Below are 72,089 nucleotides of genomic sequence, written 5' to 3' on the forward strand. Positions count from 1 at the left end.
AGTACAGCATCAGCGTACAATTAAAATGAGATGAAAACAACATTAATGACCATCGTTGCCCTGCACAATGCATGTTCCAAAACTGATAAACTGACAAACATGGTACTATTGAATAGCATCCCCATCGAATATAATGGCAAATCACAACAACAATTTTCGCAAATAATTTAAGTCATCATAACCAATGCACATCCTGAATCTTGATAAAATTGTAGCAAAAGGCAATATTGAAAGCCAAACATAATTTCCTAACCGTGCGCCTTCAGTCTCCAATAGCATTAAAATTCCTAAACTTGCGCGCCTAATTTTATATTTGGAGAAAGATAAAAGTAGATTAGGGTCCATGTGCTTTTTAAGAATCTTAAATCATGTAAATTATCAATCTTGAGAGTTCCGATTGGTAAGAGTTAGATTACTCAAGATTGAGGAGTGTTGCTGTTCAGCTGTAACAATAACGAAAATAATTATCTTAAGTAAAAACAAGGGTAGGGAAAATACACATCAAAGTGTCAATATCATGACAATAATACTAAAAAATATTTGCCGTGCATGATTGCAAATGATTTAACCGATAAATCAAAAAGTTGCATACCATTGCTTTTACTCCTCGAATGGATATCACCCCCTTCAACAGACATGAATTTTAGGCTTGCTAATGACAGCTTTGAGCTCACTCTTCTGCAACAAATTCTGCAGAATACCCAGCCTTCATCCAGCAACAAACTAGTAAAAACCCACTGGACCCACATCAGAAAATGAGCTAATGAAGACATAAATTAAAGTTGGCTAAGCAAATGAGCAAGAAGAAAGATCATAAACATGGAGATATCTTTCACATAGCATTCTTTTAGCAAGTATATCATCAAAGTAATGGTGGAGAGCCTCCAATGTCTCCAATTACAACATTGGAAAGAATACTGAAAGAAGAAAGAAGGTTTAAGTCTTACAGAGTATTGACCAACTAAGATGCTCTGCAGTGCACACCTGGGAACAGACAAAGCCAGAAAAAAGGTCACAAAGATGGTGATATTCATCATATGAACTAGTTTGTTACTCCTAACACATAGTCCATAGAACACCAAACTTACCAAATTACCAAAATTGGTTTCATTCGAATTCAAGCTTCTTGCCTCAGATGACTTCCTGGTCAGTACTTGCATAATAATTAGACTTCAGTAACACAAGTGAAACATGTGAAAGTTCATTCCAATATTATCCTAACAGTCTCTATCCAAGAAAATGTTTATTGCTTTCACGATTCCAACTCATTTGCACATTTATCTGGAATATTTTTTTTTTTTCTTCAACATACTGGTCAAGATAACTTGATCTGGACTAGCAGCAAACAAACATTAATATTTGGAAACTTAATGGTAATGGCCATTTCAGGAGGCTAAATTGTCTAAACTATAACTCACTCTTTCTTTGTTGGACATGATAGTGTTAATTCGTTATTAAAATTTTATAAAAGGGATTCTCACCATTTTTAATCCAATCTTTTAGGAATTTGATTTTAACTTTCCAGACAACCTCTTTTTTCGTTTCCATAAATAGCCAATAGTACAAATATTCAAACTTTTCTTTACTTTCTAATCATCAAGTAAGAACTTTTTGCATATTATAACCCATTAAATGAGATAAGTATGAAGCAATATTATTCTTAGTTAAAAAATAAATAAATAAATAATAATAATAATAACTAAAAGAACATGTATGTGACACTTAAGCATACCCATATGATAAGCAGCCCGTTCGGTAGGGAACCCAAAGTCATATTAGTTAGATGTAAACTGTTGGGAAAAGGTCTGAAAGGTTATAAGCCTGAACTGATGAACCCAAAGAACTATTTGAAAATTTAGGATTATTAATTTCAGATAGCATATGAACTTTATTGGTTCCAGATAAAACAAATGAAGAGACTAAATTTCAAAAAGTATCATACCCTTTCAAAGAGTTTTAAAATTGAAAAGAAAATTGCAATTGACAAAAAATGTGTATAAGAAAATCCGACCTTTAGTCACCAGAAATCACCACATGAACATTTACCATCTCGGAAGTGGTGGAATCTAATGTTATCTCTCACAATAATCTCACTCCCTGTGACTTGAGATGCACCACACATAACACGTGGCAATCTTCGCATATTCTCATGTTCTTCATAATTCTTATGATGCAGCCAGCACTTGTTGTGAGCACTCCAAATGCCAATGCCAACTTCTCACTGTGAGTCATTAATATAATCTTCTTCTCCTCATCAGCTACATCATAAGGAACAGAACTGAGTTTTGGCTGGTATCCATGAGCCTTTAATCTGTTCAAAATTTCCTCCAACACCTGCTTAATCTCACTAGATCTTGAATGCGTCAAGTCACCGGCGCAAGGAACTCATGAATTACTCCTTTCCTTTGTTTCCTTCCACCCAACTAAATCCAGGATTCTTTTTAAGACCCTTCTTTTTCTCAGCCATTTCATCAAACACCTTACGCCCACAATCAAAAAACCCGCATTATACATACATATCAATCAAGGTATTACTGGCATATAGATGAGACACAAAAGCTCCAACCAAAATCGTCTGAGCATGCAACTGCCTACCCAAATTCACATCAAGAATCTCACGAATGAGAGCAGAGGTTTCTATATTTCACCGATTCAAATTGGGGGAGAATAGGGTTTGTTTGGGTTTTAGTTTGGAGAAGAAGAAAAGAGCCGTTGGAGTGACTATTGAGGTGTGCAGTACAAGTTCCTTTTATAATGGAGGAAGTGAAGTTTGGGTTATCAAATTCAACGGCTATTTTTAGAAGTGGAGGAAATTTTCATGAATCTGACACTTAATGTTGCAAATAACAATAATTTGATAACACCGTATTGTACAGCTACAGCACGACATGAACATGAACCCAAACCTGAGCTAGGTTGAGTTTGAGATTTCAACCCGTTGGACCTTGCCAGAGCACACCCCAAGTTGGCTTGTGTTTGGCACTGTCCATTCATGTGTCCTTTTTATTTTTTTAAATTTAATTTTATATTAAATTACGTATATTAAAATTATATTTATTTATAATTTTCTTATATATAGTATATACTAATTTGAGTATTACCTTGTATCTTTAAATCACTTAATTACGCATAAGCTTGTATGATTTATGAGAAAATTATTTAAATCAACCCTTTCTTAACTTGAAATAAGTTTGAAAATTTTATAAATATAAAAAAAGTATTTGAAATAGTAAAAAAAATATTATAAAATGTCAAGAACTGGGAATCAAGAAATAAAATATAATCGTATTTTTAATAACATTGTGCAGTAAAAAAGTTTTTTAAATTTTAGCAATCACATTTTTTACACTTGTCCACACGAAATGTTTGATGTTATTTCAGCATTTATCGTTCATGAATTTCACTAGAGTAACATACAGCAAAACCTCTTTGTAGTCATAATAGTGGGGACTAACTAATTTTATTACTATAAAGAAGTTATAACTTAATGGAGGTGTAGTTACAAAAATTATAGTTTTAATTTCTTATTTTATAATTCATGTTTTAGTAATACAGTACTACAGTATTAAAATTTTAATTCAACGCTTCAATTGCCTATTTTTTTAAACGGATAAAAGATCGTTTTTTAGAACCAGGAAAAATAAGTGTCATTGATGGAACTGTAAATGCAGTTGATGCATGGTCAATTGATGTAAAGCCACAGACAATTGCCAATGGTTTTAAGTACTGCAAAATTAGGACCACTAATGTCAATGAATTGTAAGTTACAAATGAAGTGGATAAGGAGAATAAAAGAGTCACTATATAACAGATTTGAGAATTTCATTACACTAATTGAATGGATATTAATGTCTTCTTCGATTATCCAAATGACCAACAAATCGTGTATGTTTTAACCAAAGGAGAAATCATTATTGCAATTGGACAAGAAAAGAAAGGAAATAATCCTAAGGATAATGGTACGGAAATACAAAAAGTCTTGTGTCATGAAACTCTAAACATACTTGAGAAACTAAAAATATTTTGGCTTCAACAAGAAGGTATCCATACTAACAAGCTATTACGTATTCGTAAGGTAAAAGATGTGATAACAACTCTAAAGCATAAATCATTGTCCCAAACAATTTTAAATAAATATTTTATTTCATTTTAAACTTTTAATTTTACATAGTAATATTTTTCTGTAATATACAGATAAATATTACTATGTAGAGACAACTTTCCTTAAGGTAAGAATTAGAAAAATTATAACTTATTACAATATAGAGTTTATTCTTATTTATAACTATTCCAAATTGAGACTAGAATTTTTTATAACTATGTAGAATTTATTTCTATATAAAGCATCACTATAGAGATGTTTTACTGTAATCAAATATAGCAACAAATATCATTATAGACGAACCCAACTATTGATGCATGAGTGTTGGTGACCCCGGTCCTTTTTTTTTTTTTTTTTGTTATTTTGGTTTAGTTTTTATTTTTCTTTTTCTTTTTTGACCATCTTATATTTGTATTAACGTTTTTTTAATTGACTCAACTTATTTACTTTTCTTCTATTTTGTATTATATTATTTTTAAATTTGCCTCTCTAAAGTTAATTCCTAGGTCCAACCTTGTATTTAGGGGTGGAAAAAAAAACCCGAAAACTCAATCGGATCGAAAATTCGGTTTTTTTGAAATTCGGTTCGGTTTTATAAAAAAACAGAATGTTCGATTTGGTTTCAGTTTTTTGGTTAAATGAATTCCGGTTACTCGGAAACCGGTTTTTGAATCGAATTTTTAAACAAATTTGAAATTATGCATTTTGGGTTTTTGACTTTGGAATCCCTAAGTAAGAGTGTAAGACCCTAACTGGCTAACTCTCAATCACTCACTCACTCAGTCTCTCACTCTCACTCTCACTCTCTGTCTCTCTCGACTCTCTCTAAGACTCTCTATTCTCACGCGATCAAGCCTCACTGCCTTAGGCTCTCAGCCACACAAAATCACAAATTTCTCAGTTCTCACGTCGCCAATCTTTGCTCACCAGACGGCAGACACCGTCACACCACTCCACCAGGCAGTTGCAGACTTGCAGTCACCACTTACCATTCTTCTTTCTCTCAGTCACCGAAAAGCTCACCAGTCACCAATCTTTGCTCACGCCGCCGATCTTTGCTCACCAGACAGTAGACAACAGACACTAGGCAGCCGCAGTTGCAGATTTGCAATCACCAACTCACCATTTTTCTTTCTCTCAGTCACCGAAAAGCTCACCAGTTAGTGCAGTCATTGATCTTTGCTCACTAGTCGGCAGACGGCAGACACCAGGCAACCGCAGTTGCAGATTTGCAGTCACCAACTCACCATTCTTTTTCTCAGTCACCGAAATGCCATGAATTCAAATTATTCAATTGCAATTTTAAATTATTCAAGTGTAAAAAAAGCCTGGAAAAATAAAAAAAAAGGGGCCAAAGTGGTTTGACGAAATTGGGCCGAAAAAATCTTGAAATCCAGCCCATTATAATTAACCGATTTGAAATCGGTTAACCGAACCGACTTCTCGCTTGGTTATAAACCGGTTTATAATCAAAACCGGACCGGTTTCGATTCAATTTTATTTAGAGACCGAAAACCGGTTTGGTTCAAATTACCGGTTAACCGGTTTTTTCCACCCCTAGTTGTATCATGTAACGGAGTTTTGAACCAGACTCTTCAACAAACAAAAAAGATAAATGAGCAAATAAAATTATAAAAGGCCAATTGTAAAGAGAAAATATAGGAAAAAATAAGAATTAAAGATGATTAAGAAGACCCGTCTATTTCAATCCTATAATCAAATATGATTATAAGATGTGACTATCAAATCACAAGCATTTAAGAAAATTCTTCTTGCCAAGAGTTGACAAAAATATAATTTGAATTCTTCAAATACATAAGATGCAATATCTGTTAGTCAAATTTATGTATTTTTTCAGAAAATTATTAGTTTAGAATGGGCACTTGTTATAATAATTAATGCATCATTGCCATTGTCTACTCTTCAGGTTGCTTCGTTGTGGAAAAGCTGCAAACTTAGATTGGTAAATTATCCGAGGCTAGACCTTAAATGTGGCAGCTTTAGGCAAGATGAAGAAGACCTTATCATTAAGCTACACGCACTTCTTGGGAACAGGTAAAAGAAAGGTTGAATATTGTTTATTTCTCGAAAATGTCGTAATTAATTTCTGTAGTTCTGTCAGTAATTGGTTAGAGCTTCGTTAGCATCCTTCAATGTTATTCATATATATGATTAATTAGAAATTGATACATGTAACCGAATCAACTTAACTGATTTTTTTTTTATATAAATGAAGTCCAAAAAATTGGAATTGTTTAACAAATAGACTCCAACTTCAAATTATCAAAACTTCTATTTCATCCTAAAAATCTTATAAAATTAGGATCAATTTGTTTTACTCCTGTAATCTGTAATTGAGATTAATATTGTTTTCTCATACTCTAATTTAAAACCTTATGATATATATTAAAACATTTTGATTGTGCCACATTATTTCAGGATTTATCATTTATGAATCTCGCTAGAGTCACATAGACCCAATTATTGATGCATATTGCCTGGTGACCCCACTCAATTTTTTTTCCATAAATTTGTTTTAGTTTTTTTTTTTTCTTTGACCATCTTGTATTTTTACTAATGTTTCTGTATTTGACTCAACTCATTTGCTTTTCTCATATCTTATATTATATTATTTTAAAATTCCCACCCCCCCAAACAAAAGTTAATTCTAAGTCCAATCCTGTATCCTATAATAAGTTTTGATTCAGGCTCTTTAGCAGACAAAAAAGATAAATGAGCAAATAAAATTATAGAAGGCCAATTATAAAGAGAAAATATAGGAAGAATAAAAATTAAAGATACCATCTCTGTTGGTCAAATTTATGTATTTTCTGTGACTCTCATCTCCAGATAAAGTATTCAAGACCCTTCTCAATGATCCAATCATAAGTCCTACTTCTACATGCCCTTAGGAGGGGTATTGTCTGGAACCTTTCATTGTCTACTTCCATAGACGCTATTTAATCACTAGCATCAATTTCAGGAATCCAATGCAAAGCCCCTATAGCTAAAATAGGTTTGTATCCAAACCAACCAACGAGTCCGAAAGAAGGTCCATTCACCTCTCTCCAAAACCGTGTCCCAAGTTTTAAAATCTCACAACTGAATAACTGATATATCTCAAACTATCTCGAAACAAGTGCACCACTTTGTATTCACCAGTAGCTTCACTGGGCGCAAATCCATAGGATTCATCATGGGGAGGACATAAGATACCTACAGGAAGTGCAACCATCTTTCATGTCATTGTTTATGATACCGTACCACCATTTACAAACGAACCTTGTACTTGAAAGTGATTGAAGAGGAAGTCGAATAAGGATATTTGAGATGCAATCTTTATGAAAATAAGGGACTCCAATTTCTTGTTTCTTTTGTTCTTCCTCAACCTTCTTTGACAATGCTCTCTCCTATACCAATCTTAATAAGTTTGTATCATTGTTCCCCTTTGATCTAGCCATTATGCCTTGGTAATCCTAGCTTAAATACCTTTCCAAAATCAATGAATTAATTGGACCAAGATATTGAAGTTTTTGGGCCTTTTGGGCTTTGTATTTTTAGGAAAAAAATTGAACTGATTGGGCCAGGATATTGAAGCTTTTGGGCCTCTGGGCTTAGACTTGGATTGTGTCACACCTTATTAGCTTTGTATTTTTGAAAAAAAAAAAAATGAATTGATTGGGCCAAGATATTGATGCTTTTGGGCCTCTAGGTTTAGGTTTGGATTGTGGGCCTTTCCACACAGAGGGGGTCGTAAGGAAATAGGAATTTCTCCATTATTCGTACCCTTGCCTTACCCATTCCTCATAAATTTTCGAGGAATGGGATTCCCTGGGGAGCATTGCCTTGGAATGCCTATTCCCCCAAAATTTTGCTTAAGTAAATGGTGGAATGGGAGTCCACTGTCCATTCCACCTAAGTAAACATGTCATTGAGTGTCAAAGAATAGCTTGTAAGATCATTTGGTGCTGAAGCACTTGGGTAATGATTCTAAATTATTTTGTGTTTTAATCCAAAAGTAAAGTGTAGATTAGAGTTGTGCATGGTTCGGTTTAGTTCAAGCTTTCCCAAACAAGACCAAATGAAATCATTTTAGTTTGACAAAGTTAAACCAAAACCAACCTATTGATTTCATAAATCCAAATTAAATCGAACAAAATTAAATCAGTTCTGCTAGGTTTGATTAACTATTTTGATGATTTGATATATAATTAAAAAAAAACCCATAAAAGAAGAATAAAAATTAGTATTTGAAAATATACCAAAATTAACGTAAAGGATAACTCTATGAAGCATTATTGTGAAAATGCTAAAGGATTGACAAAATATATATAAAACATATGTGTATAAAAAATTCAATTTAATGTCAGTGATATTATAAGGATACCGGGACCTTGTAGTATGCGAGCAAAAAAAAAAATTTAACTGATTTGGTGTACTCCATTTTCCATATTAGTTGATTAGTTACTTAATAATTTTGAAAAAGATTAGTAGAAAATGTGGAGAGGGCGAGCTTGAGGCAAGTAAGGGGCTTTTGATTTTAGTTGAATTGCACCAAGAAAGTCTCACAACAATCGTTTGACTGAGTGGAACGGTAAAATTTTACAATTCCCGCAAACGAAAGAATACATTTCATTGACTGATCGAATCATGCATACAACTTGGCATCAAAAGTTTGATGAGTTGGCAGTCTTTGCGGTAGACATGTTTGAAATACGCTTAAGCTTTACGAGTAAGGGATATTTAATACTTTATGAATGAAAAAGATGATTCAATTCTAAGCGATCTCATAAAGAGAAAAATAAAATAAACCTTTAAAACCCCAAGGGATTGGTCTGGTGGTCAAGAACATTTGCTCCATTCATTAACTTTCTGAGTTTAAATCACTTTAAGGTCACTTACTTATTTGTGACTTACTTAGACCATCAGGCTTGTAGGGTATTCAATGGGCTCTAATGATTAGTTGAGATATGCATTCGAATACCCTCGTTATCAAAAAATAAACCTTTAAGTACAATCTCTACAAACAAACATACCCTAATTGACTACAAGAGGTAAATCAAACCGTGCGCTTCGTACGCCAATTATCTTGGGTCTAGTATTGCTACGTTCAGATGTAATAGGTCCTTTCTTTCCAATGTATTTGAGATCAATATTAGCAAGTGTTAGGGCCAAAAATCGTCCTTGGCCCAAATAGGGAAACGGGACGGACAATGAGGAAAAGACCAGGCCCAATCCCGATGCAGCCCAATCCAAAACTCACCGGATTAGGCCCATTTGATACGAGGTATAGTCGGCCCAAACCGTCCAGACACAAGCCTCCTAGTCCTAGTTCACTTCCTGGATCTATGAACGAATTCAAAGCCCATGGTCACCTACAGATCACATTCCTATTCGAACATTGGTAAAGTAGCCCACTACAACCCCAACTCCTCCAAGGTCCGTGTCAGAGTCATACTTGGACTCTTTTTCATGCAGGGATAAGCGGATCAAATGATATATCTCTGGAGGAAACAGATTGCTACGAGAATTCCCAATCCCACCAGGAGTGGGAGACCAGACAGTTATTATTTAAACAGAGGCCATCCCTCTCACAAAGGAGGACACTACACCTACAGACCCCGGAGTTCTAGCTTGAAAACTTCACATCACAACCGTAGTCACAGTCCCCGACTAGACTTCTGGTAACCTCTCTACTCCCTAGGCCTCACTAAATCAGCCTTTCAGCCTTGCTGACTTGAGCGTCAGAGTGCCTATGGCAAACACCACCTCGGTGTTTTCCGTCGCTTCACATGTGTTTCTTTACGTGTGCAGGTACAGCAGATTGCTAGTGGCCTCAACCTCACGGGATCAGTCCCTCATTCCGTATAGGTATATTTTTAAGTCTACAGTTTGGCGTCCACCGTGGGGCCTCTAGCAATCATTCGGTTCAATAAACCCTGCTACGTAAAGGAACTTTCCATGGCTGACAACTCGGATAACGCTAACCCCAGCCTCGAGGCCAAACTGGAAGCTCTGATTGCTCTCATGCAGCAGAACTTAGATAAGGTGGCTGCACTGGAAGCTGAGAACACTACCATCTAGACTGAAAACGCCTCCATAAGGGCTGAAAACTAGTCTCTGAAAGCGAAGGTAAGTCGGTTTTATGACCTTGAGCTTTTGCCTTCTCAGGTACCACGCAATCGATTTCGGGCATCAGTTCCATCTATGCAACCTCTCCAAACCCCAGAGCCCAGATCTGTGGCCTCAGATAAAAGGTCGTGTCAACTATGTTCGTCAGTGGTCAACGATTCGGTCCTGACCCATGGAGAAAAAGAATTGCCAACTGAACCCCGCTCGGCTAAACCATCACAAGATCAAGGTGTCCAAGTGATAGAAACCCCACTCCAACAAAAACCACCCATCCTAGCCATCCCACCTCACCTCCAGTCAACCATACCTACACAAAACCCATTCAGCTTGGCTCAACCTCGTGGGTCGAACGAGCACCCACATCAAACCATCCCGCTCGAGTCCATCCATCCTGACGGACCGAGCGAGTACCAAACAACCCTCTTGACTATCCATTTAGGGCGAAACACTCGATTAGTTACAATGAGAGTCATCCAACCAGAGGGAGTGAACAGTGATCCAAGCTACCAGACGATACATGAAGGAATGATCCATTAGGCTACACCATGCGAAATGGCCCAACAAAAATTGCCGAATGCGATGGCCGACCGAGTCAAATGGGATGACCTAGTGGTATCACCCTTTCCCATGGAACAGATTTTGGCCAAGAGGCTGGTCGATGTAGAGGCAGTGATGAGACGCATACCAAGGATGCCGATCCCCACCAAGAAAAACAGGCCCCACTGCTACGCCGATTCGCCTTTTATAGATGTGATCACCCTAGCTGACATGTACCACAAATTTACTTTCCTAGCATGAAGCCCTATGACGGCACAACCAACCCAGATGATCACATAGCCTGGTACAACCAGCGAATGTTCACTGTTTCGATACCCCAAGCGCTGAAAGAAACCTGCATGTGCAAGAGTTTTGGTTCAAGCTTATCTGTCCAGCACTTCAGTGGTACACAAATCTCCCAAACGGTTCCATCGACTCATTCGCACAGCTTACCGACACCTTCGTAGAGCAGTTCGCCAGCAGTAAAAAACTCGAGAAACTATCGGCTGACCTATAAAGAGTACACTAGAGAAGGGGGGAGCCACTGAGAGAGTATGTCAGCAGATTCAACAAGGAGAAAATTTCCATCCTTTCTTGTAACCCGAGACAACCGTAGATGCGTTCAGGAAGGGTCTCCTCCTAGATGGAGAGTTATACAAAGGGATGACGAAGCTTGGCTGCACCACGATGGAAGACGCCTTGGCCAGAACAGTGATTCAGATAAGGTGGGAAGAAGATGAGATGAATCGGGCAGTACATGCCAGGTATGACCCAAGGTGGAATGATAAAAGGCAAGAATTTAGATCAATTGAACCTCGTCACCAGCCCCCTCCTCGTAACCAGAACAGAGTAAGAAAACCATATGACCGCCAGCCACCTAGAACTGACAACAAACAGGTCGGACCAAGCTGATACAAAATACCAGAATATAACCTAAACGCGAACCAGCCCAAGTGGTGGCGATCATGAACAGGTAAGCTCAATGCCGAAGCAAGGAGAGACACGACCAAGTGGTGCGAGTTCCACGGCGACCATGGACATAACACCCCGGATTGCATTGGCTTATGTTTGGAGGTCGCCACATTATTGAAAAGGGGACACCTCTGAGATCTGCTGACAGATAAAGGGAAACACACTATCAGCCAGAAAAGCACTAAAGAAACATCTCCACCTCCGCGAGAGCCCACACCGAAAGGATTCTGTTCACTCATCTCCAGAGGGTCAGAAATCAGCGGGGTCAGCTACTCCTCAGCCAAACGCTACGCCAGAGCCAGCAGCCACCATGAGATCCAGTCCATCCATTCGGCTTCTCGGTCACATTCTCATCAGGTAATTTAGTTTGAAGATGATGAGCTGGTCATCCTGGCCGCACCTTATCACAATGCTGTGGTTGTCTCCCTCCAGATCGCCAACATCCTAGTCAAGAGGGTATTCATAGACGGGGGGTCATCAGCAAATATTTTGTTCCTTGCAGTAGTGAAGGCCATGGGTCTGGAAGAAAAAAAACATCAACAGAAGGCCGACCCTACTGGTTGGTTTCAGTTCTGAGTAGAAGTACACCATCGGAGAGATTATCCTCCCTATCTATGCCAACGGAGTAAACAAATAGATCGTCTTTCTAATGATCGACTGTCCTTCACTCTACAATGTCATCTTGGGTCGACCTTGGATCCACGACATACGAGCGGTCCTATCCACTTTCTACCAAACGATCAGGTTTCCTACCAAATGGGGAGTACGAGAAATCAAGGGTGACCCGAAAGCTTCCAGAGATTGTTACAAGAATGCCTTCAAGGGCATGGGTAACGCTTCATAGCAATTACAATCTCATCTAACCCCTTCGACCGAGCTAGATCAACCATCTATGGAAAAGTTGGATGAAGTGCAGATACACCCGAACAACCCCAAAAGAAAGACATATATAGGTTCCCACCTCAGGCCCGAGACAAGAGAGAAGCTGATAGAATTCCTTAGATAGAATCAAGATTGTTTTGCCTGGTCCCACGCCGACATGACAGGAATTAGTCCAGAGGCAATGGTCCACCACCTCAAAGTAGATCCGGATCACCAGCCAGTGAAGCAGAGGAGAAGGAAATTCGCATCAAAGTGCAACCGGATCATCAATGAAGAGGTTGAAAAGCTATTGAGCAACGGTATGATCAAAGAGGTCCACTACACCGAATGGCTGGCAAACGTTGTGGTTGTAAAGAAAAAGAACGGAAAGTGGAGAGCCAGTATCGACTTCACGGACTTAAACAAAGCGTGCCCTAAGGATTCCTTCCCACTCTCACATATCGACATGATGGTTGATGTGACTGTAGGCCACAAGCTCTTTAGTTTCATGGATGCTTTCTCTGGTTACAACCAAATCTTGATGCACCCGGACGACCAAGAGAAAACAGCCTTCATCACACAGAAGGGAACCTACTGCTACAAAGTGATGCCATTCGGTCTGAAGAACACCAAGACTACCTATCAGCGGCTAGTCAATAGGATGTTTGCCGAACACCTTAGGGACACTGTGGAGGTTTACATCGACGATATGCTCATCAAGTCCCTGATAGCAGAACAACACCTTGACCACCTCAGCCAGGCGTTCGCTGTCCTAAGGAAGTATAACATGAAGTTGAATCTAGCCAAATGCTTATTCGGCGTCTCGTTAGGTAAATTCTTGGGCTATATGGTAACTTAGCGAGGGATAGAAGCCAATCCCGACCAGATCAGAGCGATCCTCAGTATACCATCCCCAGCTTGCATAAAAGACGTTCAGCGCCTTATAGGACGAGTAGCCGCCTTGAGCCGTTTCATCTCCAGATCCGCCGACAAGTGCCATGTTTTCTTCCATGCACTCAAGAAGTCCAACAAGTTTGAGTGGACCCCCTCCTGCTAGGAAGCCTTGCAACAGTTGAAAAGGTATCTGACCTCCCCTCCGCTCCTTTCCAAGCCTATCGACAGGGAAAAACTTTACACATATCTGGACATCTCAAAGACAGCAATCTCAGTAGTGTTAGTTCGGGAAGAGGATGCAAAGCAGCTACCAGTCTACTATATAAGCAAGTCACTCATCGACGCAAAAACATGGTACAGTCAACTGGAGAAACTGGCCCTCGCACTCATCCATGCATCTAGGAAGCTCAGGCCGTACTTTCAGTGCCACTCCATAGTCGTACTCACTTCCTTCCCACTCAAGAAGATGTTGCACAAACCATAGCTATTAGGCCGACTCACACAATGGACAGTGGAGCTTGGTGAGTTCGATATATCATACCAGCCTCGCACTGCCGTCAAGTCCCAAGCATTGACAGACTTCATTGCTGATTTCACCCTGAGCACCACCATCCAAGCAGAAGACGAGATATTATGCATGAATAGTGGTTCACCCTCCAAGTGGACTCTTTTGGTGGATGGATCAAGTAACGTGAATGGAAGCGAACTCGGGTTAGTACTGACTACACCAAAGGAAGACGTCATCCAACGGGCAATACGGTGTGGGTTCAAATGCACAAACAACAAAGCTGAATATGAGGCTTTCATCGCTGGACTCTCCTTAGTCAAAGAAATCGGAACAAGGAGACTGGCGGTGATGTCTGACTCCCAACTCATAGTCAACCAGATGCAAGACACTTACTAGGCACGCGACTCGAAGATGACGACATACTTGAACTTGGTCAAAGAACCGTAGGCCCAATTCGAAGAGTTCTCCATCGCCCAGGTCCCAGGGGCGGAGAACTCTCACGCTGACGCCCTTGCCAGCCTCGGCTCGGCGCTCTAATGTTCTTCCCAGTCATCCATCCCTCTGTTATTCCTGCAATGGCCAGCCAATTGGAAGGAGCAACCACCAAACAAGTCGCCTGAGAAAGCAATGGATATTGAGCTAGTCGACTGCTGGATGACCCCGATAGTGAAGTACTTAGAACACAACGAACTCCTGGCTGATAAGAAGGAAGCACGCCGATTGAGAGCAAGAGCCGCCAGATTCACCATCTATAAGGGCCAACTCCTCAGGAAATCATTTTTGGGTCCCTATCTCAAGTGCATAAGTGCAGAGGAGGCCGAAGGTGTTCTCGCCGAACTCCATGAAGGCGAATGTGGAAACCATGCTGGGGGACGCAGCCTTACACACCGGGTGATCATTGCTGGATATTATTGGCCAAACATACAAACTGATTCGGCTGCTTATGTTAAGAAGTGCGACAGTTGTCAAAGATTCATTCATGTCTCACACCTCCCACCCGAGCAACTCCACTCCATCCTCACACCTTGGCCCTTCATGAAGTGGGGAATAGATATAGTGGGAAAGCTACCGACCGCACCCGGGCAACGAGTTTTCCTGTTGGCTGTGACAGATTACTTCACTAACTAGATTGAAGCCGAAGCCTTCACACAAGTCAGAGACCGAGAGGTAAAAGGTTTTATCTAGAAACATGTCATTTGTAGGTTCAGGATACCGAAGGAAATCGTCACCAACAATGGATCCCAATTTATCAGTTCAGGCTTCAAGGATTTCTGCGACATGTGGGGGATCAAGCTTAGCTTTTCCACCCCCCACAACCCCAAGTCCAACGGCCAGACCGAGTCATCAAATAAAACCATCATACAGACCCTAAAAAAATGATTGTAGAAAGCGAAGGGTGCATGGGCAGATGAGCTACCCGGAGTCTTTTGGTCCTACCGAACTACAGCTCGCTCGTCAACAGGCGAGACCCCCTTCTCCCTCACATATGGTTCTAAGGCGGTCATCCTGGTCGAAGTATCAGTTCCATCCACCATGCTCCAATGGACGGACGAGGAAACCAATAGCCAAAACCTTTGCCAAACTTGGACACCATCGATGAGCTACGCGAGCAAGCGAGCATCCGCAACGCTATCTACCAGCAGCAGGCCACCTAGCACTACGACCGCAACGTTAGGATCAGAACTTTCAAAACAAGCGACTGGGTTCTCTGCAAGGTCTTTCAAAACACTAGGGAGATCAATTTCGGTAAACTCGGCCCCACTTGGGAGGGTCCCTACAAGATAATCAAAGAAGCGGGAAAGGGCGCTTACCAACTCCAGACTCTAGAAGGCAAAGACATCAGTAATAGTTGGAATGCAGTCCACCTCAAACACTGCTACTTTTAGGTGAACTCATTTGTTTAAATGTTTATTTCTTTTTGTTTTTATTTTTAAAGGGATGAGTGGGCCTATCCACCTCCTCATAGACAGTCAGCCTTATGGCCCGAATTTAATGAAGTATTATTCAGAATTTCACATTTTCGGATCGATCTTGCTCGATCAAATTATTTTTACACCTTCGGATCAACCCTGCTCGATCCACGGATTTACACTTTCGGATTGACCCTACTCAATTCGTAGATCTACACCTTTGGATCGGCCCTGCCTGATCCACGGATTTACACCTTTGGATTGACCTTGCTCAATCCACAGATTTATACCTTCGATCGGCCCTACCCGATCCACGGATTTACACCTTCGGATCGACCCTGCTCGATCCACGGATTTACACCTTCGGATCGACTTGCCCGATCCATGGATTTACACCTTCGGATCGACCTGCTTGATCCACGGATTTACACCTTCGGATTGACCCTGCCCGATCCATGGATTTGCACCTTTAGATCGACCCTACCCAATCCATGGATTTACACTTTCGGATCGACCCTGCCCGATCCACAGATTTACACCTTCGGATCGACCCTGCCTGATCCACAGATTTACACCTTCGAATCGACCCTACTCGATCCACGAAATTACACATTCGGATCAGCATGCTCGATCCACGGATTTACACCTTCGGATCGACCCTGCTCGATCCACAGAATTATACCTTCGGATCGACCCTCCCGATCCACGGATCTACACCTTCGACCGACCCCACCCGGTTCATGAAGCTACCCACCCAGACAGCCAGACCGAGTGAAGGGTTCTTACACCTCAAAATCGACAAGTCATCGACCTATCCTAGTAGAGAGTCTACATAACTCAGCCACTAGGCTGCATCAAAATCACAACACAAGCATAAGAGTTCAACCCCTAGTGCATCTACGAACAAAGAAGCAATCAACAACTCATTCACCCATCAGGAAAACATAAAAAAAAAAAACAACAAGTTTTAACATATAAACAACCTTAAGTGGCTTAGTTCAGAAATACAATAAAAGGCATACATGCCAAGAAAGGACATTGCAGGACATTGCAGGCCCCAAAATACATGAGCAAAACAGAAATAAAGTTAAATGTCATCAATGCGAGTCGTCTCTCCCATCTCCGACTTGGTCACCCCATCGCCAGCACCAGTACCCGTCCCTGCAGCCTGGTCGCTCACATCCCAAGTAACCGATGGTCTTGACCAACTAGCAAAATCGAGAATCTGCTCATCAATCTGCTCCTCCGTATGCTCAGCCCCCTCCTCCAACATCTCCTACATGAGCTGGATGTCCTCATCCGGATTCCAGTGGGAAGTATTCTCGACCTTATACTTGAGCATGAGCTCCCCTCGGGCTTTAATAATGGCATCATCAGCAATGGTGAGGCACTGCTTCTTGAGGGACTAAATCTCTGCAGTCTTCTCAGCTAACTCTCTTTTCAGCCTCTCCAACTCACCCTCGGCCGCCTTTAGACGCTGCTGGCTCTCTTGTTCGGCCTTTTGGGCTACCATCTCCCTTTGACGCAAACCAGTGTTCGCCTTGGATACATCCTGTATCCTTTTCTCTTACGCCACTACGGACTTCCTTAGATGCAACTTGCTTGTGAATGCCTGCACAATAAAACATTGTCATCAGTACAAACCGTGATGAACAAAATAAAATAAAACTACTGCCCTACCTGAAAAGCGCAGGACACCCCACAGTTAGCGACCGCAACCGCCCCTACCTGGTACAAACGGGTCTCGTCCGCTAGGAATAGGAAGGAGTCAGCCAATTTGCTCATAGAAGTTATGTCAAAGTAGGTCGACACGGAAGCCGGAATATGGAAGGTGATCATCTCATTCTCTTCATCCAAGATCGCTGTTTGGGATGACCCAGCTCCGGCGGCGGGCTAACGGCTTGGTGGTGTCGCCACTATATCCTCCGCTCTCCTATCCTCTCTGGCCGAGGATTCCCTCCTCCTCTTCTCCCAGCGTCGGGCGATGGACTCACTCGCACTAGGGATGGTCAACTTCTTCATCAGTTTCCCTGCAAGCACAAACTCTCCAACAGTCAGTGGATTCAACCTGGACTCACCGTAAATAGTCTAATTGTAGTAGCGAGTCAAAAGCACATCCCAAGTTTGCTTCAATGAAGGGAAGGAGATACCTTGCTGGATTGCCTCTACTCCGGCTTAGAGATGGCTACTCCTTAGGTTGGCCTCTAACAATACTACCCGCTAATCCCTCTGTGCCTTAGGAATGGCTAGCACCTTCTGGGTCTACACCTCCAAACCATCTTCGCTCTGCCCGGCTCGATTGTGCTCGAGCTCTGCAAAGAAAAAATACAATAAGATTTAGTAAGCACAGTACAAAAGAAAGATAAGGTTCTTACCAATGGCTCGCCAAGTGCTCGGAATATCGCTCTGGCCTCTCTCCCTAAAGACAGCCTCGCCCCCCACAAAGAAGTACCGATCCTTTCAGTTCTTGTCACTAGATCGGAGGTCGGTCACCAGGTGAGACCGATCATGCCTGAGGTTGATCAAATATCGACCCTTCTCCTTGTAATTTTCCTTCAAGAAATATGAGTACAGCAGCTTGTGCAGCCCAAACATCACTTGGCTTCTCACACAAAGGTCTTCCAGCGCCATAAGTAACCTCCAACCATTCGACATGATCTGTGATGGGGTAATCATGAAGTGGTTCAACACCTCCCAAACCAGACGAGGAATAGGCAACCTCAACCTGTCATGAAACCACTTCTAATAAACACTTACCCAGCCTTTAGCCTCCCAACTAACCCATTCGTACGACCATGGTGCCTGGATGTCGACCAAATTCGGAATGTGATACATAGTTCGGATTTGTCACACGTTACTATCCTTAAGCATGGGCGGATAATCCCTACTCAAAATCTCACTGCCCTGTTGTCTCGGCTCTTCCTTAGAGCCACTGTCGGACGAAGATGAACTACCAGCTCCTTCGGAGTCTTCCCCACTTCCTCTATGCCTACCCGAACCACTTGGGTCGGCAGCACTCGTCCCTGGGGTAGTTACACTCACACCGGTCAGTACACCCTTAGGAACGGAGCCCTCAGGCATCATCACCATGGTCTGGGCACGATCATACTCATTCCCAACATCGGCCCCAACCCCACTCAAACTACTCGACTCCGAATCTGACATCGGTTTGTCCAACCTGCCCAACCGACTGATTATTCTCGATGACCTATACTCCCAAAATCTAGTGTCGGACCACCACTTGCCCTGAACCACTAACCGAACAACACTAAAAGAACACCTCCAAAATATTGCTCGCCCCCAACACCGGACGACCTATCACCTTTAACATCGATCAACCCGCATAACCCAACCTAGAACTCTGGTCGACCCTCTCAATCGACTGACCGACCAGGCCGCCACCCAGTACCAACTTGTCCCAATTCACCCCGAAACACCGATCGACCCCTTCAGATAGGACAACCCCTCGCTACTCGGTCAGATGGACTGGACGACCAACCTAGGCCACTTAAAACCTCCTACAACCCTGTTCCAAACTGCCACTCGATTCAGTCAGGCAGACCGACCAAGCCAATATGCTACGTAATCTGATGTATTCTCTATCCCGTCCAAAAAACACCAAAAATTGAGCAACTTGCTGGAAATCCACTGGAAATCCCAGAATCCACACATTTTCTAAAAAATCGAAACTCCAGTACACGAAATCTCTCAAACATCATGAAATCACACCAAATCTGCCAGAAACTCAACACAAACGAAGCAGAAAAAGCAAAACAAACCAAATCTTCCAAAAAACACAACTCAACCTCTTCAGAAAACAACGCACAAACACAAAGAAAACAGAAGAAGTAAAGGAGAAAAAAATTTTTACCGTGAAAATGGCCCAATCTCGGAATCTCCTTCGAAGCAGTGACGAAAACCCAAGTTTCAGAGAAAACGAAAAACGCGAAAGGAAGAAAAACGGCCAGATGAAATGAACATTCACGAGCCAGACATTTTATTAGCAAAAGCTGTCAAGTGACACGTGTCACCACATGAGTGGGCATCGAAAGTCGCGAGTGTTTTAATTTTCCCTCCCAAGTTTAGAGGGCATCCCAGTCGTACACGTGTCAAATTCATGCCAGCTATACTCAATCCCCGAGGTGCAACCATTAGTTCGGGTTGCCCTACCGACTGGGATCGACATCATCGTACCTAGCCACCTAGCTCTGGTTACCCAGGATCACACCAAACACGTCGGCTAAGCATAAGCTTTACTATTCGGTCACCTCTACCGAATGAGTGACTACGCTGAATGGTTCGCTCAGACTCGACCAATCCCAAAGCGCCATAACCAAGTAAGGACTAATGTAACCCACTCGGCTAGCGGCACGGGCTGAACGCACCTTCATGATACTCATTCAATCACCCATTTGACCAGACCGAGCGAACAGACCTTCAGCAGATCAATCTCCATTTTTGTATCTGGTTAGACACCCCGAGCCATTGCGTGTGCGCTAGACTGTTCGCCCATTCGGCCCCGAACACCAGTCGACTGAATCCTGCTGGACTGATCAGGCCCCCCGACTTGGATAAGGGCACTGAGCACGACCACGAGTTTCCCCCGTCCGATCGAATAATCATACCGAAGAACCGAGCCAACTACGGCCTCAGCCACGCGGCTAATCGATCGACCACGAAGGCCGACCTAATGCCCCTCAAGCGACGCCTACTTTTTAAGTTAAGCACTCCTTAACTTAGAGAGTGGGGGGCAAACTGTTAGGGCCAAAAATCATCCTTGGCCCAAATAGGGAAACGGGACTGACAATGAGGAAAAGAGCAAGCCCAATCCTGATGCGGCCCAATCCAAAACTCACCGGATTAGGCCCATTTGATACGAGGTACAGTCGGCCCAAACCGTCCAGACACAAGCCTCCTAGTCCTAGTTCACTTCCTGGATCTATGAACGAATTCAGAGCCCATGGTCACCTACAGATCACATTCCTATTCGAACATCGGTAAAGTAGCCCACTACAACCCCAACTCCTCCAAAGTTTGTGTTAGAGTCATACTTGGACTCCCTTTCATGCAAGGATAAGCGGATAAAAGGATATATCCCTAGAGGAAGCGGATTGCTACGAGAATTCCCAATCCCACCAGGAGTGGGAGACCAGACAGTCACTATTTAAATAGAGATCATCCCTCTCACAAAGGAGGACACTACACCTACAGACCCCGGAGTTCTAGCTTGAGAACTTCACATCACAGTCGTAGTCACAGTCCTCGATTAAACTTCTAGTAACCTCTCTACTCCCTAGCCCTCACTAAATCAGCCTTTCAGCCTTGCTGACTTAAGCGTCGGAATGTCTATGGCAAACACCACCCTGATGTTTTCCGTCGTTTCACGTGTGTTTCTTTACGTGTACAGATATAACAAATCGCTAGTGGCCTCAACCTCACCGGATCAGTCCATTCTTCCGTACAGATAGATTTTTACATCTATAGCAAGCTCCATACCTTTGCATGGTATATCGCTACTACAAGCAAGCTTTACAACAATCGGAGTTGCAGAAGTGCCTCAAATATTAATTCGAGAAGCTAACGTTGCTAATCTTTACGCGTGACGAAAGCTAAAGAAATAAAAGAAAAGAATGAGGATACGATGTGACCAATATCATGAGAGTTGGTGAAGACAAAACAAAAATAATAAAGAAATTATACTTTTGCATTGCAATCGTTATGCGGGCAGTAGACTTGATCAATTAATGATGATAGGATTAATGGCATTAACTATGGTAATGTACTCAAAACGCATGTTAGAAGCGATGCCTGCATAGGAAGTTAGCCAAGTTCTTATTCTCACACCATTATCAGTATTGCTGAGGGTACAACCCCTGACATTGATTCCATCTACGGGTTCCTCTCTATCGTACTTTCCTAGACTTCCAACACTGATGTCGTGACTACATCCGCAATTAACCTTAGTAATTGATGTATTTTTGTTGCCACCATCGATGGAGATACAATCATCACCTGTTTTGATTTTGGAATCCATACGTAATGTCAATTCTAGTAAATCTTTTGATATGGATTCCATCGGTGTTGAGGCTATCTACAGGAGCAATGACGGTAAAGCGATGAAACCTAAAGTTCTTGGGACCGAGAAAGTTAACAGGAAATTGTTTGCTATTTAAGGAAGTTACATCTTGGACCAACCCATCGTTGATGAAGTCGAACCTCATATTCTGACAAGGACGTCTTTAAATTATTTTATATAGTCTATATTATGTTTGGTGTAGCTTCCTACTAACCAAAATTATTTAGATTAAAAATACCAAATTTCTTTACTAAATTTTTTATTAATATATTTGTCATTATTTTATATTATCAATTAATTACTTATTTATAAAAGTAAGTTATATGACTTCACTTTAATCTTAATAAAAAAATTTATGTCATAGGTATATGTAAATATTACATTAAATCATATAATTAAAATTTATTTTTATTTAATTAAATGGTTAGTTATTTAGTAAAACATTAATTTGATGCTTAATTTTTTGTATATGAACTGAAAAAAATAGTTTTGATATGTTCAATTAATAATTAAATTTTTGGTTAAATTTTTAAATACTTTATTTTTTATTAAATATTTAGTTAAATAAATAAATGCATTTGGTTTGCAGCAGTTCTTGGGTAGCTAAAACTATTTTCTCCATGTGCAGCTTTACTTCACGCCTATTAGTGCGCTATAGTACCTTCTTATTGTACTGTCCATTCCAAACATAATGTAGGCCCGACATGGGATCGTATCATAATAATCCAATCCTACATTTTTATTAAGTGCAAGGGTTTGTTTTATTTTTCCCTGAGATCGTTTACTATTAAACTCATCTAATTTGTTCAAAAAGTATAAAAAACACTCATATCATTATTTAAAAAAAAAAAAAAAAAAACTTTTAAAAATATCAAACACCTCATTTACAAAAATTATCAAAAAACCCTAATAAGTGATATTTAATACTTTATGAATGAAAAAGATGAATCCATTCTAAGCGATCTCATAAAGAGAAAAATAAAATAAACTTTTAAAACCTCGAGAGGTTAGCTTGGTGGTCAAGAAAATTTACTCCCTTAATTGACTTCTTGAATTCAAATCACCTTGAGACCACATACCATATTTGTAGTTTACTTAGACTATCAGACTTGTAGAGTATTTAATAGGCTCCGCTGATTAGTTGAGATGTGCACTCGAACACCCTAGTTATCAAAAAAATAAACCTTTAAGTACAATGCCTACAAACAAAACATACCCTAATTGACTTCAAGAGGTAAATCAAACCTTTTACATTCACCACTGTTCAAGTTGAAGAATTTAGCTACACCACCTCAATTATCACAAGATGCAACCAGCTTCGCCTCAAGTGCAAGTGAAAACACCTTTCTTAAAAATAGTTTACCAAATATAAAGAAAACTGTTCATAAATGTGCTCTTAAAGAAAGATCCCAAGTTGATAAATTAGAGATAAATATGCTCATAAAACGGAAATTAGAAAATTTATGCATTAACCTCTACTTTAAAATCTATAATTTAGAAAACATATATTTGAAATACGTAGGTGCACTAATCTTTGAAAAACGATTGAGTCATGCATATCAGTAACAAATTTTACAAATTAAATTAAACTTAAGTTTAATTTTTTTTTAAGCCCATTATTTAACGAATTTGAACCCTTTCAGTTTTATTCATGATTCTTGAATTTTGTCGTTAAAATGCAAGCGTGCTGGAAGACGCTTGTATGTTCATTTTTAAAATATTATTAGTTATCATAAAATCTAAGGTTAGGTAATGTGATCATAAATTCTTCCAATTAATAATAATAAAATTAAGGCAGGTTCTTTTGCTCTCTTAAATTATGTTAAAGATATCCGAGTAGTTACCATATAATATATTTTAGGAGATTATCACATACTACTTTAAGGTTTCAAAATTTATCATTCAGATAAGAACTTTCACATTTTTCATTAATAGACTCTCAGAGTTTCAAAATTATATTATGGATACTCCTTTGCCCTTACTTGGTGATGTTGTCATTTGTAATAGATGAGTGAAACGGTAATTTTTGATTTGGTATTATATGTTCCAATTACAGTATGGGTTGAACTGTAATGCTTCACAACTTCTTATAAATTGGAAAAAGCCTGCTGCACTCGAATGCGAAGATTGGTGAGTTTGCTGTTTTTGCAGTCTCAAAACACGTGCATTGCATTGCATGTATCTCATGTGGCAGTCCCCTCACTCTCTCTCTCTCTCTCTTTGAAAGTTGTTTTAACTTTTAAACCTCCATATGATATTTTCACTCTTAACTTAAAAATCACCACAGTTTTTCGCTTCTGAATCTCTCTCTCTCTCTCTTCAAGCTAGGAAGTGAAATGGAGGCAACAGAAGAAGGACGCATTCGAACTGGTAAGCTTCGAATATCCATCTTTTAATCACTAGCATTAATAGTTTTCACATGCATGGATGTACACTGCTTTTGGTATGCTGTTTGTTGATATATATAAAGAAAGGAAAAAGAAAAATAAATGTGCTTAGTTTTGTATTTTAATGGGATATGTTTTTTTGTTTGTTTTATGTGTTTTAAGTTCAAAACCATTGACTTTTTTCATTTTTGAGCCTCATGAATTAATGCAATAATATTTTAGAGTAATATGACTTATAAAATTAGCAGGGATGGATACAAAATTTAACGTTAGACGGGCAAGTTTAAAATAAATAATATAAAATTTGTGATAAAAATGACTTTAGAGGGGCAATAATATTTTATTTAGTTTAAGTTTTACTCTTCAATTGACTTCTAATTGTTAAAGACTTAAAGCCAATATAAAAAAAGAAAAATATTCGATTAATAAAACACTTATCTTCGTAAACAAACAAAATTTTATTTGTATAATAAACAATAGAAAAAAAAATGGTTTTACTTTTATATGTGTGGGTCAATTTATAAAGTAAATTATATTAAAATTGAAAAAATTAAAAAATAATAAAAATAAAATTTTGAGTGGGGTCATCAGGCCCCACTCATGTACACATTGATCCATCCACGAAAATTAGGATTTTAACCATTCAAAATTGATATCGAATTCTATATACATATTCTTTCGTAAAAAAATGTGAAAACATTCTTTATAGGATTATTTGTTAAGCTCAAGAATTGGATGTCCAAAACTCTCAAAGAATTATTCTTTTTTATTTTGTTTAAGAAAACTGAAGAAAAATTGGGCCTATTTTGTAAGTGAATCTCAACGTCTTACGTGAAGATTGCTTATATATGGAATTATTCAAATTTAATAAATGATTTAAATGAAGTGCTATCCAGATTGCAGACGGTCACATTAATTTAATAAATAATATATGGAAAAGAAGAGATGAACCATTGTACATGGGCTACATTAAGTTAGGCCTAGTCCAATGTGTAAAGATGTTGTTTTGTTTTGATAATAGGAACTTTGTGGACGGGTACAGCCCATGCTTTTACTGCAATAGTTGGTTCAGGTATTTTGGCTTTGCCATGGAGCGTGGCTCAACTTGGTTGGATTTTGGGACCCCTTGTTCTCGCTACATTTGCAATCGTTACTTATTACACATCTATCATTTTCTCTGATTGCTATCGAACTCCTGACCCTGTCACTGGAAGAAGAAACCATACTTACGGAGATGCTGTGAGAACACTCTTAGGTATAATTATTTTTCATTTCGATCCCTATTGAAACATTAACTACAAGTTAATTACATATGACAAAAGAATGAAGTTTAATTTTCTCAATCCTTTGTTGCAGGTCCGACTGAAGTACTGCTTTGTAGTATATTGCAATATACAATATTATGGGGAACGATGATTGGCTACACGATTACAACTACCATTAGTGTCGCGTAAGTATATATCATATCATATGTAGTGACGAAGCCTACAATTTCTTTCAGTGGGGGCAAATTAAAAATACAAAATTGGAGGGAATTAATTGAATTTCCCAAGGGCTGTTGGGGGCATAAGCCCCCTTTCAGTCCGTAGTGGTCCGTTCCTCATCATATGTCTGTCACTTTTTCAATGTAACAGGACTTTGAAGAGATCAACTTGTTTCCATGAGAAGGGACAAAATGCAACATGTGGAGTATCAGGAAATCTATACATGCTAACCTTTGGAGCAACTGAAATTATTCTATCTCAATGTCCAAACTTAGAGAAAATAACATTCCTTTCAGTCNTCCAATTCTATATACATATTCTTTCGTAAAAAAATGTGAAAACATTCTTTATAGGATTATTTGTTAAGCTCAAGAATTGGATGTCCAAAACTCTCAAAGAATTATTCTTTTTTATTTTGTTTAAGAAAACTGAAGAAAAATTGGGCCTATTTTGTAAGTGAATCTCAACGTCTTATGTGAAGATCGCTTATATATGGAATTATTCAAATTTAATAAATGATAAATGAAGTGCTATGCAGACTGCAGAGGGTCACATTAATTTAATAAATAATATGTGGAAAAGAAGAGATCAACCATTGTACATGGGCTACATTCTCATGTTTTTTACAACGTAGCCTTCTGTACAGGGGCTCCTATAAGTTAGGCCTAGTCCAATGTGTAAAGATGTTGTTTTGTTTTGATAATAGGAACTTTGTGGACGGGTACAGCCCATGCTTTTACTGCAATAGTTGGTTCAGGTATTTTGGCATTGCCATGGAGCGTGGCTCAACTTGGTTGGATTTTGGGACCCCTTGTTCTCGTTACATTTGCAATCGTTACTTATTACACATCCATCATTTTCTCTGATTGCTATCGAACTCCTGACCCTGTCACTGGAAGAAGAAACCATACTTACGGAGATGCTGTGAGAACACTCTTAGGTATAATTATTTTTCATTTCGATCCCTATTGAAACATTAACTACAAGTTAATTACATATGACAAAAGAATGAAGTTTAATTTTCTCAATCCTTTGTTGCAGGTCCGACTGAAGTACTGCTTTGTAGTATATTGCAATATACAATATTATGGGGAACGATGATTGGCTACACGATTACAACTACCATTAGTGTCGCGTAAGTTCATTCAACACGTATTATATATCATATGTAGTGACGAAGCCAACAATTTCTTTCAGTGGGGGCAAATTAAAAATACAAAATTGGAGGGAATTAATTGAATTTCCCAAGGGCTGTTGGGGGCATAAGCCCCCTTTCAGTCCGTAGTGGTCCGTTCCTCATCATATGTCTGTCACTTTTTCAATGTAACAGGACTTTGAAGAGATCAACTTGTTTCCATGAGAAGGGACAAAATGCAACATGTGGAGTATCAGGAAATCTATACATGCTAACCTTTGGAGCAACTGAAATTATTCTATCTCAATGTCCAAACTTAGAGAAAATAACATTCCTTTCAGTCGTCGCTACTGTTACATCACTTCTATATTTTGCTATTGCACTTTTCCTATCAATCGCAAAATTTTTCTCACATCTTGAGTTCAAAGGAACTCTCAAGGTAGCTAATTCCGAAACAGGGTTACCATCATCGACCAAGATTTGGCATGCCTTTCAAGCCCTCGGAAACATTGCTTTTGCCTTCGGCTACTCCAATATTCTACTTGAAATCCAGGTTAATTTTTCAATATAAACCCCAAATTATTTTTCTTTTATGCTTTTTAACAGTAGTTATTACTTACATTTTAATTCCTTAAACTTAATTAAGGATACACTGAAGTCTCCCCCACCGGAAAATAAAGTGATGAAGAAAGTGACTTTGTATGCAATTGGTGCAACAACACTGTTTTACTTATTTTTACATTTCTCTTGGATGCATGGGTTATGTGGCCTATGGAAATGATGTTCCCGGAAATGTTCTCGCCGGATTTTATAATATATTCTGGCTCGTTGACATTGCCAACCTTGCTGTAATTATACATTTAATTGGAGCTTATCAGGTATCCCTCTTAATCATTTAAAAGTTATTAATAAAGGGACAAGTCTACCATGCATCGACATATATATGTTTAAAGGATTATCTATTTAAAAAAATAAAATGTCTGTTATTGTATATTTGACGTATGATGAGACCTTTTTTTTTCCATCAAGAGTATCCACTATTATTGTTTTTCAATGAAACAAGTCCAAAATTTAAGTTCATACAATATGGATACGGTGATGCAAGACTAATCGCCAAGATTGGCATAGATATAACTGATTCTTGCACCAACGTATCCCTTCTCCAAAGTAAAGCAATGCACTAAAAAGTCGTCAAGGCATCCTAGTCGGGGAAATGATGCCTTGACGCCATCGGCTGGTGTCGATAAGTGTACTATAGGTATAGATGACTAGACGTAGTATTGATTTTTTTTGTTTGTGAATTGTTCAGGTATATTCTCAACCAATTTTTGCCATCCATGAGAAGTGCATTGTAACAAGATGGCCAACTTCATTTTTCAATACTGTTTACACAGTTAAACTCCCATTCATAAAAAAGTACACAATCCGCTTCACCTTGAGCAAACTTCTGTTGCGAACAGTCTTTGTCATTTTCACAACCGCAGTAGCAATGATGTTCCCGTTCTTCAACGCGATTCTTGGGCTTCTAGGAGCAGTTTCTTTCTGGCCACTAACAGTGTATTTGCCGATGAGCATGTACATTGTGCAAGCAAAGATCAAAAGAGGAAGCTCTAAATGGATGATGTTTCAAATTCTGGGGTTGTCATGCTTGATTGTAACTCTCGTTGCTGCAATTGGTTCAATTGCAGATATTTTAGAGCTTCTTAAGAATGCAAAGCTGTTTCATATTCAACTCTAGATGGTCAATTGTATCACAATTCAGAATTTGTAAAACGCTCTTCTTCATTCCAGCACAATTTGTTACTTTGTTAGATAATTTTGAATTGAAGCATATGCATGTTTGTGATAAACTATATTGTATTAATGAAGTTGTTCCTATAAAGTTTCAAGCTTCAGAATTTTTTTTTCTTTGTGTGGTATTAATTTTGAATTTCTCAAATAATTTCAAGACAAATTGCCAGAGTGTTTAAATGAATTTGAAACCATGTCATCAAATAATTTCATATTCAATGCAAAGGACATATTAATCAAATAAAATGAAGAAAAAGGCTAGTTAAATGCAATTTTTAATGATGACAATTAGTAAAATGCACTGGCTGAACCTTTTTTTTTTTTTTTTCTTACTTATTTATTCTTTTTTTTTTTTTTTTCTTACTTATTTATTCATATTTTATCTACTTTAAAAAGGTTATTCAATCTCAATGTGGTATGATAAAATAACAAAATTCTGTCTAATATTTAGAAATAACACAGATACCTTAGTTGTTAGTGAACCATTAATAAATCATTAAAACTTAACCTGATGAATTGATGAATATTTATCTAATTGTCTCTCTAACTTTATTTTAACACAAAAGACTTAATGGTATAAGCACCTATCTTCACATTCCATTTCGGTGATGAGCCTTGAAAATCATCCATGCATTAATACTACGCAATCTCAAAACTCTACCTCTTGGACTCGACCCCATGAAGAAGAAGGTGACATAGAAAGATAGAACTCTAGACAGCAAGTTCCTTCAAAAGAAGAGTTCAAAGACATTTTGTATCTTCCAAACACAAAAGCCTTTCAATGAAGATACCAAGCAAAGATGAAGACCATAATAAAATTCGTTAATTCATTAGTAATTATATTAGGAAAGGAGTCTAATTATTATTATTATTTTGCATAATTTGTGATTTATTGTTTCCTTTTTATGTATTAATTGCGTTTAAGCATTTTTGGTGTATTTTAAGATTAGCTTTTTCGGTTATTATTTTTTTGTGCTATTTTGTCGTAATTATGCCCCCAAGTCACAAAGAGAATGGGTCTGGGCTGCATATATAAAGAAGTGCAAGAACAACTAAGAAAAAGGTCAAAAGCTAGGCTAAATAAGATAAAAGGCCCAAACAGGTTCAGTCCAAATTAATTTGGTTTGGATTTTAAAGGAAGTAAGTTCTATTTCCTTCTATTGTTTATTAAAAGAAAGATTAATTAAAGTTTCGAATCCTTCCAATCTTTCAAAAACTTTAGCTATAGTCCGTTCGATTGTGATCTGAAAATAATTTTCAAGAACTAAAATAAGATTCAAATTTTTGAGTTTTATCTTAATATTTGAAAATATATTTTGATATATATTCAAATGTTGTTTTCATATTAAAAACTGCAAGAGAAAAAAACAATTTTTAATAATTTTTTTAATTTTACACTAAATTTTAGGATTCTGAAAACTGATTGCGAAAACATTTTGACTTAGTTCTACCGAACACTCTTTTACAAGATTTTTTGTATAGCTTGTTTTTATAAAGAAAAAACTATATTTAAATTGTATATCAAACAAGTCTCTTAAGATTTTATTGTAATTTTGTTCTCATTTTTTTCCTTCCATTAATTTATAGAATCCAAATATAATTAGTTCTCCCGTGGTTGCGATTTCTTGCATCAACATTTTCAAACTTTGGGATCAAGTTTTCACTAGAAAATTTTAAAATTTTGGTTGAATCATTATGTATTTTCCTATGTATACAATTTTGTAGGGGTCGGCAAAAAAATAGGGTAGAATCGAAACTGACGGATACCCGAGTTTTCGGCTCCAAAAACCTGGAACCAATACTATGCGATTCCGGTTCCATTCCCGTAGGAACCGAGAACTGGAACCAGAACCAAAACAAAGAGAAAAAGAAGAGACGGAAAAGAAAGCACTACCGGGACCAAGCATGAAAGATTGACTGAAAATGAAATCAAACATCGCAAAATCACACTCACAGTACCAAAAATCCAGATCTCTTAATCACAAACCAAATCAAAAAGAAAAAAATCAATTCAAGCATACAACCTGCAGACAAATACACCCAAATACATTCAAACCAGGAAAAATCAGCTTGCAAACATATGCACCCAAATACATCCAAACCAACAAAATCAACCATACAACCTGAGAAAAAAAAGTATTAAATGTAATTTTAATTTTGGGGAAAAGGAAGTGAAGAGAGAGGGAGCCCGCCGATCTAGGTGTTTGAGGAGACAGAGAATGAGGAGGAAGCGTTGAGGTGTTTGAGACGGTGGTGGTAAGGTAAAGGTAAGGGATGGTACATGTTTGGACAAAGATGGTAAAGAGCTAAAGCAATTCATTCAAAAAATAAATATGAATGCTAATTAATAGTTACTTAAAAAGAGATTGGGTTGATAGCTTCACCTCCACTTATTAATCACATGTTGTATTTCTTGCTGTTGCTCAGTAAATGGCTACAGTTACTATTGAGTACTGGGGTATGTGTTTCGCTTTTTATTGCTAGTGAGCCCGACGATTATAAGTATCATCTATTTGGAGGACACTTTTCCTTTAGTTAATGGCTAGCTCCTTCTATCTACTTTTGAGGTCTTTCTATAAAAGTAGTATTGTTCTCATTTTCTCAACACCCGCTTGAGAACTTTCCATTAATTTGGAGCTTCAGATTGCATCCTACCAAGGTACCAAAATCAAACTTGCGAGTGGTGCAGATCATGTGGTAGAGTCCAAGTGAGAGAAAAGCTGATGAGGAGAATAAGAGGAAATAACGAGGGATGAGAGAGAAAACAATTATATGTAATTTTAATTCTAGGGATTTATTGTAGTTTTTACAGGTATGTTTGTCATTTTTTTTTAAATAGAAGGGGGGTTACGTAATATTTGTGGGGTACCCGGAACCAGAACCTGTAACACAGGCTCTGGTTCTAGGAATTAAGGTTTCGAAACTGTCGGTTCCGATTCTGGTTCCAAAAGCTAAGAACTGATCGGTTCTGGTTCTGGTTCCAAAAGCTAAGAACTGACAGGTTCCAGTTCTGGTTTTGATTCTAGTTCCTTTGAAATTGGGTGAGTACCCAGTCCCGACTCCCACCGACCCCTAAAATTTTGAGAACAAAACAAAATTATGTTATTTATTTCATAAATAATTTGATTTTAATATTTGAATATCAATATAGTTTTTATACTTGAACATCATTTAGCGTTTTGGCCTGTTTAATATAAAATTTAAATATAATTATTTGTTATTGAAAACAAGATATGCAATATCTTATGACAATGCATTTGGTAGAAATGAGTCTTTACAAAAACATTTCAAAAAACTAGCGTAAAATTATAAAAGGATTGAAAGTCGTTTTCACAGTTTTATAGTTAAACCTCGATAAATTAATATATTTGGGACTATGAAAATTTATTAATTAATCAATATATTATTTAATCGTATAAATTAATAAATTATTAATTTATCGAGAAATTCTTTATTTTCTATTTCTAAAAAATTGAACTTAATGCATGTACATATTCTGTATAGTTAATGACTTAATGTAGTATAGAAAATATCTATTGGAAATAATATCATCAACCTAGATGCACTAAAAGCAACAATCAGTAAGATTTAACTCCCTTGCTCGCTTTGCACCTGGGATAGTGTACACTCCAGTGTTAAGGCGAGACAAGTTTGTGCAAGGGTTGAGATCAGATATTGCCCGAGATGTTATGACAGGAGTCGAGCCTCCTCATACCTACAGTGAGGCTTTGACAAGGGCTTTACGGGCAGAGATTTATGTGAACAAACATATTGCAGAAGGGTTATCTTCACAGGTACCCAGTGAGCTATCTACTACCTCACAGAGAGAGAGATGAGAGGTTACAAGGAACAGAGAAGTAAGGGCCAAGAAGAAGTTTCAACCCAAGAGGGACAGGAGAGACTGGCAGAGCAAACGGCCCAAGACAGAAGGGTTTCCCCTTTGTGCTAAATGCGGGAGGAACCATTCAGGAGAGTGTTTGAGAGATAGAAATGTGTGTTACAGGTGCCGACATCCAGGGCATCTGAGGAGGGATTGTAAAGCTCCTCTTCCACCTGCAACTTAGAGTTTGAGAGGTACCAATGTCAGAGTGTTCACAGTGGCACAGGGTGAAGCTGAGGCCAGTCCATTAGCCGTAACTGGTCAGTTGTTATTCCATGCTGCTTCTTTATATGCTTTAATTGATTTTGGGGCTACCCATTCTTTTATATCGCATGGGGTGATAGAGAGATTAGGTTTGAGACCTATTAGAGTGAGTCAACCTCTTCAGATTGAGTTGCCTGATGGGGTGAGTGTGTTGACTTAGGAGATGTTGTTAGGAGAGACTGTAGTGATCCATGGTCGAGAGTTAGTAGTTGATTTAATAGTCTTTGATATGTCTGACTTTGATGTGATTTTGGGCATGGACTTCCTAGAGAGGTATGGAGTAGAGATCGATTGTCGGAAGAAGAAAGCGAGATTTAATCTCAATAGTGGAGATAAATTTAGTGTTGGAGAGGGCTATCAGTTGAGTATGTTGATTAGTAGTGTGAAGGCTAGAAAGATGTTAAGAAATGGGTGTTTTGTATATATTGCACATGTAGTGCAGTGTGGTGATGTTCCACAGCCAGAGATTCAGAGGGTGCCGATAGTTCGAGAGTTCTTAGATGTGTTTCCGGAAGATTTACCAGGTTTGCCACCGGAAAGAGAGGTTGAGTTCAGTATCAAACTAGCACCAGTAACAGCACCGATATCTAAAGCCCTTTACCGAATGGCCCTAGCAGAGCTTCAGGAATTGAAAAAGCAACTCCAAGAGCTCTTAGATAAAGGTTTTATCCGACCGAGTCATTCTCCCTGGGGAGCTCCAATTCTGTTTGTAAAGAAGAAAGAGGGGTCACTACGGATGCGCATTGATTATAGAGAGTTGAATAAAGTGATAATGAAGAACAAGTACTCGCTACCTCGGATCGATGATTTGTTTGATCCGTTGAAGGGAGCAGCAGTATTCTCCAAAATTGATTTGAGGTCAGGGTATCATCAGGTTAGAGTGGCCGAGTAGGATATAGTTAAGACTGCTTTTCGTACAAGGTATGGGCATTACGAGTTTGTAGTGATGCCGTTTGGCTTAACTAATGCCCCAACAATTTTTATGGATTTGATGAACCAGGTATTCCATGATTATTTGGAAGTTTATAGTAGTTTTCATAGACGACATCCTGGTTTATTCGAAGTCAAGAGAAGAGCATGAGGAGCACTTGAGAATTGTGTTACATCGGTTGAAAGAAAAGCAGTTGTATACTAAGTTTTCCAAGTGTGAGTTTTGGCTCGATCAAGTAATATTTTTGGGTCATACGGTGTCTAAGGAAGGGATTTCCGTAGATCCAAGAAAAGTGCAGGCAATCCTTGAGTGGCAAAGGCCAAGGATAGTAAAAGAGGTCAGAAGCTTCTTAGGCCTGGCAGGTTACTACAGACGATTTGTTGAAGGGTTCGCCCAGTTGGCTAAACCATTAACAGCTCTTACTAAACAGAAGACTCCTTTTGTATGGTCAGAAGCCTATGAGGAATGTTTCCAAGAGTTAAAGAAGAGGTTAACGACAGCTCTTATGTTAGTGTTACCTCAGGAGGGTGTAGATTTTGATATTTATACAGATGCCTCTTTACAAGGACTTGGAGCTGTGTTAATGCAATTAGGTAGGGTGATAGCATATGCCTCTCGGCAATTAAAAGAGTATGAGACAAGATACCTTACGCATGATTTAGAGTTGGCAACCGTGGTCTTTGCCTTAAAGATTTGGAGGCATTACCTCTATGGTGTAAAGAGCAACATTTACACTAACCATAAGAGTTTAAAGTATTTCTTTACTCAGAAGGAGCTGAATATGAGACAGAGAAGATAGTTAGAGCTGGTTAAGGATTATGAATGTGAGATCAAGTATCAACCGAGGAAAGCCAATGTGGTGGCCGATGCTTTGAGTAGAAAAGCCTATTTATTCCGGCTAACTAAGCAAAAAGAGTTGATAGAAGAGTTGTGTAGAGAACAGATTGCAGTGATTCCGAGGAGGATTACCAGTTTAGAGATTCAGTCTACGTTACTGGAGGAAGTGAAAGCAAAGCAAGTGGCCGATGAGTGGTTTCAGAGAACAATTCAGCAAGTGCTTGAAGGCAAGACATCAGAGTTCTGTGTGAGGGATAGTGTCCTCTATTTCAGGAATCGATTGTGTATTCCTCTGAATGATGAGTTGAGACAGAGAATTCTTATGGAGGCTCATGACACACCGTACACGGCTCATCCTGGAGTAACTAAAATGTATCAAGATGTAAAGAAACGCTACTGGTGGTCAGGTACGAAGAGAGATATTACAGAGTTTGTAGCTAAATGTCTGACTTGTCAGCAGGTGAAAGCAGAACACCAGCGGCCATCAGGGTTGCTTCAGCCACTTAGTATTCCAGAGTGGAAATGGGAGAGCATTTCGATGGATTTCATCACAGGTCTCCTTAGAGTTTAGAGAGGGTATAATGCTATATGGGTGATTGTGGATAGGTTAACCAAATCAGCCCATTTCCTTCCAGTAAAGGAAAACACCACTACAGATCAGTTGGCTCAGATCTACATTAAGGAGATAGTCAGGTTGCATGGTGTGCCTAAGACAATAGTATCAGATAGAGATTCCAGATTTATTTTAGCTTTCTGGACGAGTTTATAGAGGAACTTGGGTACTCAATTGGCATTCAGCACTGCTTATCATCCTCAGACGGATGGCCAAACCAAGAGAACGAATCAGGTGCTTGAGGATATGTTGAGAGCTTGTTGTATGGATTATAGAGTATCTTGGCATGAAATGTTACCCTTGGTGGAGTTTGCCTACAATAATAGTTATCAGTCTACAATTAGAATGGCGCCTTACGAGGTTTTGTATGGTAGACGATGTAGGTCTCCACTACTTTGGAATGAAATAGGTGAAAAAGATGAGTTGAGTACCGCTCTTGGGCCAGAGGTGACTTAGAAACTGATAGAAGATGTAAGATTGATCAGAAATAGAATGAAGCAAGCCCAAGATCAACAGAAGAGTTATGCTGACTTGAAAAGAAAAGAGGTTGAATTTCAAGTGGGTGATAAAGTGTTTCCAAGAGTTTCCCCTTACAAGCGAGTGATGCGTTTTGGGAACAACGGGAAGTTAGCACCAAGATTCATAGGTCCATTTGAGATTCTGCAACGAGTGGGAAAAGTTGCCTACAGATTGGCACTACCACCTAATATGGACAAGATGCATGATGTTTTCCATGTCTCGATGTTGTGGAAGTATGTAAGTGATCCTTCCCATATCCTGAGTGTTGAGGACGTTGAGTTAGCAGAGAACCTAGTATATGAGGAACGTCCAGTACAGATTCTAGATCAAAGGATGAAAGAACTTCGGAATAAGAGTATCCCGTTAGTGAAGGTTCTTTGGAGGAATCACAAGGTAGAAGAGGCCACATGGGAAGTAGAACAAGACATGCAGAATCGCTTCCTAGAGTTGTTTGTGTAAATTTCGGGGACGAAATTCTTTTAAGGGGGGGAGAATTGTAACGCCCCACTTAAGGTACGTAGTTAAGATTCGCTGTATTGCTTAAATGTTCATTGATTCAGCTTCAATTAAGTTTATATGTTGTTATTTTAGGTTTGTTGGCCTTTGGTTGAATGGATGTATTGGTTTGATTGAGTAATTGCCTTGAAATTGGTTGAAATTAGAGGAATTTTAGGGTTACAGGCTTCGCCGGGGCGAAGAGGTGTTGAAGCCCACGGTGTAGCTGCTGTGATTCTTCGCCGGGGCGACGGAAAGTTCTTCGCCGCAGCGAAGAGTCGGTTGAGTTTGATATTGAGTTTTAGATATTTTCTTCCCTAGGGGCTATTTGACCATTCTACCCCTAATTAGTAGGAAAAGTGGGGAGTAAAATGTAAGGAAATTTCATGGAGATTATGTTAGTATGGGGGTGTGTTTGTAATGAATCAATGGATATGGATGGAATTTCCAAGAAAGAGCAATGGCAAAATGGGTATGTTATGAGATATTTAGGGGGATTAGTCTTTGAAAGCCTTTTATTCCCCAATTCCACCGCCTCCTCCATTCTCCATTTTCTCTCAAATTTCCTTCAATCTTCCAAGGATTTCTAAGGGCTTTTTGAGTAGTTTTTGGGTAAAGATTTCATCTAAAGTATCCTAAGGTAAGGATTTTTGTTTTAGATGTGAGTTTGCTTATAGTTATATTGAAGTCTTATATGGTTGTTGTTGTTGTTGTTGTGTTGAGTTGTAGAGAGAAGACAAGACAACAAGGGAAAGGAAAAGTGCTAGAGAAGTCACTTTTTCACAAGGTAAGTAAATCCCACCAAGTTGAGACTTGAATAAGTTTTTGAGTAGAGATATATGCATGTATAAGTATGTATTATGCTTGTTGAGAGATTGAGTTGAGATGAGATTCTATTTGGTGGTTGTTGGATGCACTTCATGTAGGAGAAGTGTTTGAATGTGTATTGAGAAATGGAAATTGAGTTGAAGTTTGAGAGATATTATGTAAACCTTGGAAGTGTTTTCCTTGACAGGGTTTATGGTTAATTAAGGGAGTTTTCCCCCAATTTAGATGGCTAGAGAATGTAGTAGAGTAGTAATTATAGTAGAGTTTTTGTATGCACATGAATTGTTTGATGAAATGCCTAAGAAAGATATGAGCATGAATTGTGAACCTTAATTCTTGCAACATTGCATATTGGCATTTCCTAATTGCATTAATGAGCATAAATTACCCATGTGCATTAATTATGTATTGAGTAATAGCTTGAGAAAGAGAGTAGAGAAATTGAGTTTGAGCTACTCTATAGAGAAAGAGTAGAGAAATTGAGTTTAAGCTACCCTAAGAGGAGAGAGAAAGAGAGAATGAGCACTAGAGAACAAAGAGAAAGTAGTGCTAAACAAAAGAATAGAGTAGGTTGTGCGATGGGGAACCCGTGAGTATGGGTAGAGTATTCTCGCATGTACGCCGCATTGAGAGAGCGGCATGAGATTAAAGAGAGAAGTAGTGTAGCTCGTGAGAGTGCATGCAGATGAGGGCTATACCCGAGTTACCCAAGAGAGAGTTTATATACTCACATGGCCAAAGGTTCCGAATCCATGCATAACCAAGTCCGATCGGCTAGAATGAGTGGAAGTCATTGAGAGTGGGAGCGAGTCCCAACCGTGCCTCCAGTAAGAAAGGGCCATGACTTACCAAAGAGAGTTAGGAGAAAAGAGTTTTAAGAAAGAGTAAACGAGAATTGTAAGGAAAAGAATTAGAGAGAGAGAGTTACAGGGATAGATGAATAGAGGATTTACTTACTGAGCATTGTTTTGTGCTCACCCCGTTATTTCCTACTATTTTTGCAGGATCTAGGTGAGGACACGGTCGGATGGACGTCGGCATGCGAAGAGAAATGGCTGAAAGATGGATGCATGAAGAATCAAGCATATCATGCTATAACAAGTATAGTCATAGTTTAAAAAAAAAAAAATTCAATCAAATTGAAATAAGTAAGGTAGAACATGTTACCTTAAGTCCTTAGCAACCTTGGAGACTCTTAATTTCAAGAGAAACTAAGCAAAAGAGTATCCACACCAAGGGAAGAAGAGATTTGACCAAGAGGAAAATTTAGGGTTCTTAGAGATTTTTCTCTACACAAAAATTGATATATCATTTTCTTTATATAGGAATCCTTGTAAACAATTCAATAATTGTTTTGGACTTCCTTAAACAATTCCATAATTGTTATGAAGTTGTTAAACTTCTTTAAATTATAACATTGGATTAACATTTAATCACAATTAACAATTTAACTCTTAAATTGTTTACATAACAATTTAACCCTTAAATTGTTTACAATTACAACCCCTTGTAAAATCCAATTTCATATAAAGAAAATGATTAATATAAATAACTTTATTACCTTTGGTAGGTGCTAGCCAACCTTGGATAATCAACTCTCTTTGGCTATTTCTTCATTCTCCTTAGTTTTTATGTGTGACCTCTTAGGTTCACTGTGGCCTAGCCGTGGGCCCAATATCACAGACTATTTCGATATGTTTTGTCATAACTCTTTATGAACAAAACTCCCACTGATTATGGTAGGCATCTAGCAATGCTCCATAACCCCTAAGTCACAATGAAGATATACTCCAACGAACCTTTTACAATCATACATGTTGTATAATCAAATCCTTCCGTTGTCTAATCCTAATTAAGAATGGATTCATGGTATGTCAAAATCCTTATCTTAATTTTAATTCAATACATATGGAACGTGTCACCATGAAACAACCTTTCATGTAACATTTTATATACCCCGGCCGGAGATTTCCCTTTTCCAATGTATCTTGACATTTGTCTAGGAACTTGATATCAATCTATACCAAGTCAACGGATCCCATCTTGACTATCACTTGTCCTCACACATAAACAACACATGGCCAAATCGGCTTATTAACACATGGCATGATTAGCCTCATGTTTATACACCATATGAACCATATGCGTTTATGCAGAATCCAACCGTGATATCTCAGGTCTAAGGATTAAAAATACCCTAGTACGATCTTATGATAAATCATTGACTACATTTTAAATGTCCATGTGATTCATCATAAATGGCCATATTCGATAAACAGTTCACTAACCGCGTATCCATGCTAATGCCCTAGTGATATAACTTTTATAATCACCCACACCAATACCATCACATGATATTCTACGGAGGCATTCAGCATGCCTACTATGTAATATTATTGCCCAATTAATATTACCTATGTAGGGAATACTTTGATGATTTTGATCTTCTAAAGATTTGTATCAACCGGACATTTCACATGTAATACATATATATAAATGAAGCAATAAATCACATGTGAAATAAGAACACTTTCTTCTATTGATAAGATAAAATGTATATACAAACTATATACATTCACATATATATACAAAACTTAATGTCTTGGAACTGACGACACGATTGGTTCCTAGGGCATACACTAACAATGGCTACACTGTCCACCCTGTTTTTGATAGTTTTGCACATGATACAATTTTTGTATATGTTGTATAAAGAATGTAAATGTTTAATAAAAGAAACAAATTTGGGCCCAACTTTTTATGCTATTTTATATGTATTTTTACTATGCATATTTTACGAGTATCTGAGTAGAATGGAGTCGTTACACATACAGAGACTCGAGTTTACACCAGAATGGAATTGGAGATTCCACACCATCCACCTTTCGCAGCACGGTGTCTGACAGGTTCATAATGATCAAATTGTATGCTTCTTCATCCACTTCTGCCTTTTTCTTTTTCTTTTCTTCTGGCCATTTGGACTCATCTTTTTCCAGTGCGATTCCAACCTTGTTGTGAGATAACAAGGCCTTCATTTTCTTTTTCCATGTATTAAAATCGATCTTCCCATCGTATTGGGAGATCTCCATACGAGTAGTGCTCATTGTACTGTAATGATAGGACAGAACAGTCTAAGGAGTACGTGGCATTGTTACACCAGAGGCTACCAAGTATTGCCAGGCAGTTTTTAAGGCAGTTACTAGTTTTCCGCCGAGATACCCTTAAACAGATTCAGGATGATTCGAAACCCTAATTCGAAAAAGAAAACCCCAAATCCTAACAAAACCCTAATTTCGATTTTGCACGAATTTCGTCGATCCCTTGTGTTTGTGACCTAATCTAACGAATTAATCCCAAGACTCAACAAGATTCGAAGTTCTAATTATCTAAGAACCTTTAAATCGAAAAACCCCCAAAATCTGACAAACCCTAATTTTCGAATTCGTCAAGAGTTACACGATTTCTAAACCTAGATACACCTTAGAACTTTTGGCTCTGATACCACTATTGTAATTCCTCCTAACTCAAATCAAGCAAACATCAACCAAAACACACAATCAACGCAAACCAAAACAGATTCAACACACAGTATTTACCGTGGTTCACTTGTTCAATATTGAACAAGCTACGTCCACATTGAGCTCCAGAATATGGATGCTCGATGCACTTACTATTACGATCAAGAATGGTTACAACCCTCAACTCTCTTCCCTTTACAAGATTTCAACCAAGATCAATCTGGCTTCAGAATAACAAAGATAAACCTACAATATGAACTAAAAACTCCACACCAGGTTCCCACCCCACTAAGAAACACGACTCAATGGACAGATTATCAGCAAATTTACACACACACAAAGCCCTAATCTTGAACCCTAATCTAGTAACTTTGAGAGGTATCAAACAGAGAGAAGACGCGTTGTTTGCGAACTGAAAGGTTCTCTGCTTTTATAGGTTTGACTCAACTTAAGTCCTCAACCGTCAGATCTGTTCTCAAACCAACGATCAGGATGAAGTCTCAGCTTAAGTCAAAACGGTGTCACATAAGGCTTCACATATAACAGCAACGTAATGAAAATGGCACCATGGTGCCACATAGGTTTTGATGATGTCTCAAAATGGAAAATGGGGGGGGGGGGGGGGGGGGGGGGGGGGTTTTTTTTTTTTTTTTTTTTTTTTTTTTTTTTTTTTTTTTATAGATAGGGGGTTTTTTTGGGGGGGGGGGGGGGGGGGGGGGGGGGGGGGGGGGGGGGGGGGGAGTGGGGAAGTTCCCTTTTCCTAAATTTTCTTAATTGAATTTTTTTTTAGATTTGGTGTGTTTTTATGTTATTTTTAATTGAGTGTGTTTCAGTTTTTCTGAATTAATTTATATGTCAATGATAATAACATGATTCCAATGACATGGGCATTTAGAACAAGTCAAATTTTACTTTAGTTTAGGAATAATTCTAAATGTTGGTTTTGCCTAAGTTTGAGACTCTCAAGAATGTGGTTTGTGTGGTTGGTTAGTTCTAGCATTTAGGGATGTTTTGTGTGTGATTTTCCTATGACATTTTTTAGATCCCCAAATTCTAGAACCTATTTGATGACCACTTTATGCAAAATCCTAGACAACACATGACTGAAGAAATGACTTAGGCCATCTTTGGATCGTTTGTGCCTTTCAAGCCAACCCTATATTTTATTATCTCTTGTCACCCTTTTGTGTCGATATTGAATTTATATTAGCCTTGATTTTCTTTCATTTATCCCATAATAACATACCCTTTTAACCCTTAAACACACTACTCTACCCATGATTTTAAGAGGATTTAATCTAAATATTATTCAAAGTGAGAGTGTTTCTGTGTGGGTTAAAGTGTTTTCTCAAAAAAAATTATGGAGGGTATTCAAAAGAATGGGTTGGGGGTTGTGGTGTGTTGTGAATATCAAGGTAAAAAGGGGAAGATTGTAATATCCATGCTTCCTAACTGTAGTTTCATTCAAAAAAATCTGAAAACAAAAAAACAAAAAAAAGGAAGAAAAAAGGAAGAAAAAAAAAAGAAAAAAAATAATGAATCAAGGAAGTATGGAAAGTGTGTAAATGCAAATGCGGTTGGGAAGAGAGATGTAACAAAGGCTTGGGAAATTTAGAGAGAATGTGATATGCTTTGAGCAATTTTGTTAAAAATAAGTAAGATTAATCCTCTTATTTTGTTAATTCCTTTCCATTCTTTCATAACCCAATACCTTAGCCTAAACATTACAATCTTAATAAAGTCCTAATGATCTAAAGTTATGTGATTGTTCTACATTAGTGGAGAGTGGTTGGAAAAGTAGGCCTATGGAGTTTGTATTTACAGAATTTTATTCATATTTCATAATTATTGGGATCAATTTTTTATCTATGGATGTTGCATATGGAATTATTTCTGATGTTAGGATTGACAGATTGTGGATTGATGGATGCTAGAGACTTGAGAACGAAGGTGAAATCGATGTTTAGGATGTTCCTAGATTTGTGGTGATGTTTGATTATTCTCTATGTGTGTATGCGATTTCTGAGACAGTTACATGAATTAGTTTGGAAAATTTTTGTTTTATTTTTATTTTATGTGTGAGTGTTTATGAGTTAGTTAGATTTGTTGGATGTTACTGGGTAATATCGTTGTAAACCCTCACGAGACTATAACTCGTCCACTAGGGGGACCTACAGGTTTAAATGCTTATTGCATACGCTAAATGCAATCGTGTTAACCTATAGAAATGGTTTAGGTTAGGTTAGTTAGAGCTAGATTTTAGATCACTTTGGTTATTGGGGACTAGCAAGAAGCTGGTTGGGGGTTGTGATGAGTGCGTGGAAGTGCACTCATACTTAGTGATTTTAAGGGTATTTTGTGAGGGAATTAGGTTTAATTGGTTAATTTTACTTAATTTCTATATCTCTTTTGTTTTCTAGAATCATGAGTATGTTTTGTAAATTTTCAGGTGTTTAGGTGCTGAAAAATGAGGATTTCAGGCATGGACATTGAAGATGAAAAAATTATAAGCGTGTAGGAACAAACGGTTTGAGAATCGGAGCTCAAACGAAGAAGTTATGGATTTTTTAAGATTGTTCGCCGTAGCAGAACTATTCCCACGCCGCAGCATAAAAAAGTTGTAAAATGGACAGAAACTTCATGCCGCGGTGCAATGCGAGAAATTTATTGATGGGAATGAAAAATGTCATATTTAACCCCCTTAATATTTAGTCTTTTATACGTATTTATTTCCTAATTGTACTCATTATTACTTTATTTTGGTTTAGGAAGCAAATGAAGGTGTTAATTGAAAAACGGAAGTAATTAGGGGAATTCGGATAGTTTCGCCACTGCTTCGTATTCTGGGCATAATTCTCTCATCCGAGCTCCGATTTAGATGATTCAAAATGCTGTGGAACGCTAAGAAAGATATCTACAACTTTTATGTTTTGAGTTTTTAGAGCTACTGGCTGAATAAAGGTTGTAATCGAGCTTGAATTTGACGTACCTGCATTGCCGACGTCCTGGAGCGTTCTGACTTGTTATGCAAGTCAGTCTATTATTGCACGTTTTGAAGACATACATGTGCACGAAAATTACAGCTGGAAACACCACTTTCCTATTTTATTAGGACTCTATTTTATTTTATTTCCAATTAGAATTAAATTAGGATTAATGTTATTTTAGGATAGGAGAATATTTCTTTTAGGAGATTGAGTGGGATTCGAATTCTAAAATTGGATTTTAAAAGGGAGATCAGATTAGGTTTTAAGGACCACGCCTCTCTCTCTTTTCTTCTCGGAATTTTCTTTCACTTGAGTTTTTGTTATGGCCATGAGCGGCTAGAACTTTTGTAACTTGGTCGAAGGAAACGGAAACCTCGGAATCAAATAAACTGTGAGATCTTTCTGTTTTTAGTGTTATATCATGTTTGAGTATTGAATGTTTTCTGTGCAATTTTCATGATTGATGCATTTAATTACTAGGAGGCCTACTAGTGTATTATTTGTTGAAATCTACTGCTAAGTTTGATATCAAATCCGTAATTGTTGATCCCTCCAACTTGTGAAGCAATTAGGGTTAGTAATTTGCTCTCAGGAATTAGTAACCTACGAAGAACATTCAACTAAATAAATACAACCGTTGTGTTTGTGTTGTTTAGCTTCATCGATCTCTCTAATTCTTAAGGCTGCCACTAGATTAAATCTTGAGCGCTTGTCTAGGTTACTTAGGGGTAAGATTAATTGGATCGCTTGTTTCCTGATTAATTACAATTAAGGAGAGATAGGAAATTAGTTCCAACGGTGAATATTCAATGTGTGAATTGATTCTTTGCATCAATGATCAGTTGTAAGATTCCGATGGTGGATGTTGACAGAGACCAAGTTCGTCATTTTGATTGAATTCGAATTAAATTGTTTTTGTTTTTGCTGAGATTGTTTCGTTTTTACACAAACCCCCCAGCCTTTTTCACACAAGAGAAAATTCGGCTAGACACTCTTCGTGGATCGACCCTTGCTTACCCTATTTACAGTTCAATAGTTAGGTTCGGAAGGTTTTAATTCTGGGTGCCTACGACAGCACGCCATTTTGTTCAGAATTTTTTCTACCAGAACATGTTGCACGAAAATGATCATAACTTGAGCTACACAACTCCGTTTGACCTAGTTCTGTTGCGTTTTAAAGCCAAGAGACAGAGCTACAATTTTTATGTTGATCATAGCCCAGTTTGACCTAGAATATGGTTAACGATGGAGACGAAAGTTACGTTAGTGCTTGGAGATGTGCAGATTTGCTATTTGCGTTTTTAATTGAAGTATAACTTTTTACCATATACCCTCATGACTTTAATATATAAATAGATATCCTTAGCAATATTTTAGGGAGCTAGGGTTTATAATATCAATATTTAAGAAAAGGCAAGGAGAGGAGGTCTTACCTAGGTTTCATCTTTTTCTCTTATATTCATGGTTTTCAAGATTTTGAGGTTTGATTTCCTTATGCTCATGTGTAACTAAATACTTTTCTAGGACCCAAATGTAGCCTAATAAGAAGGTTTTATGTCTTTATTAATTCTATTTGTCTTATCAATCCATTGCAATTCTAGTTTTATTCATTATCCTTTATTCAATCTTTAATTGATGTTATTGCTTGATCACCCTTAATGTTAATTAATTGATTGTGTGAGACAAGGTTAGACTACACACCCTAGCTAATCTTGAATAGCTCATGTGAATGGATGATTAGTATTTTGTGCATACGCCCTAACACAATGCTAATTGGTTCATGATTTCTTGGATGATTTGTATTTGTGCATATGGCCTAACAGATGCACCTTTATTCATGATTTCGAGTGCTCTTATGTTTAATGGGTTTTTAATCATTAGGCTAGACTATACGCCCTAGATAGTCTTGTGTTAAAGATACTAGGTTAATCCCGAATGCCTTAAAGTAATGCCTTAATTATGTGAGTGCGAACCCTAGAAATTGGATTGTGATAACAACAGTTTGATAGTTGGCATAAAATTGGATTATTATGGTGAAATTGGATACCTAGGTTGTAGTTCATTGGTTCTTATACTAGTTTTTATTGGTGTTATTTTGGCTCAGCCAGTAGTAGTTAATTTTTAGTTTCTTTTTACACTTAGTTTTAATCACTAGTTCTCTAATTTGCTTGAATTTATTTGTTTTAATTAAGGCATAGCTTATTAGGATTAATTGAGTGCTTACAAATCTCTATGGGATCGACCCTTGCATGTGCACACTATATTACAGTTGTTATTCGTATACTTGCAAGGATTAAAATTGTTCATCAGCCATGGCACGGTTGATTGTGGACTAAGTGTGCTACATCACAGTGCTATGGCATGGTTGATTATGGACTAAGTGTTCTACAGCACAGTGCTGTGACATGGTTGATTCTGGACTAGGTGTGTTGCGGCACCATGCTGCGACATAGTCCAATTCCTCTTTTAACCTTGTACCATTCTTTAACACTCCAGAGATTATGATTTTTTAGCACCATAAAAATGGAATATGGAAAAGTGGTAAACATATAAAATGTATAATTTTAAATTATCTTTCCAACGGTTGAAGAATTGTATTAATCTGAGGTCTATAGCTCGAGTTATTGTCAAAACACCGAGGCATGCTCAAACTAGAGCGTAATCTAGAATCTCTTCTTTATTTCAAAGCTCCATAACTTTTTCAATTCAACTCCGATTCTCAATCCGTTTGTTTCTACTCATCACTCATTCCATTTCCGACATGATTCTTCGTCTGAGCATAATAGTTAGCACTAATAACCTGAAAACACTCAAACACACATGTCATCCCATAAAAGACAATTATAAAAGTATTAAGCAACTTTACCAAATTAAGCTTAATTTCTCACAGATAATCCCCATAAACCACTAAGTAAATGTGTATTTTCAAGCTCTTTCACATAGATCGGGAACAAGGAAGTGTACCAGATCATGATAGATGATGGAAGTGCAATCAATATTATCTACATTGAGGCATTTCACAAAATGGGTTTTAGTGAGTAGGATCTGAAACCGTCATCAACAACATTACACAAATTCATGGGTGATCGCCTATTTCCCAAAGAGACAATCACCCTACCCATCACTTTGGGCAAGGAGCACCAAAACAATGAAGTTGATGGTAGACTGCTTAGTGGTTAGCGGTTCGATGACGTATAATGCAGTACTAGGTAGGCCACTCCTTGACGACTTGAAAGTTGTCACTTCTGTCCACTGCTAAACAATAAAGTTCCCCACTCTAGCTGGAGTTGGGATCATCAAAAGCTCACAAATAGACTTTTGGGAGTGCTACAATCAAGTTGTCTCACTGGTAGCGAAAGGGAAGCGACCTTTGACAATGGTGACCACAAGAGTCAAACCATAACTCGGGCTAGTCGAGGATACCATCAGTCCTTGCATTCATAAGGAAGAATTATTAACTAGCCCTGTAGAAGAATTGTGCGAGGCCCCCATTAGTGTGTTGGAACCAACTTGCATGCTCAAGATTGAGGGTAACCTCAGTAAAGAGCTATGTAAACCATTAGTCAGGCTCTTAAAGGATAACCTAGATGTATTTGCCTGGAGACATGTTGATATGGCAGGAATAAACCCCGAGGTGATGTGCCACCAATTGAATATCAGCCTAAAGGTTCGATCTATCCACTAGAAAAAAAGGTCAATGGACACGAAGTGATCCCAAACCCTCAAGCCAAAAGTTGACAGACTGGTCAATGATGCGTAATTTGAAAAACATACAATCTAACAAGTGCACTAGTCGCAAAAAGTAATAAAATGATGAGAAGAGTATCGTTCCCACGAGAATTGCATGTAAAGTACTAATTTTCCTAGTTTTGCAACTAGTTGAAGAACACAAAGATTGTTGGATTTGCGGGAGACAATAAAAGCAGAAATTAACACAAAATCAATAACGTAAATTAAATTCTAACTAATTAAGAAAATATCAACTAATTACAAAAATATCAATTCTAGACAAAGAGGTTAGGGTTTCGACTTCACTAGGTTACTCTGATTCAATCTACGGTTGTTGTTGCCTTTAAACTCACATGCAAGGATTATAAATCGGACATCCTAATCTGTAGAATATACCTTCTCAGGCTATATTCAACTACTTATCCCTATTAAGCTTCCGCACCCAACAAAGTAAAGGTTAATAATTCCAAGTCTATTAAGCCAAGTGGAATCCTAAAGTGATTTCAAGATCTCCGAACCTCTCTCTTGCGTTCATTCAATCTATGGTATTTATTCTAAGAGGCTAACACATGAATCACTTCTTTTGTATGAGATGCCTGAGCAAATTCCCAACAAAAGTGTTAGAGGTATATCTATAAGGGATATATGAAGTAAATACTAAACACTGATTTGGCTAGCAGGTTTCAAAATTGACCAAGAAAATGAAAACTATTGCAACATGTGTGAGGACAAGGACTAAGAAATTCCAACAAGGTTAGGTGCTATTTGTGGTATTAATTGGTCATGCCAACTAACGTTTGTTCTTCTCATGGCAATTTTCAAAGTTTTTGACAAGCAATAGTGTATTACGCCTACAACTATGCCTCATGATCCTTGTTTGAATATCTTATAATATGGGTTGGAGGACCAAAATCCAATTTTTCTAGAGTAAACAATCGCGACAAGGCTAGCTCTAATAATCCAGGGGAAGTCCCTCATTGGAAGAGACATTGAATAATTTTATTTCACATTTTCTAGAAACACAACACATTTGAACAGAGATTTCAAGCAGCAAGAGGCATCAATTAAGAAGTTTGAGCTCAAATAGGACAGGTTGTGGAGGTTCGTACAAGGCCATGTTCTTGGGAACATTCCAAGCCCTTGAGGCAAGAAATGCATCACAGTACTACGAGTGGTAAGCGTAATTATAAAGAAATTAATTCTGAGACTACTGTGAATTTAATGATGATGGCAGGGAAGATCGAGCTAAAGATAAGCAACCAAGCTGTAGCCATTCAAAATGGGGGATTGTCTCATCGTTGCTCCACCACAGCAACTGGTATAATCATGTCTTTGAAATTAATATATCTTGGTCTAAGTTAATGTGAACTTTCCCTTGCCTTACATGATAGGAACTTACCTCCTACCAAAGTTTTTTCAAGAGCTGCCCCTGTAAGCATAAGATGAGCTCATAGAGATGAGAGGTGATGTTCTGAAAAGTTAGTGCCGGTCTGCAAAGTAGATTCCTACCCAAACTGAAAGATCCTGGACTTTTATTACCACATTACTATTGGTAAACAAAGGAAAGGCGAGCCATGTTGGATTTGGGTGAAGCATAAACCCGCTCATTTTCGATCTATCAACAATTGGGATTGGGAGAGTTGGCCGACAACAATGACCTGAACAATTGGCAGATTGTTCTGTCAGTGTGAAGAGGGATTGTATAAGGACATTTTTATGCAAATTGATAATTGATTGTTCCAGGTAGATTTGTGGTGTAGATATGGAGACGCCCGTCAAGTTCGACAATGAATTTGCCCTGTTTGCTTGGACGATTCAATGGCCACCACAATACAATTATTGATGTGCAAAAAACCAAATGACGTTCTTGACAAACTGCAGATTCAATTTCAATTCTTTGTATTCTCCTTCTAAAACTAATGAGTGTCTTCTTGTTGATCTATGGATCCAATAATTTTTCTCTAGTATTTTGGTCGGTTGAGACAAAAGAATAAAGTAGAGTTGCTTGCCTACAGAGGGATTAATTTTGCTGAGTAAGGAAGCAAAGGAGTATTTAAGGCCCAGAATAGCACCATACCAAAGACGTCGATGTTGAGTTGAGCGCCTCCTTGAACCGAAACCCCGTATTCCGTCTAGCCTAGACGTTAAATGAAGCACTATCTTGGGGGCAACCCAAGCTTTTTTTCTTGCACGTTGTTCTTTTAATTATTTATGTTTTATTTCTTTTGGTTTTTCCAGTGTTTTTCAATTGTTTTTTTGTTGTCTTTATGTCTAGTTGTTTTCCAGAAAAGAGGCTTCTGCATAGCGAAAATATTTATGCTATGCTAGCAAGGAAGAGACCATAAGACAATTTAGTATAAACTTGATGCCGCGTCATAATGAAAATGGCACCGTAGTGCCACACAGTTTGATGATGTCCCCTAAAAAGGGAGGTAACTTTCGCTTATCTTTTTCCTGTTTTGATCCTTTCTAATTTTTACATTGAGGACAATGTATAGTGTTTAAGGTTTTGTTGGTGGAGGAAGTTCCCTTGTTCTTGCATTTTCTTTTTTTTTTTTTTTTTGGTTAATTTTTTTTTTTGGTTAATTTTTTTTTTTTTTTTTTTTTTGAGATTTGTGTGTTTTATGTCTTGGTAATTGAGCGTGTTTTTCAAAACTTTTCTGCATTAATTATATGTCAAGATATAACATGATGTGCAATGACATGGTCATTTAGAACAAGGTCAAGTTTACTTTAGTTTAGGCATAGGCTTTCTGCAATGTTGGTTTTGCCTAAGTTTCATAGTCTCAAAGAATAATTGTTTTTGTGGTTTCGTTGTTCTAGCATTTAAGGGATGTTTTTGTGTGTATTTTTCCTATGACATTTTTGAGATCGCCCAAATTCTAGAACCTATTATGAGGACCACTTGAGGCGAATCCTAGACCACACATGATGAAGAAAAGACTTAGGCTCTTTTTGACTGTTTGTGCCTTTCACGTCAACTCTTATATTTTATTACTCTTGTCACCCTTTGTGTCATATTGAATTTATTTTAAGCCTTGATTTTCTTCCATTTATCCCACCAATAACATACCTCTTAACCCTTAAACACACTACTCAACCACATGATTTTTAAGAGGATTTATCTGAATATTATTCAAAGTGGAGTGTTTCCGTGTTATTAGGGTGTTTTCCCAAAAAAAAAATTATGGAGGGGTATTCAAAAGAATGGGGTTGGGGATTGTGGTGTGTTGTGAATATCAAGGTAAAAAGGGAAAGATTGTAATATCCATGCTTCCTAACTGTAGCCTTTTCATTAAAAAAAAAAAAAAAATTCTAAAAAAAGGAGAAAAAGAAAGCAAAATGAATGTCAGGAAGATGGAAATGTGTAAAGAAAATCCGTTTTGAAAGTTATAGAAGAATGTTGATACATGACTTTGAGCGATTTTGTTGCAATAAGTAAGAGTAATCCTCTTATTTCTAGTTGATTCCCTGTCCATTCTTTTCATAACCCAATACCTTAGCCATAAACATTACAATCTCAATAAGTCCTAATGATCAAGTATGTAATTGTTCTACATTGTGGAGATTGGTTGGAGAAAGTAGGTCTCCTATGGAGTTTGTTTTACAGAATTTTGTATTCATATTTCATAATTATTAGGATCAATTTTTTTGTCTATGGATGTTGCATCTTGTATTATTCCCGTCTTAGGATTGACAATTGTGGGATTGAGGGATGCTGGAAGTGGAGAACGAAGGTGCATCGTGATGTTTAGGAGTTCCTAGATTGAGGTTGTTTTGATTATTCTCGATGTTGTGTGTATGCATTTTCTGAGACACTTATATGACCCTTGTTTTGGAAAAAGTTTTTGTTTTAATTATTTTATGTGGGAGTGTTTATGGTGTTTAGTTAGATTGGTTGGATGTTTGCTGGGTAACAATTATTGTAAACCCTCACAACCTATAACTCGTCCATTAGGGTGGACCTGGGGGTTTTAAAGTCTTATGGCATCGCGAAATGCAATTCTGTCAACCCTACGTAAATGGTTTAGTTAAGTTAGTTAGACTAGATTTTAGATCGCTTCGGTTGCTAGGACTAGCAAGAAGCTGGTGGGAGTGTGATGATTGCTGGAGTGCACGCATCCTTAGTGATGTTAAAAGGGTATTTTGTGAGTGAATTAGAGTTTAATGGTTAATTTTTACTTAATTTCTATAGTCTTTTTTTGTTTTCTAAATCACGGTATGTTTTGTGAATTTTCAGTTTTTTAGTGCTGAAAATGAGGATTTCAAGCATGGCCATTTAAGATGAAAGAATCATAAGCATGTAGGGAACAAACATTTGTAATCGAGCTCAACGAAGACGTTATGGATTTTTTTAAGATTGTTCGCCACAGCAGAATATTCCCACGCCGCAGCATAAAATTGCAACTTGACAGAAATTCCTGTCGCTGGTATTGCCAATAAAATCGTGCCTGTACAATCTGGCAAATTTATGTTCGGAAAAGTGTTTCTGCCAGAACATGCGCACGAAAATGATCATAATTGGAGCTAACCACACTCCGATTGACCTGATTCTGGTAGCGTTTTAAAGCTAGAGACATAGATAAAACTTATCAATTTTTATCATAGGCCCGTTCACCTGGAAATATGTTTAAAAATGAAGACGAAGTTACATTAGTGCTTGGAAGATGTGGCAATGTGTCATTAGATGCGTTTTTTAATTGAGTTCTTTCTTACCATAATACCCTCCACGGACTTTATATTAACACAATAGATCCATAGAAATATTTTAGGGAGCTCAGAGATTATGATATTCCAATATAATTAGGAAGAGGCAAGGAGAGGATCATCTTACCTAGTGTTTCATCTTCTATCTTCTTGTACTTCATGGTTTTCAAGAAATTTGAGGGTTTTATTTCCCTTATGCTCATGTGTAACTAAATACTTTTCTAGGATCCAATGTAGCTCATCAGAAGGTTTTAATGTCTTATTATTCTATTTTTCTTATCATCATTGCAATTCTAGTTTTATTCATTATCCGTTTTCAATGCTTTAATTATGTTATTGCTTGATCACCCTTTAAGGTTAATTATTGATTGTGTGAGACAAGGTTAGACTACACATACCCTAGCTAATCTTGAATACTCTTGTGAATTGGATGATTAGTATTTTTTGTGCATACGCCCCTAACCAATGCTAAGTGGTTCATTATTTCTTGGATGATTTGTATTTGTGCAATTTATGCTGTTGATGAGTGCTTGGAAGTGCACTCATACTTAGTGATTTTAAGGGTATTTTGTGAGGGAAGTAGGTTTAATTGGTTAATTTTACTTAAATTCTATATCTTTTTTGTTTTCTAGAATCACGGGTATGCTTTGTGAATTTCCAGGTGTTTAGGTACTGAAAAATGAGGATTTCAAGCATGGACATTGAAGATGAAAGAATCATAACATGTAGGAACAAACGGTTCGAGAATCAGAGCTTAAACGAAGAAGTTATGGATTTTTGAAGATTGTTCGCCGCAGTAGAACTATTCCCACGCTGCAGCATAAAATTGCAAAATGTATAGAAACTTCATGCCGCAGCACCAATGAATCATGTCGCGGCGCAATGTGGGAAATCTATGTTGGGAAATTTTTCTGCCAGAACATGCTGCACGAAAATGATCATAACTTGAGCTACACAACTCTTATTGACCTAGTTCTGGTGGCATTTTAAAGCTAAGAGACAGAGTTAAAATTTATGTTTTGATCATGGCCAATTTAGACTTGGAATATGGTTAAAAATGAAGACGAAAGTTACGTTAGTGCTTGGACATGTTCAGATGTGTCATTATGCGTTTTTAATTGAAGTATAACTTTTTACCATAATACCCTCACGACTTTAATATTATAAATAGATGTCCTTAGCAATATTTTAGGGAGGTAGAGTTTATGATATCAAATATAATTAGGAAGAGGCAAGGAAAGGAGATCTTACCTAGGGTTTCATTTTCTTCTTCTTGTACTTCATGGTTTTCAAGATTTTGAGGTTTGATTTCCTTATGCTCATGTGTAACTAAATACTTTTCTAGGAATCCAATGTAGCCTAATAAGAAGGTTTTATGTCTTTATTAATTCTATTTATCTTATCAATCCATTGCAATTCTAGTTTTATTCATTATCTTTTATTCAATCTTTAATTGATGTTATTACTTGATCACCTTTAATGTTAATTAATTGATTGTGTGAGACAAGGTTAGACTACACACCCTAGCTAATCTTGAATAGCTCATGCGAATGGATGATTAGAATTTTGTGCATACGCCTTAACAGAATGCTAATTGGTTCATGATTTCTTGGATGATTAGTATTTGTGCATATGCCCTAACAGATGCGCATTTATTCATGATTTCGAGTGCTCTTATGTTCAATGGGTTTTTAATCATTAGGCTAGACTATACGCCGTAGATAGTTTCGTGTTAAAGATACTAGGTTAATCCCGAATGCGCCTAACGATAATCCCTTAATTATGTGAGTGTGAACCCTAGAAATTGGATTGTGATAACAATAGTTTGATAGTTGGCATGAAACTGGATTATTATGGTGAAATTGGTTACCTAGGTTGTAGTTCATTGGTTCTTAAATTAGTTTTTATTGGTGTTATTTTGGCTTAGTCAGTAGTAGTTAATTTTTAGTTTCTTTTTACAGTTAGTTTTAATCATTAGTTCTTTAATTTGCTTGAATTTATTTGTTTTAATTAAGACATAGCTTATTAGGATTAATTGAGTGCTTACAAATCTCTGTGGGATGGACCCTTGCTTTTGCACACTATAGTACAGTTGTGATTCGTATACTTGCGAGGTAGTAAAATTGTTCATCAAGTTTTTGGCGCCGTTGCCGGGGATTTGTTTTAAGTTATTTAGTTTTCTTGATAACCATGCTTTAATTATTGTTATTTTTGTTATTTAATTTAATTTGTATTATTTTTATTTGGGTTATTTTTTTTGTTGTTTTGTTTTTGTCTTCGTTGGTGTGTTTGTATTTGAATGCAAGGTCACCGATCACTGGATAAAGAATTAGTACCTTACGTGGATAGAGTCGATTTGACCAGTTGAAAGAAGAAGGAACCAGAATTTCCTGAAAATTCATCAGATTCAAGTTCAGAACCAGAGATAATGGCTGAACTACCTCGTCCTATGCAGGAGTATGCACGTCCTACCATAAGAACATCTCCATCTTGCATAGTGCTAAATGAGGCAGCAAGGAATTACGAATTGAAGTACATTTACTTTCTGATGTTACCGTCATTCCAACCCACTTACCTTTATTCATGATTTTTATTCTCCTATTCAAACGTTTCCTTTGCAGAGTTTGACAGAAGATCAATTGCGGATGCGTTGTTTTCCTTACACCTTGAAGGATGCAGCTAAAACATGGTTCATGTCATTAAATCCTGCTTCACTTACCACATGGGATGCAGTTTATAATAAGTTCATTGGTAAATTCTATTCTCATGTCAAAACTGCAGAGTTTAGAGGTAAGATCGCTGCTTTCTGACAAATGGAAGGTGAGTCGTTCCATGAGGTTTGGGAGCATTTTAAATTATTGTTGGTTCAATGTCCACATCATAGATATCATTTAGAATTGCTTAACCAATTTTTCTATGATGGACTAACACAGGCTTGCCAAGCTATGGTTGATAATGTTGCAAGTGGTGCTATGGAAGAGAAGACTGCATAAGAGACTTATGATTTGTATGAGATGCTTGGAGCAAATTCACAACAAAAAAGTGTTAGAGGTATATCTAGAGGGATATATGAAGTAAATACTAACACTGATTTGGCTATGCAGGTTTCAAAATTGACCAAGAAAATGAAAACTATGTGCAACATGATGATGGGACAAGGACTAAGAAATTCCAACAAGGTAGGTGCTATTTGTGGTATTATTGGTCATGCAACTAACGTTTGTTCTTCTCATGGAAATTTTCAAGAGTTTGTTGAGCAAGCCAATATGATGAATTCCTACAACCTAAGGCCTCATGATCCTTGTTTGAATACTTATAANGTAAGTAAACCCTCTACTCCTCTATCCCCGTTACTCTCTTTCTCTTCAATTCTTTCCTTACAATTGCTCTATTTTCATTTACTCTCTCTTTTACAACTTTCTCTATTTTGTCTTTATGTTTCTCTTTCTTATAACTCTTTTCGACTAACTCTCTCTCGTATGTCACAGCCCCATTACCGGAGGCACGGCCGAGACTCGCTCCCGCTTTCCATGACTTGCTCCCGCTCTTCGTGACTTCTACTCATTCCCAGTCGATAAGACTTGGTTATGCATGGATTCGGAACCCTTGGCCATGTGAGTGTATATTTTCTCTCTCTCGGGTACTCTCGAGTATAGCCCTCATCTGCATGCACTCTCACGGGCCACACCACTTTTCTCTCTCATACTCAGGCCGCTCTCTCTTTGCGGCGCACATGCGGGAATACTCTACCTATTACTCACGAGTTCCCCATCGCACAACCTACTATATTCTCTTCTTTAGCATTACTTTCTCTTTATTCTCTAGTGCTCACTCTCTCTTTCTCTTTACTCTTAGAGTAGTTACTTCTCAAAAATTCTCTACTCTTTCTCAAGCTATTTCTCCAATGCACAATTAATGCATATGAATGACTCATGCTCATTAATGTACCTTGTGAGGGAGTGACTCCACTAGATACTCATAACATCTCAATCTCTCAACAAGCATAATACATACATGCATAAAGAAATCTTTTACTCAAAAGAGTTCTTAAAACTTAACTTAGGTTGGATTTACTTACCTTGTGATGGAGTGACTCCACTAGTACTTCTCTTTTCCCTTGGTAACTTGACTTTTCTCTACAACTTTGAACAACAATACTATAAGACTAAACATATCTATAAAGGAAATTTCACATCTAACGCAAGAATCCTTACCTTAGGATGCTTTAAATTAACTTTCTACCTAAACTACTCAAAAAGCCCTCTAAAATCCTTGAAAAATTGAATGAAGAGTTGAGAGAAAATGGTGAAAGGGAATGGCGGTGGAAGAAGAAGAATGANTCAATCTATGGTATTTATTCTAAGAGGCTAACACATGAATCACTTCTTAGTCTCATCATGCTCAACATTTAATTGAACCAAAGAAAACTCAACATTCAGTTGCATTAAGAACAAGAATAAATACAAAATCCAAGCAATAGAACTTAAAAACAACATCTGTTTGTAGATTAAACCATTGTAATCCAGATTAGATCAAAACTCTAACCCAAAAGTGAGTTAGTTATTCAAATTAAAGAAAATCAGAATATATACTGTAAGTAAAGAGTTCAACATGCTAAAACAATAAGAAAATAATGAAATCTTCCATAATTGAAGACCCAAAATGCTTCCAATCTCCAATTTCTTCACTAAAAATCATGAACTCCCTTACAAAATGAGCTAAGCTCTCTTAAATAGTATGCCAAAACCCTAGGATTCTAATCCAATACAAATAAAAAGCAACGTTTTACAGACAGAAAATTTGCAGTTTTCACGGCATCGAGTTGAATTTTTGCTGAACCATCTGACGTGAGGCTAGCTTGCTGCGGCAAGGAATTATCTTCACTGCGGCGAACTTTGCTGAACTCTTTTGAAATTATGAAACTGCCCTCTGCTTGCTTATTCGCTTGAGTCTTTGATCTTCGCGATCGCCAATTGGAACAAGCTTCATAATGCTTTCAATCCGCATCAAAATTCCCCCGATTCCTAATTCCTCTTGATTCCTTGTCCAAAAACTCAATTTCACTCAATTTTGCTCCAACTGTATGTTTTGGCCTGAAACGTAAAATATACGAATTTTAGTTGCAATTCAGGCACAAAACTTAATAAGAAGTATCCAAAATCCTACCAAAAAGCATAGAAGATACAGTATAATCCTAGGATTATCAAATAGCCCCAAACTTAAGGTATGCTCATCCTCGAGCATTATGCACAAAATGAGACGAAAGAAAAACAACAAAAAGGAAAAAAAAAATGAGGAAGGTAGCAAAAAATTTAAAAATCAAAATCAAAACAAAAGAGATGCCTATAATTGATTGCAAATGCAAGTCTCAAAAATTGTTGAAACATTATTACAAGAAAATGCTTAACACTCCAAGAAGTTATAAATTGATTGACTATCTTTCTCTATCGGTCTCCTAAGTAGGTAATCCCCACTTCAATCCACTTCCAACTTCCTGGATTATTTTATGCGGAAATGTAAAGTTTATCAAATGGTGGTAGACTCCATAAGCCTAAATATCGAACTACTCTCCACTAATGTGGACTAGACATCACTAAGGATTAAGAGGTCTTTGCAAGCTTGTAACGTTAGGCTCTGGTAGTGGGCTCCAAGGAAAAGGATAAGATAAACAAAGTAGGAGAACTCAGTTTTCCCCATGGAAACACAAAGAGCTACATCAATCTCCACTTTCTTTCTCAACCACCAATCAAAGTGTCAGCCATTTTACAACCCTCAAACTTATGCATTTCTTATTATTGATTTTGAATTCTTTTTTTTTTTTTAAAGAACAAATATTAACAACAACATTGAGGTCTATTGCCCCTTCTTCCTACCCTTTTTGCAACCCCCAAACTTAGAATTTTGGTCCATCACTTATTCACACACCTCTCCAAGCTCTTTTGTATCATACATTAGGTCCATAATTCTCTTAAAAGGTATGATAAAGTGTTTAGGGTAAAGGGATTGGACAATTTTTGGTTTGCAAGAAAAATAAGGCAATGATAATCTCATAAGGCTCAAATGGGTGACTAGGGAAAGATTCATTCATGGGTCGGTTGGAAAGGCTAAAACGTTCCAAAAAATGCCTAAATCATTTCCTCAACAATGTCTAATCCTAGAATTTTGCCTCAAGCACTTCTTAACTAGGTTCTAGAGTCCACTAACATTATCAAAACTTCACCTAACCACATAAAATGTTTCTAAGCATGCTGAAAGAATGAAAATGATGGTTGAACCACTCAACGAACCTCAAGCTAACTCAAGTCAACCAACCTAAACTTGAAACAATGGTTCGCATTTTCTATAAATAATATCCCAACAATCAAAATCTCATCATGGACTTATGTAAATCATCTAGGGAACAAAAATAACACAAACAAACTAAATCAACACAGAACCCAAAAACCATGAAACATACAAAGATAAAAGTCAATTAAAACATGCAAAAATTTTCAAAATTTTTCTCTACCCCCCAAACAGAAAATGACATTGTCCTCAATTTTAATCACTAATGAACATAGGAGTAAAAAAAAAAAAAAAAAATGAGCATAAGGTAGGAGATACTCCCTTGATTAATTTGTGAAGATCGAAGTGAGCTCAAATCTAGACATCCCTTCATTGTCTTCCTCACATATTATAGAAAAATTACATCTCATTCTCAAACCTTAGCAAACTAAACCTAAAACCTACGAATGCAGAACAAAGTAAACATAAAAACAAGAAATAACTTAGTTCCACTGTACAAAAATAAAACTAAATGTATCTCAAGCTTCATTCATCTTCATCCTCTCCCTCATCGTCATCATTTCATCCATGGCATCATTATGAATTTGATCTTCCTGTTCCTCTTGCCAATATTGCAATTGGAAATTGGCTAAATCAATGCCCAGATTGGAGCAGCACTTGTATTGCATCTCGTACAACATGCGGTCTGATCTACCATCCAATCTTGACATCTTTCCATCTTTTTCAAGATCTGTTGTAACAGCTCTTTTGTCGTGGATGATGGAGCAGATGCTATGGCAGTGGTTGTGGTTCTTGGTCTTTTCGAGCTTGAACTGGCTCCTCCAATCGTAGGTCTATCTTGGAGTCTATGAAAATAGGCGTGGTCGAGGATTGGGGCAGGATGACAAAGTGGTTCATCATCTACCTTCTTGACTCCAACTTTCATACAAATCTTAGTGATGAGATGCGAGAAGGCGTAGCTAGCTCTCACTGGTTTGGTTGCATGCCTTATATTCTCCATTATGATTTCTCCCTCATTCATCTTCTTTCCAGTGGCAATGGCATAAAGTAAGACTGCTCTAACTAAATCCACTGAACTAGAGTGTGTTTTTGGAATCAACCTTGCAGATAAAGTATTGCCAAATTCTAGCCATGGCCATCAAATTAGTCCATTTTAAGCTTCTCATTCCCTTCTTCCAGAAATCCCAAGAGGTACTTGGCTTTGCTATAACCTTAATTATCTCATCATAATCAATCTCCTTAGCCTTGAATTCTACGTACTCATCACGTTCAGTTGGATTAATCTGATAGAATTCATTGGTGATCTTTGCACTAAATGGCACCTTGATACCCCTCACATACACGTGCCCGATGTCACACTCAAGGAAGTTCACATAAAACTCTCTAACAATGGGCTCTACGCCTAGATGTTTAGGTTCTCGCAGAAAAGGTATCCAATCTCTTCTTTTGATCCAATCATCCGTAAAAACACTAGTCAGTCCTCTCTCGGCAATAAAACTATTGTCCTTTCTCTGAATGGCTACTTCATATCGCTGCCTAGCCTTATTGTTCACAAACCTATTATCAACTTGCTTGCCCTTATCCTTTGGAACAATTTTTAGTGGCATTTTCTCTTAATAATATTCTCTACAATCTACCACCAATTAGCAATTCACTCCCAAATTTAACACTCATGCACACTTCTCACAACCTAAAAATCATTTCCTCACTTCACCCTTTAACTTTCAAAATCTACAATCACACCCCAAAATCACCAAACTTCCAAATGCACTCAACCAACTTCACAAGTACACACCCAAACTTCCTCAACACAAACAATTCAAACTCCACAATTCGCAACTCAAATCCACCTCACAATTAGCAATAAATCCTCACTCAAGCTATTTAGTCAATTCTCAAATCTAAAGCATTTAAAAACTGAAATTGATTGAATTCAAAGTTAGTCAACACGAATTCATACCTTGCCCACCACGGATTCACCTTAAATTTCGCTAATTTCCGCTCAAATTGCAGGATTCCCACTTTTTAGAAAACCTAAGGTTTCCGCAATTTTTTCAATAATCTGCAAAATCCTTGAAAAAAAAAAAAAAGGTGATTGGTTGTTTATGGGAGTTCTGGAGTGGAGTATTGTGATGAAATCGACTGGGAAGGCTCAGGATTTGAAAGTGAAAATCTTTTGTTCTTGGAAGCTTTTTGGACACTCGTGAAAATTAGAAGAACTGACGCGAGTTTATATAGAAAATGGGTTTTGCCGCAGTGAAGTTCTTGAATTTCCTCTTCTTCGCATGTGAACTGCTCGATGTCGCCGCGAAGTATTTTTCTTGCCGTAGCGAAATCTAGAAAAAAAATTTCTTAGGGGTCGCAGAGTGTTCAATGCCACGACGAAAATAATTCGTTACCGCGGTGAAGTTCTTGAATTTCCTTAATGATCACAGTGTGTAAATTGCCGCGGTGAAATTCATTCCTTGCCGCGGCAAAATCTGGAATTTCAAAAATTATGCATTTGGCAGTGTAAATGTTGCCGTGCCGAAATAATTCTTTTGCCGTGGTGAAATTCTGGAATTTTAAGAGCACATATTTGGTAGTGTGTACATTGCTGCTGCGAAATTATTCTTTTGTCGCGGAAAATTCTGGAAAAATTTGCTTCATACCAAATTTTGATCATTCACCTGAGATACAAAAAGGAAAACAAAATTAAGTTATTTCCTAAGTCAAATAACACATAAACAAATGTAAAACAACTCAAAATGAGAACGCTTGGGTTGCCTCCCAAGAAGCGCTTGTTTATAGTCGGAAGCTTGACTTTCTCAAGTCCTTCGTCAATCCGGACTATCCACATACATCACGTCCCAAACATTTTCCTTGGACCGAGGCTTCAATTGTTGATGATTCTTGTCACATCGGGTCTTTGTTGAGAGCTTAACCACCCATTTCCATCCCTTGGTCATTCCTTTTAGGATTCGAGCATTCTCATCGACACCTTTTTGATATTTTAACTTTCCATCAGCATTCTTGAACTGAAAAGGTGTTGAAGTCATCTTGCATGATCTTATACCTAAATCTTTACAACTTCGTCCCTTGTGAAGACATTTTCTCAATTGTGGCTCGTCTAGGTATGTTGTGTAAACTTTTGGTTTATGATCTTCATCTTCAATTTGCTTTGACTTGACCATGCATTCCTTAAATGGCGATTTAGGATCATCAATCTTGGAAGTTTTAATTGCCGACTGATCCACCGAGTCAATTTTGAAACATGAATCTCGCTTCGATGGAAATTTTAGAGTCTCAAAGACATTGAATGTCACTTCTTCATCTTGCGCCCTCATGATCAATTTCCCCTCTTGTACATCAATTAAGGCTCTTCCAGTAGCAAGAAATGGTCGTCCCAAGATGAGAGGTATCTCTTTGTCTTCTTCCATATCCAACACAAAAAAGTTTGCCAGAAATATGAATTTATCCACCTTAACCAGTACATCTTCAATATTGCCCCTTGGATGCTTGATGGATCTATCTGCAAGTTGCAAGGATATGGTTGTAGGCTTCACTTCACCAATCCCTAGTTTCCTAAAAATAGAAAAAGGCATTAGATTAATACTAGTACCTAGATCACATAAAACTCTATCAAATGTAATATCTCCTATGACACAAGGGATAGTGAAACTCCCTAGATCTTTGAGTTTTGGTGGTAGCTTCTTCTGCAAAATGGCACTGCACTTCTCTGTAAGCATCACTGTTTCTTCCTCTTCTAACTTTCTTTTGGTTGATAGAATTTCCTTGAGGAACTTGGCATAGCTTGGCATCTACAAAAGGAATGTTAATGTGTAGTTTTTTAAATACATCAAGGAATTTCATGAACTGCTTATCCTGATTTTGTTTTTTAAGCCTCTAAGGAAAAGGAACAAGAGGGGTATGATGTGCCAACTCCGGCGGTATCTCAGGAAACGGCAATTTTTCCTTCTTTTGCTTTGGCATCTTTTCCCTCTTTGGTTCTTCTTTTCTAGGATTGTTGGCTTCTCCTCAACAATGATTTATTCCTCAATCTCTTCATTGGATTCTTCCTTTTCTTTTGGTGGATTCTCATCCTTCCCTTTTTGTTCAAACTCTTCCAAAACTGTTCCACTTCTTAAAGTTATTGCATTTACTTGTTCACATGGATTTGTCACTATGTTACTTGGTAGGGAACCTTGAGGTCGCTTATTCAACTTTTCGGCTATTTGACCCATTTCTACTTCCAAGTTTTGAATCGATGCCCCTTGGTTTCTGAAATTCGCCCTCATCTCACTCATAAAACCTGTGGTCTCTTGCATGAATTTCTCGAACATATCCTCCAATTTCAACACTCTTTGATCCCATGGTTGATGGTTCACCCCTACTTGATTGTTTGGCACTGTTCTTTGATTCCATTGATTATTTTGATTGCCTTGGGACAAGTTTGGATGATTACTCCAACCAGGATTGTACGTGTTGGAGAAATGATTGGTTTGTTGTCTCTGATTCCCAGCCAAATAGTTGACTTGTTCTGATGATGAGGAAGCTGAAGCAAAATTATTCCCTACTTGGCATTCAATGCTCGCATGGTTACCTACACAAAAATCACATATTACTTGAGGTGTTTGAATTGAATTTACTTGCATACCTCCTAATTTTGTCTGAAGTGCTGTTAATTGGGCTGAAATGGTCGTGTAAGCATCAACATGAATACCCATAGACTTCTTCTAATGAATTCTTTCATTGGGTCTTTGATAGTTGTTACTTGCCAGGACTTTAAGTAACTCATAAGTTTCTTCAAGTGTCTTGTTTTGCAATTCTCCTCTAGATGCTGTATCCACCATTGTTTGCACATTTGTCAATAACCCATTATAAAATGTTTCGACTTGCATCCAAACAGGCAAACCATGATGTGGACACTTTCTCAGCAATTCCTTATATCTCTTCCATGCTTTATAAGTGACTCGTTTTCTTCCTGCAGACATGATATGATATCGTTTCTCATCTTTGCTAATTTCACAGATGGGAAGTATTTTGTCAGGAACCTTTGTGCCAATTCATTCCAGGTGGTGATTGTTCCTGTTGGTACTGCCATTAACCGTCCCTTTGCTTTATCTCTTAATGAAAATGGGAATAATCTTAACCAGATGGCATCATCTGCCACTCCATTTGCCTTAAATGTGTCGCATATCTCTAAGAAGTTAGCAATGTGTGAATTTGGATCTTCCTTTGCATCTCCCCAAATTGTACCGATTGTTGGATCATTTGGATGATTGTCGGCTTTATTTCAAAGTTGTTGGCTTGCACCGGTGGTCTAGTGATACTTGGACTTCTACCATCAATTGAGGGTACTAAGAATTCCCTCAAAGTTTTGTTTTCAGCCATTTCAATGACTATTGCCTCTCGTTCTCTTCTCTCTCTAATAAGTCTTCATGCAGTTCTTTCAATCTCTTGATCAATAAGAACCACTGGATGATGTCTTGCTTTTCACATAAACTACATAAGATAGAAAGAGAGCGTGAGATCACACGTGAATGAAAAGAAACACAAAATTAACTAAAACTAATTAAAACAAAAATAAAATCCAATTAGTGGAAACTAGAAAACTTCAATATTAACACTAAATCAATTCCCCGGCAACGGTGCCAAAAACTTGATGCGTAATTTGACAAATATGTAATGTAGCAAGTGCACTAGTCACAAAAAGTAATAAAATGATCAGAAGAGGATCGTTCCCACGAGAATTGCATGTTAAGTACTAATTTTCCTAGTTTTGTAACTAGTTGAACACAAAGATTGTTGGATTTGTGGGAGACAATAAAAGTAGAAATTAAAACAAAATCAATAAAGTAAATTAAATTCTAACTAATTAAGAAAATATCAACTAATTATGAAAATATCAATTCAAAACAAAGAGGTTAAGCTTTCGACTTCACTAGGTTACTCTGATTCAATCTACGGTTGTTGTTGCCTTTAAACTCACATGCAACGATTATAAATCGGACATCCTAATCTGTAGAATATACCTTCTCAGGCTATATTCAACTACTTATCCCTATTAAGCTTCTGAACCCAACAAAGTGAAGGTTAATAGTTCCAAGTCTATTAAGCCAAGTGGAATCCTAAAGTGATTTCATAGATCTCCGAACCTATCTCTAGTGTTCATTCAATCTATGGTATTTACTCTAAGAGGCTAACACATGAATCACTTCTCAGTCTCATCATGCTCAACATTTAATTGAACCAAAGAAAACTCAACATTCAATTGCATTAAGAACAAGAATAAATACAAAATCCAAGCAATAGAACTTAAAAACAACATCTGTTTGTAGATTAAACCATTGTAATCCAAGTTAGAACAAAACTCTAACCCAAAAGTGAGTTAGTTTATATTCAAATTAAAGAAAATCGGAATATATATTGTACGTAAAGAGTTCAACGTGCTAAAACAATAAGAAAATAATGAAATCTTCCCTAATTGAAGACCTAAAATGCTTCCAATCTCCAATTTCTTCCTTTTCTTCCCTAAAAATCATGAACTCCCTTACAAAATGAGCTAAGGCTCTCTTAAATAGTCTACCAAAACCCTAAGATTCTAATCCAATACAAATAAAACGCAATGTTTTATAAAAAGAAAATTTTCAATTTTCGTCGCGACGAACTTTGTTGAACTCTTTTGAAATTACAAAACTACCCTCCGCTTGCTTCTTCGCTTGAGTCTTTGATCTTCGTGATTATCCGATTGGAACAAGCTTCATAGTGCTTTCAATCCACATCAGAATTCCCCCGATTCCTAATTCCTCTTGATTCCTGGTCCAGAAACTCAATTTCACTCGGTTTTGCTCCAACTGCATGTTTTGGCTTAAAACATAAAATATACGAATTTAAGTTGCAATTCGGGCACAAAACTTAAAAAGAAGTATCCAAAATCCTACCAAAAAGTATAGAAAATGCAGTATAATTCTAGGATTATTACTCAACATTGGGTTCATTAGGGAAGTCAAATATCTTAACTGGCTCGCTAACCACGTGTTTGTCAAAAATTCAAGTCCCAAGTGGCGGACTTTTGTTGACTACTCGAACCTTAATAAGGCATGTATGAAGGATAGCTTTTTGTTGTCACCAATTATTCATCTAGTAGACGCAACAGCAAGAAATGCTCTATGGATGCTTATTCGGGATACAATCAGATCTTGATGTACAAGCCCAACGAGGAACAAGCGACATTTGTTAACGACTAAGGAATCAACTGCTACAAGGTGATGTCGTTCAGACTAAAGAACGCTGGAGCTAAATACCAGCATCTAGTCAATAATATGTCTGCAGAACGGATTAGAAAAACCATGAAAGTTTACATCAATAATATGCTTGTCAAGTCAAAGGAAGCAATAGACCATGTCGAGCACCTTCATGAAATGTTCGACATCCTTCAAAAGCATCAGATGAAACTAAACCCCTAGAAGTGTGCATTCAAGGTCAACCCAGGAAATTTTCTATGTTTCATGGTAAACCAACATGGCATGGAGTCCAACTCAGAGAAGATCCAGGTGCTACTAAACATTAAAATCTTGCCGAAAGTCAGACAAGTTCAAAGTTTGAAGAGGTGAGTGGTTGCCCTTAGCCGTTTTGTATCCTGAGCAATGAATAGGTGTTTGCCATTCTTTGAAATCTTCAAGGGTAGAAAAGAATTCAAATGGANTTGTCACCAATTATTCATCTAGTAGACGCAACAGCAAGAAATGCTCTATGGATGCTTATTCGGGATACAATCAGATCTTGATGTACAAGCCTAATGAGGAACAAGCGACATTTGTTAACGACTAAGGAATCAATTGCTACAAGGTGATGTCGTTCAGACTAAAGAACATTGGAGCTAAATACCAGCACCTAGTCAATAATATGTCCGCAGAACTGATTAGAAAAACCATGAAAGTTTACATCAATGATATGCTTGTCAAGTCAAAGGAAGCAATAGACCATGTCAAGCACCTTCATGAAATGTTCGACATCCTTAAATAGCATCAGATGAAACTAAACCCCTAGAAGTGCGCATTCAAGGTCGACTTGGGAAATTTTCTATGTTTCATGGTAAACCAACATGGCATGGAGTCCAACTCAGAGAAGATCCAGGTGCTACTAAACATTAAAATCCTGCCAAAAGTTAGACAAGTTCAAAGTTTGACGAGGTGAGTGGTTGCCCTTAGCCGTTTTGTGTCCTGAGCAACGAATAGGTGTTTGCCATTCTTTGAAATCTTCAAGGGTAGAAAAGAATTCAAATGGATAGAAGAGTGCAAGCAAGCCTTCCAAAAATTGAAAAAGCACCTCGAGCAGCCTCCGTTGTTATCTAAGCTAGTGCCTGGGAAAGCATTTCTCTTGTACATTTATGTGTCTTTACACAAAATCAGTGTCGCACTGGTTTGCGAAGAGGAAAGAATTCAATGGTCGGTTTACTATATAAGCAAGTGGATGCTTGATAAGTGCTTGAAAATACCCTTTTACTTAGTGGTTTATTAGTATTATTTGTGTGAACTTAGGTTCAAGTTATGTGATTTGGCTTAATTATTTCATAAATGTCTTTTATGGGATCACAGGTATGTTTTGTGTGTTTTTAGGTTATAAATGCTTAAAAAATAATATTCGTATGAGTAATTATATTGGCAATGGAATTTTTGACAACTAGAAACAAGCGGTTTGAGATTTGGAGTTAAAACGGGGAAGTTATGACATTTTGAAGATTAATTGCAAAATTTAGAAAATTGTTTAAGTATTGAGCATGCCTCGGTATTTTGACAATATCTGGAGCTGTAGATCTTGTTTGGTGATGATTCTTAAAGAATTGGAAAGCTAACAAAAATATCTAGAATTCGTATGCTGAAGACTTCATCAAATTAATTAAAGATTGTGCACTTGCCGTGGCACAAGCTTACGCATGCCATGGCATGACGGCTCCTACTTCTACAGGACTTTATTAAGTTTACTTTTAAAAGATTATGAATTCTAATCTAAATAGGATTGTTTTAAATAAATTCTTGGTACCCTAGTAATTAGACCTGGCAAATCGGGTCCAGAACCATGGATCGACCTTAAACCCAAGTAAAAAGTATAGGGTACGAGTCTTTAATATCGGACTCGTTTTTCTCGACCAATACCCGACCCGCCCATTTTACTGTAGGCAAGTAAACCCAAGGATACCTGTTTGTTTTTTTTAAAGGAAAACAAAAAAAACCCTTACCCTTTTCATTTTGCCCCAAATCGCGAAATCCCTAACTTTTTTCCCTTTTCCCTTTTCAGTTTTCCCCTAACTTGAACTCACTCTCAATCTCTCATTAGTCTTCTCTCAAACTCATCGAAATCCCTAACTCCACTATCGCCGCTTCTCCTGTCTCCATTCTCGACGTCTACAGTTTCCTAACTCCATTGTCGTCACTTCTCCTATTTCCACTATCAACTTTTACTCATCCAAGGTATGTGTATCCTAACTCACACTCACTCACTCTCATCCTCTGTTTAGCTCACTCACACTCATCTCCAGACTCCAATCTCCACGTCTTGCTTCTGTTTTGCTCCTCAAGGCTGCCAATATGTTTCTATTCCAATTAGTTTTTACTTTTTATTAATAAGTAATTGTTATGAAGTAGTTTCATAACACATTTAAAAGCAGCATATTCATTCAATACGGAGCATGATTGAATCCTAGAATCATGATTGTATGTTATCTGCTGACAAAGTGAGCTAAGAGCTTAGTAATGGTGGTTGTAATAGTAGTGTTTGAAAGAGTTATTAAGTGATGTGTATCGATAAACCAATATTTGTCCTAGTATTTTGTTATGTTTTTTGTTGTTATTTGTGTGTTTTACCTTAAGAATATGTTACTTTGAGGTGGTTTTTACAATTTTGAAGGTACATGAGCTTTTGGAATACCTTTGGAAGAAATCATGCAAAATGGGTTGAGAATTGGAGTAGAAAAGAGGAAGAAAAATGCGAAGCAACTGGATGGCGCCGCGATAAATTTTTTCTACATCACAGCGCAAAAAAGTTATCTAGGCAAAAAGTTAATACCGCGGCATGAAGAATTCGCACCATAGTGCAATAGAGTTTAAGGTTTGCGGGAAGATTTGGCACCATGGCGCGGATTGTGGAGAAAATAAAATTCTCAACTTTTCCAACTTCGACTTGAATTTGTACTTTCCCAAAAACACACCTAGCTAGCAAAGAAAAACTATAAATAGGACACTTTAGTTTATTTTAAGAGAATTCTCTTTGACCTAATTTGAGAGTTTTATGCTTTTGAGAGTGTTGCTTTATTGAGAGAAATTGTGAGTTTTCAACTAGAGAGAGAAGGAAAAGGATCAATCTACTTCAATTCCAAGGTGATTTCTTTTCAGTTACATCTTATTTTGCAATACGATTAGTTTTTCATTCATTGAGTTCATGGGTTAGAGTTTAATTATGAACAACTAAATATATTGTGGGAGTTTAGTTTAACTATCATGATTGTATTGGGTGTTTGGTGATTTGTTTTATGAAAATTTTAGATTGTTTCTTGTTTAATTGTTCTTCATGACATTAATTATAATTTGTTGATTGGCCAACTACTTTTTATAATTAAAATTGAGAATTAGGGTTCTAGTGATCATCTTGCCTTAATTAAGCTCTATTAAACAAGAGTTCAAATTGAATACATGATCATTGTTTTGATTTGGATGCTTGTGTGATTTCCTAATGCAGATTACGATTAATTAGTTAACAACTTGATCATAGAAGTTAATTATAAACGGAGAATAAACATGATCATTAGAATTCTCTATGGTTTAGTGGAAAAATCAACAATCTGAATTTAGGGTTTAATTGTTTTATTTGCCAAAATATCCCAATACATGTTTGAGAAGTTAGTTAAATCCCCACTATCACTCTCATTGGTTTAATTAACATTCAACATATTGCAATCGTTAGTTTTAATTAATTTGCAATTTTATTTTAGGTTAATTTCATCCATGTTTTGGTTAGAGTGTTTAGGATTTTATTAATTGTTTAGTTTAGTTGTTAAAGAGAATAAATTAAGAGTTTAGACCACTGCAATTCCATGAGAGATCGACCTTGGGAGTAAACTTATCACTAGCTATTAGTGATTCGTGCGCTTGCGAGTATTAAATTGCACATCATGTATATACAGGAAGAAGAAGCTGCATGGTTTATGACAAAAAAGAGTTATGTCAGCCACCAATGATGTTTCAAGTTTTGGATTTCCAGATTTTTGATACTATATTTTATTGTTTTAATATATGGGTAATTCAACAATGGAATCACTATTAACTTAGCTGCTCCTGCCCTGCACTGTATTTTAGTTTTTATTGAAACCATATATACAGACATAGAGACATATTTTTAGGACTAAAACTATATTAGTCAATCTGATGTTCATTTTTATTTTGCCAATTTTAGATAAGCATGTTTCGGTTATGCTTAATACAATTAAATTGCAGCAGACAATGGCAAATATGTTGTTTCTTTTGTCTAATAACTCAATATTAAAGAAAAATACAGTAATTCAGGCACCAATATACTTAAATTGAAACCCCAAATATGCCATTGGGTGGGGTGCCCTAGTTAAGGTCTAGTCAAGGAGGCAACTAGCATAGTGGAGAGTTTGACACGATGTCAATTCTTACCAAAAGCAACCTGATAATTATAAACTCACACCCATAACACATTTTCGAATTCTGATTAGACGTAAGGATTAATTTTGTTTTAAATTACTATAATCTGGAAATTAAGGCATGCATGGTTGGGTCTTTGGTAGGAAATGTTTCTGGTCCATGTACCATTTTTTTTATTTTTATTGTTTACAATAGTTTTACATCAATAGTTTTACAATTAGGAATTTTTGCTCCTTGGTTCTCTTTTGTTAGTGGTCCTTTGATTGTTACATGCCCTGATATATCCACTTATGCCCTTAAAAATGTTGGACATCATACATTCATATCTTTGATTGTTTTTAAGTTTATGGTGTTTGGCATGCCTTTAAATTATTAATTTTTTTTAGGTAGTCTCAAGTATTGACATGACAGATTCTGAGTCTATAGATATGGATATGGTTAATGTGAGAGATAGTGACAATGCTTCTAGGGTAATGCCGCCTCCTTCCAATACTAGTATTCCTACAATTAGTTCTAGAAGTAAACGTAAAACATTGAAAATTTGGAATTACTTTGATAAATATTTTGATGAGAATAAGAATGAGAATGCTAGGTATAGGGAGTGTAATAAAACTAATGCATATGGTAGTTCCACTCATGGGACTAAAAATTTGAAGCGTCATATATTGTCCAAAACGTGGCAACATTGATGTGGGGCAATTATTGATTGATCACGATCATAAATTGCAAAGTAAAAAGATTAGCCAAGATACTTATCGTGAGAGATGGCATTATCAACTATTCAACATAATTACCCATGTTCATATGTGGAGAATCAAGAAACTAGGAAAGTCTTTTCGTATGTGTGTAAGGATCTTAAGCATTATACTAGGAACACTGCTAAGGCGGATTGCTTAAAAATATATGAAGGGATAAAGGAAAAAAACTAAGCTTGAATTAGGGAGGCTTACTAGTAGAATATGCTTAACTTCTGATTTTGGACTTCTAGATCTAGTACAACTGAGGAATATATTTCTTTAACGGCTCATTACGTAGATAAGAAGTGGGTGTTGCAAAGTAAAATACTCAACTTTTGCCATAATCCTCCTCCACACTCGGGGATTGTTTTAGAAGATAATGTTATGACTTTCTTACAAGAATGGGGAATTGAAAAGAAAGTTTTTTGAATTACTTTGGACAATGCGAGTTGTAATGATAAGATCGTGGATATCTTAAGGAACTAGCTTTGTGTGCAAAATGCTTTGTTATGTAGGGGTGCATTTTTTCATGTGTGATGTTCTACACAGATCTTGAATCTTATTGTTCAAGAAGGGTTAAAAGCTACTAGTGTCGTTTTAAATAAGATTTGAGATAGTGTGAAATATATTAAAGCAACTAAGGCTAAAAGAATCAAGTTTGTCTAAGTAATTGATCTACCATACGCAGCGGAAAACAAAAAATTCAATCGGTAAATCAGTTACCTTTCTTTGCCTAGATCCAAGTATAGATTATACCGTTTATATATTTATAAACAAAAATCTGTATAAAGTAAATCCATTCAAAGATTAGAATACTTACATACATTTAGAGACTCCTTCAAATATCTCTGATTTTTGGACAGGAACATTGTTCACAATTACTATTTATGGTTACTGTTCATAGTTATTGTTCATGGTTACTGTTCACCGTCTCTTTTCGCCAATCGATCCAAAGTAGGATCGCACTCACGGAAGTCCACATGAAGATAATCCGTAAAACCCTTGATTATTTTGCTAGAACAATCAAAGGCTTCAAGAATTAAAAAAGAAGAATAAGAAAAGTTTTCTTTTTGAGAGAGAGAGAGAGAGAGAGATAGGGTGGCTAGGGTTTTTAATTGAATAAATAAGTCCCCTCACGTTTTAAAATTAAAACCCTATTCCAGTTAGGAATAGTTATGGGTTCCAACCCTAATTTACCCTTGCAACCAAACACACCCTTTATGGTATTTTAATTAACTAATTAATTAATTATTATAATTATTCAAATCAATTAATATATAATAATATATTAATATTTAATTAATAATAATAATTCATTTAAATAT

At 37.3% G+C, this 72,089-nt stretch overlaps 1 protein-coding gene, 1 non-coding gene and 1 pseudogene across 2 annotated transcripts; 1 reads left to right on the top strand and 2 right to left on the bottom strand.

Moving 5' to 3' along the window:
• The window catches only part of LOC116111526, a 7,834-nt pseudogene extending 5,367 nt beyond the window's left edge, over positions 1-2,467 (bottom strand).
• Positions 2,468-24,328: 21,861 nt separating this feature from the next.
• Positions 24,329-28,736, top strand: LOC116111524 (amino acid permease 8-like). Its single transcript, XM_031397703.1, is given in 7 exon segments — positions 24,329-24,362; positions 26,570-26,803; positions 26,905-26,998; positions 27,194-27,551; positions 27,645-27,731; positions 27,733-27,876; positions 28,308-28,736. Coding segments are annotated over 7 exon segments (1,380 nt in total).
• A 26,142-nt stretch (positions 28,737-54,878) lies between these two features.
• LOC116111543 lies at positions 54,879-54,983 on the bottom strand. The gene has a single exon (XR_004125088.1). It is a non-coding gene; the product is annotated as a small nucleolar RNA R71 (small nucleolar RNA).
• Positions 54,984-72,089: the final 17,106 nt, after the last annotated feature.

This window comes from Pistacia vera, unplaced genomic scaffold, assembly GCF_008641045.1.
Source record: "Pistacia vera cultivar Batoury unplaced genomic scaffold, PisVer_v2 Contig642, whole genome shotgun sequence".
NCBI lineage: Eukaryota > Viridiplantae > Streptophyta > Magnoliopsida > Sapindales > Anacardiaceae > Pistacia > Pistacia vera.